The sequence below is a fragment of the Rattus rattus genome, chromosome 15 (genome assembly GCF_011064425.1).
Source record: "Rattus rattus isolate New Zealand chromosome 15, Rrattus_CSIRO_v1, whole genome shotgun sequence".
Lineage (NCBI taxonomy): Eukaryota > Metazoa > Chordata > Mammalia > Rodentia > Muridae > Rattus > Rattus rattus.
In genome coordinates this window covers 64,264,456-64,336,544 of record NC_046168.1, presented here as the reverse complement: position 1 = coordinate 64,336,544, position 72,089 = coordinate 64,264,456, and the positions used below count along the sequence as shown (strand labels likewise).

At 42.5% G+C, this 72,089-nt stretch overlaps 1 protein-coding gene and 1 non-coding gene across 2 annotated transcripts; both read left to right on the top strand.

Moving 5' to 3' along the window:
* Positions 1-51,820: 51,820 nt before the first annotated feature.
* Positions 51,821-52,065, top strand: Ndufb1 (NADH:ubiquinone oxidoreductase subunit B1). The gene has a single exon (XM_032885753.1). It carries the CDS (start codon positions 51,821-51,823, stop codon positions 51,965-51,967), a length of 147 nt encoding a protein of 48 aa, XP_032741644.1. The 3' UTR covers positions 51,968-52,065.
* A 1,964-nt stretch (positions 52,066-54,029) lies between these two features.
* Positions 54,030-54,161, top strand: LOC116885118. The gene has a single exon (XR_004385981.1). It is a non-coding gene; the product is annotated as a small nucleolar RNA SNORA42/SNORA80 family (small nucleolar RNA).
* Positions 54,162-72,089: the final 17,928 nt, after the last annotated feature.

The following is a 72,089-nucleotide window of genomic DNA, read 5'->3' as shown; positions in this document are numbered from 1 at the left end:
GCCCACTGCTTCTGCTCCCTTTGTCCTCTCAGGCTGGTGGCCAATGAGAGAAGGGGAAGGGAGAGCCACACAGCTCAAGAAAGAAAAAAAGATACCAACAACGGAAAAGAGTACGGTTGGAGCTGTTTTGTGGTAAGACAGGACGCGACTAATGAGCTGGAAAGGAGGAATGGTTTTGCCAACTGAAAGAGACACTAAGACTGAGGAGGTCTTGCTGCTGTTTAGAGAAAAATCTTCTGAACCTAGCAAAGTAAATAACAACCCACCCTAGTGAGTCTGACCCCACACTCAAAATGACAACCCTCGAGCTTCAGACAGCACCACACCGATCAGTCTAGAGAACTATCAGCCTGCCCTTCACAAGCACCGTGAGCCAGCCCTGCAGAAAGAGAAGAGCAATCAGGAGTTTCGTGTGGAAGGGCTCTTAAAATCAACAGTCTTTTGATGAGGCCTTGGATTCATTTCTGTGCACTTACGTTTCTACACTGCATATAAACAAATTCGCTAATTTACACTGTCGTGTTTTAAGATTGTTATTACACCCAAGTCAAAGACACTTGGATCAAATGTGCTACTTAACAATTTTTTTTTTCCAGTTTGTACCAGATGGCTCATCTAACCAACGAGCAACTTCAGGAGGGGTGTACTGAACCGCACAGAGATGAAGTGTCTGAGGGGAATCCCAAGGCAGGTTTTGGTAAGGGTATAAGATTTGTTCTTTACTGAGTTTCTAGCACGTGCTAAATAGTATGTTTAAATAGGAACAACATGTTCCAGACCACGGGTAAATATTATTCAGGAGTCCCATGCTTTCTAATTATTTACTTAGTACCTTACAAATAGGAGTGAGTTTTTCCCTGGACAAGTCTTAATTCGCTAAGTGAATTCTAAAAACATCAAATCTCCATTAGAAACTTAAGCAAGCATAAGCAAGCGGTATCTCATGCAGAAAAGGCAACCCTTATCTTTACAGTTCCTTCTATGTTATAAGTCCTGTTCTCAGCAAGTAAAATTTAATGAAAATCAGCAGAGCTAGTGGGGGAGAAGAGTTCTTGCTGCTCTTCCAGGGGGCCCTGGTTCAGTTACCAACACTCACACTGGTAGGCTCACAGCCACCTATAACTGTAGCTACAGAGGATCCCACACCTTCTTTGGAGTGCTCCCCAACCCTCCATGAGAGGTATAAATATCATCAAAGATATTTGAAAAGAATCTTATTTCTGGATATTAGATCTAAAGAGGTATTTTGGGAGATATATTTGTATAGATGTTGTCTTAGTTAGGTTCTCATTGCTGTGGAAAGGCACCATGACTAAGGCAGCTCTTATAAGGGACATTTAATTGGGGCTGGCTTGCAGGTTCAGAGGTTCAGTCCACCATCATCATGGCAGGAAGCATGGCAGCGTCCAGGCAAACATGGTGCTGGTGAAGGAGCTGAGAGCTCTACATCTTCATCTAAAGGCAGCCAGGATCAGATGGTCGCCCATGTGGCTAAGAGGAGGGTCTCAAAAGTCCACCCTGACAGGTGTGACAAGGCCACACCTCCTAATAGTGCCACCGATCCCTGGGTCACACATATTCAAACTGCCACAGGTGTCATTTGTTAGTTTGCTGTGGCCTCAGAGAAGGTTTGTTGTGCCTTAACCATCTTCCCATGATTCTCAGTAATTCTCAGTGAAAGATGAATAAAGGACTTTCCTTGTGAATGGGTATTGTTAAAATTCCTTCCCAGGGAAAGAAGTAAAAAGTATCTACCCCTTTTTTTAAGGTTTCAAGAGCAAACCTAAGCCTGATCCCACCAAAGCTCATTCCAGGAAACCCATGAATTTGTGAGGCTTCTTTACAGAGCTTTGGTGAATGGCTACTTTCAGGGATGTGGATGTTCCCCTCTCTAACAGGCCACGCCTGGAAAACCTTTGTCCAAGATGGGTAAGGGCTTCCCTGCAGCTATGTAGAAGAAACACACACACACACACACACACACACACACACACACACACACACACACACACCTGTCTATATACTCTAGCCCATCCCTCAGTCACGTGCAACTAAGGTAGTGTTGTTTACAACAGGAGGTACAGAGCATGTGGGTACTCAGATGAGGATCTCAGCGTGCTCCCCCTCCCTCCATGAGAGATATAAACATCATCAAGCCCTGTTGAGATAATTCTTTTGCAAGGAGGTGCACCTAACTTCCCCAAATGGCATTTTTGTGACTTAGAGGACAGTCACCCACAGCAGTGGGTATTGCTAACCTCTGGAAAAAGTTTTTAGGTTATCATGCAAAATCTATTCTAGAGACAAGTTGTAATGTGTCAGGGACACACAAAGACTGAACTATCTCTTGAAATATTTTAACTCAATCCTCAAGTTACTGAAGTAACACAAGAAGTCACTCTAAAAAGGTATATTATACAAATGTATCTGTTAACCCTAAACCTATCTTTTTCTTCCCTACCTGGTGATGTCTGCTGCCTCGTGTGTAAGGAGTCTCATTTCAGACCCTTCATAATCACATCTAAATTTTTAGCCAGAAATAATTGGTCTCGGGTGCTAGTGACAGAATTATTCTATATGCACAAGGCAAAATCAGCTCAGCAGTTAGGAGCACTTACTGCCCTTGCAGAGGACCGGAGTTAGGCTCCCAGCACCCAAGACATACAAACGACTTCTAGACGAAAACTGGCTCGCAACCATCTTAACTCCAGCTCCAGGGGATCCAAGAGCTTCTTCAAGCTTCTGCTGACGTGTACACTCAGTCATAGTCACATGTCTGACGTTCACATACAGAGACACCCACATGCAAACATAAAAACAATTGTACATCTATGTTGTATATTTTAAATAAATAGTATCACATTATAGGTGTTATTTGGTTTGTTTGCTCGAACTTTGGTTCTTCTCCAAAGCTGGATGGATGGAAAGATAGATAGATAGATGATAGATAGATAGATAGATAGATAGATAGATAGATAGATAGATAGATGATAGATAGATAGATAGATAGATACATGGATGATTGATAGATAGATACATAGATACATAGATGATAGATAGATAGATGATAGACAGTGATAGATAGATGATAGACAGTGATAGATAGATGATAGATACATAGATACATAGATGATTGATTGATAGATAGATACATAGATACATAGATGATAGATAGATAGATACATAGATAATAGATAGTGATAGATAGATAGATAGATAGATAGATAGATAGATAGATAGATAGATGATAGACACATAGATGATAGATAGATATATAGATGATAGATAGATACACAAATGATAGATGATAGATACATAGATGATTGATAGATACATAGATGATAGATAGATGATAGAAACATAGATGATAGATAGATACATAGATGATAGATAGATAGATAGATAGATAGATAGATAGATAGATAGATAGGCAGACATTACAATTATAAATATTGAAGTACAGGTCAGACATAGTGATAAAAGCCTCTGACCCCAGCACTCCAGAGGTAAATGCAGGGGGACTAGGAGTTTAAAATCATCAGATTCATGATAAGATCAAAAGATCAAGTTCAGCCAGCGTTACATGAGTCCCTGTCTCAAAAAGAAAGCAAGCTCCTAGCACAGTAGTCTTTGATGTGGGAGCCTCTCTGTTCTTTGGAGAGTAAAGCAATTGTAATTAGTGCTGGTGATTTAAGGGAGAAACAGCTTTCAAAAGGAAGTGAAGGTACTGTCTTATGACTGTGTGCTCGCTCTCTCTTCTTCAAAGTGTGCGTTTATTTGACAAGCCAATGATAAGCCATTCTTCACCTAGTTACCAGTATTATCTTACATGCAGCCAAACAAAATCCAGCTATTTCTAACAATTGGTGGCCAATGGCAGTAGGGGTCTGTCAGTGGACATAGCAGACCAAAAGAGTTTAAAATGGTGCTATTACCTCCTGGGAAAAAAGAAAAATCTTATAGGATCATGTCGCTTTTTATCTGCTTCTAAAAGTCTGATCTTTTTAAAAATGAAGTAGTTCTTTGTAAGGAGACCAAGTGGGAAGGCAAGGAAACCCAGAAAGTGATTGAATTTCCTGCTATTTTGTGTAATTTCCTCTGACAAGTGGTTCAGAGTGGCCCCAGGAGCTGTCCCAGGACTGGTCATCCATGAAAGGGAATGTCAGGAGTATATTTTTCTCATCTCTCTCTTGAGACTGCGCCTACCCTTACCCTCACTCTCTCCCTCCCTCTCCCTCTCAGATCATCGCTGAGTATGAGGAGTTCTTGTTGCTGTCAGAGGAGAATGGAAAGAAGAAAGACCAGGGTGCATTTCCATTCAGCCATTGCCTAGTTAAACTGTTGTCACAGGTGCTTCTCCAAAATCACGATGGATGGCTACACTTTTTGAAGTTTTGAAGTTATCAAAATAACTAACACTAATTTACTACCTCCTATGTGTCAGGCATTGCAACAGTAACCCTAACATGTGGGTCTTCATAGTCTCCAGAATTTTTAGAGATAAAATTAATAAAGGACAGATCGCCTAAGTAGTTTGTCTAATGATCACAACTAATGCACAACTAACCATCAGTAGAGCTAGTATTTAAAGTCATATTTTTCCCCCATAAATCACAAGCACGACCTTCACGTTTCTATTTCACACTAATAGATGGATTACAGGGCCACAGAAACATTCGCTGGGAACAACCATGTAAACCTGTGCATTTTTTTTTTCTACACAGAAAAATTAATTTTTGAGGTAGCCATCTTGCAGAGCCTGGGGACTAGATTGAACTCACTATGTTACAGAAGACAATTTTGAACTCCTAATCCTTCTGCCTCCACCTCTCGACGGTTGATTCTGTACATACACGGGCACACTCAGCTCTGTGAATGATCATGTTTTCTTAAACTAGGGGATCAAGATGGGGCGCCATGTTTTGCTAGGCAAACTCTCCATCGGTGCGCCTACCTCCAGGCCTTTTTTGAAGTTTTCCTTTGGTTTTGGTTTGGATTGGTGGTTGGGTGGGTCAAGGAAGAGGGTTGGCTTGGGTTTTTTAAGACAAAGGCTCTCACGTGGATGAGGCTGGCCTGGGACTCACTGTGTCGCCAAAGAGGACTCTGCACTTTGGTCCACCTGCCTCCGTGTCCTGGGTGCTGGGACTCAGGCATGTGCCGTGCTGCCCGATTTTATGTGATGCTAGAGGAGAGACCTAAGGCTTTGTTCATGCTAGGCAAACACTCTACCGAGTAAGCTATGCCCTAAGACCAGTGAAAGAAATTCTTAAAAAATAAAGAAATAAATAAAATCCTTAAAACAAAAACAAAACAGACTGTGGCCCCAGACGCACGTTCTGTTTCAATGAGTTCCCGGAGAGAACTGTGCCATGTTTAGTGTTCACGCATATTTCTGATATTTATGTAGAGTTGTGAAAATTGTAAATAAATAAGCAATTAGTAAAATGGAGCCGGGGCCATTTCCAAGACAATTCAGATTGATATGTCTGTGGTAGACTACTTTCCCTTTCAGAGATGAGTGAACTTTGAAAACTAAGAATGTACTCTTTGGACTTAAGAGTAAACTATGTTCCGTTTCCCTCCAATTTTATATCCCAAGAACCAAATTAAAATTAGCCATGTACAACCATTCTCCATAGCTTTTTGAATATCAATTTTATTTTTTAAAACTCTAATTATATTTCCCAGAATAACTTAATCATCTACTTCACAACTTTAGACTTATATCCTTTCTTTGGACCAAAATACAGTCTCTTTTGACAACACCAGGCCCCGGCTCTTAGGTGAAGGATTTCAATAACTGCTTTGTGAATACATTTCTAAGTCACTCTGTTACATTAAATCCATATTTTAAAGGAGAAAGAATGGTTTTCTCTTTAATTTATTAACTAATGAATTTACAATCCCTGAACCCACTCACGAAAATTGGTTTTCAATCCAAAAAATTTATCTGATTTTGTGTTAAGTAAATTCACTTCTGGGTTTTTTTTTTCTTTTGTTTTTTTTTTTTGTTTTTTTTTTTTTTTTTGTTTTTTTTGTTTTTTTTTTTTTTTTTTTTTTTTTTTTTTTTTTTTTTTTTTTTTTTTTTTGTCTCTTAATTATAACTGCCCAACACTGGTGAGACCCGGGTCCTGTGAAGGCGGAAAGTGAAGACCAGCTCGCTGTTTGCAGTCTGTGTTGCTCTGGATGTTTCTCCAGAAAAACGAGACAATTAACTCGTCTCCGATGACGCAATTCTGACTCAAATGCAGCATCAGTTCCTTGGTCTTCCTCTTGTCTCATCAAACTCAGATTTACCTTCCAGCTCTGGTCCTGGGTACCCTCTGACTTGTCTGCATATAGAGGCTCACACAGGTGGCAAAGATTCACATTAACACGTACAAAAGCATCCTTTTTATTTTTGTTTTCTAAGAGCTTTTTTATTACGTCAAAACCCAGAGCACGTTGACACAAACGCTTTTAACCGTGGAGGTGGGAGATCACACTGACTGCTCCCACGGGACAGCCTCTCCTGCTCAGAACGAGCTGACGAGTGCTTCTGCACACCGGAAGTCTCTTGCTTTCCACGCTATCGCTAATAAGTCCTCTGGTGCCATCATTACGTCATCCCCCTTTCATTAGCCATTTGCTGATTATCGGTTTCCTAGTCTACCTCTTGGCCTCTCACAAAATTATCCTCTGATATCTGGCAGAACTGAAGTTTTAACAGGCTTTTGCTCAGTTAAGTTTTGTTGTCTTCGTTTGGGTTTTTACTGCGGTAATGAAACACCATGATCAAAAAGCGACACGGGGAGGAAAGAGCTTTCCCTTACACTTCCGTATCACTGTTTATCGCTGAAGGAAGTCGGCGCAGGAAGTCAAACAGGACCTGGAAGAAGTCACTGATACAGAGGCCACGGAGGAGTGCTGCTAACTGGCTTGTCCAGCCTGTTTTCTTACAGCACCCAGGTACCCAGGATGTCATGACTCATAATGGGCTGGACCCTCCACATCAATCACTAATGAGTAGAATGCCCCACAGGCAACTACAGCCAAGTTTCATGGAGGTATTTTCTCAGCTGAGAGTCCCTCCACTTGGGTGTGTGACGATAAAAAGGAGCCAGGACAGCCATATTTAATTCTGACAAAGATGTCACCCTATCACCAATCCAATGAAAAGTGCCACCATACATTCTCTGTCATTATTGTTGAGCCCACTGGCTGGGGGACTTAGCCCACGTTTCAAACTCTTTGAGACGTGCTATTAAAAGTGACTTTCGGGAACCAACCAAGTGCTCCCTTGAGACTTCCACAGGCGTGGACGAAGAAAACCACACTAGATTGTTCATAGCAGCGTTGCTTCTAACCCTCACCCTAACCTGCAGCAACCAGCAGCAACGTGGATAGATAAATTAGGGCGTGGCAACAGAGAGGAGCCCCACATGCAATAAAAAGGAGTGAATGCACCAGAGAGACTGGAATTGCATAGCCACAAGGATAAGTAGGAGAGAAGCAAGTGTCAAAACATAGACCTGGTCAGATATTTTCAAACATTGTATATTGCTAACTGGCACGTTTATGTATTGTAAATATTAAAGTTGTGCTGTCAAGAGCAAAAGAATGTGAGGATTAATGCCACAGAAGATCTACAAGGCATTTGTGTGTACACAATGTTTCCTCTTTCAAGGTTTGCCAGAGGGATCTAATACTCCTTGGGCACTTGTGTGTCTGATATAATGCACATACTGTGTAGTTGCAATCTGATACAACTATTTGGAACAAAAACTAAGGCAAACACTTGTTCCCTAACACCTCAAACCAGGGATGTGGTGAGGGGAACACAGAGGAGATGAATGTGACCCAGGGACGCTCTAAAACCACAGGGGACCATCTGTGTAAATTAGGGAAGGAGGTCCTCACTCCCACTGCAAAAAGACTGGGCCTCAGAGACCAGCAAAGCCTCCTGATGTGTCCCGCTCATTAGCTGCCTGGGGGATAACTTACCTCTGGGACTACAAATCGCTGCATTTAGTTCAGAAATAACTATGAATAATTGTGTGCATAATGGTCCTACTTAGCCCAAATCTCTTGAGCTTTTATATCAATATCAAATTCCTGTCATATTTAGCAGGAAGCAACTTCCTTTTTATTGTCAGCTATCCTGGAGAAATAGGTGCTGTGGTTAACATATCTATGATCCTGTGGATCAGGGGGGGGGTGGGTATTTTATAATCAGACTCACTCAAGGCGTGAAAAGACAGTATTGTCTGTAGAAATGCTAGTGACAGTAAGAGATTTTGCTAAGTTACATTACTTTCAAGGTAATAGATAAAAGAATGCTATGTATTTTCTAGATGAATCTTCTACTGCATGTAGACATAAGTTAATATCTACAGAACCATGCATACAGTTCTAAGTAGTTTTTTTTTCCTCTTGGTAATGACTTACTCTTTTTCTATAACGACACATTTCCTTCTACCAAGCCAATAGTTAATTTCAAACACTAAAAATCATGGGTATTAATGGTATTCTCCGTTATGTCTATAAGATAAACATGTCAGGGATCCTTGCACACTTGTAGCATTTCTTGTCTTAAACGCACAGCGGTGGCATTTTACCCTTTTCTCACAAGAACACTTAGAAGGCAGTTCTTTCTTCTTTATTGATCTCTTTCTCTTTTTGAGCACCAAACCTTTCACTCATCCCTCCCCTATTCCTGGATAGCCACGAGCTTCCCCAAGGTCACTTTTATTCATAAAGAAGGCCAAAGGTTATAGAGCCAAAGAAACCTGGGTAAGACCTGACCCCTTTTTAATCACTAAAATGCGTTAAATATCAGAGGGCCCTGGTTTTCTCCATCAGTCAGAGACCACAACGGCTTATTTCTACAGAGTGGATCGACCTCTGACAAATTTTCCTTTTTACTATATTCCAACAATTCTTATGTTTGCCAAGTTAATCTCTAAATATCACTTCCATTATGCGTCCTCTCTGGTAAAATGCCGCCTGCATTTACCTATATTGACATTGTTTGTTTTTTCAACTAAACACAGCAACATTGAAACACTGTATCATAAGCACACAGTAGCATGCTGTGAGGCCCTGACACTACTTGACATCTAGGAACAGAGTTAAAGGCTTAGCCCTGGCCCTTGTGTTGAACAGAAAAGGGAGATGCTGTCTTTAAGGGCTAAACAAATATCAGGCAATAGCAGATGTCTCAAGAAGGAGATGGGGGTAAATGTGTTTGGAATTTAGGGTATGGAGAGGACCAGAAGAGCCAAGGGAGGAAGGGCTGGAAGACATCGTGGAAGCAAACCTCTTTCATCAACCCCAATTAATGCCAACCAACAGTTGGAAACAACCCAAGTGAAAGTGTCCTTTACTGGAAGGTTCCATACAGTAAAGGGGATTTAGATCCATAGGATTCTTGGGTTGGGTGCCTAGCAGAAGGTTGGGGCCACTGTGACTTTTCTCTGGTGGATCATTCTTTATGGACATTACACCAGTCCCTATTTCCCTGCCCCCACCTTGGTCCAGAGAAGGAAACCAATAGAAAGAGGAACAGAGGGGTTTGTTTCTCTCCAAGATGATGATAGTTTTGTTAATGGTAGCAATCCTAACAGCGACCGGTATTTATCAAATATATGTTAGAATGATTCTGACAATAATTCCAGGCCCACACTTCTGACCCCTGTCCATACATTGAAGCAATGTAGTAGTCTGCTGTGTTAATATTAAACAGAATCCATGGAATCAAACAAACTATATTACAGTGAATCGTACTCTCACACAATAACGAATAAACGGTTTGACCAGTGGCTAGTCTCTACTCAGCCCTTGCTAAGCTCTGAATGTGCCTGCCAAAAATCATGCCCTGGAGGCTTATTCCCCAATGTGATGGTGTTGGGAGGTGAAGCCAGATGAGAGGCTGCGGGCACTGTGTGTTGGCGCTGGGACTCCATCCTCATGGTAATTGATGCTAATTATGAAAGGGTTGGAGACCATGCTTGCTGTCTGTCATGCACACTATCCTGTGCCCTCTGCCCAGGAAGAAGCAGCAAGGATAGCCTCACCAGACGCATCCCTTCAATCTCGGATTTCCCACCCTTCAAGACCGTGAACCAAAATAATCCATTATTTATAAATCGCCCAATCTGCTGTATTTTGATATAGTACCACAAAATACGCTAAGATGCCCCCAAGTTCAGTTTAAAAAGACAAAAACCTGCTAGAGATTTTTTTTTTTTTTTTAAGAAAATCTCTGCCCTGATTATGTCCTGGAAACACCTTAAAATGACAGTGTGTTTCTCACAGCAGTGACGTGCTTTTGGAACAAAGTCCCTAACCTTAGTTTTTAAATTATTCACTTGGAAAGCTTTGCGACTTAGAACTAAGTCTTTACCTCATAGTCTTGGCGGTGCATTCACACAGTCTGAAACAGAACCGAGCACAGGGCTGGCTGTTTGGGGACACATGGTCTTTTGACAGTTCTGAAATAGCTCAGTAGAGAAAGGACAACACATTTCTCTTTTTTTTTTCATCTATTTATTTTTTTCATCTATTTATTTTTTTCATCTTTATTAACTTGAGTATTTCTTATTTACATTTCAATTGTTATTCCTCTTCCCGATTTCCAGGCCAACAGACCCCAACCCCTCCTCCTCTCCTTCTGTATCGCTGTTCCCCTCCCCATCCTCCCCCCATTACTGCCCTCTCCGCAACAATCACATTCACTAGGGATTCAGTCTTGGCAGGACCAAGGGCTTCCCCTTTCACTGGTGCTCTTACTAGGCTATTCATTGCTACGTATGCAGTTGGAGCCCAGGGTCAGTCTTTGGGTAGTGGCTTAGTCCCTGGAAGCTCTGGTTGGTTGGAATTGTTGTTCATATGGGGTCTCGAGCCCCTTCAAGCTCTTCCAGTCCTTTCTCTGATTCCTTCAACAGGGGTCCCGTTCTCAGTTCAGTGGTTTGCTGCTGGCATTTGCCTATGTATTGGCTGTATTCTGGCTGTGTCTTTCAAGAGAGATCTTGAAACTGACATTTCCCCCCTGGGCTTGGGGATTTTCTGTTCCCTGTTCAGGAAAGGTTAAGATTTCTGGTAGTGCACACAATCAATGAAGCACACAGATTTTGCTGCAAGAAAACTGACAGATAATGTGTCTCTCCTTAGAATTGCACAGGGTGCTAATAGCTGAACTATCTCCATAGATATCAGATATCCATCTGGACTACCAGGGAGCGCGTGGTAACTAACTGGCTTTTAAAATAAGCCAGAAAGTATGAGTTATGTACAAAAGAAAAAAAGAAAAAAAAAAAAAAAACTCAATTCTTTCTTGAGATGTCCCCACACTGCAGATTGGTTCTTTATTTGACCAGTACAAGCAAAAACAAACAAACAAAAAAAAAAAACCTGTCATATGTCATTCTTTCTCATTTCTGTATAAAAAGTGAACACACACACACACACACACACACACACACACACACACCTCCAGCAATGGGCAAAGAGACACCTTGTGGGTGGTGGTGTTCTTACGTCAGTCAGGGCAGAGCAGGTGGTCGTCCTTTGTTCATCCTGGCTTGGTAGGCACAGCCGTTTTGTACCTAGAACGCATAACAACCACATCAAATCCAGGCAGCGCAGTGCAGGGGGAGAAACGCAGACAAAGACCTGCAGACCATCACGCTTCCCACAGACCTGCCCTCCAGCGTGTCTGTGGCACAGGCAGGCCATACACACCTGCTTGCTACCACTCCGCACAGCCCGGATGGAGGGTGTTACCTCTGGGCGTGGCCAGTCTACAGCAGGAGCCACCATGATGGGCGAGTATGTGGTGATCAGATGGGAGAGAAAGAGAAGTGGAGCGGCTTGAGCGTTATGGAGAGAGGCAACTGTTGACTCGAGAATAGAGAGGCGTAGCCTGTTATGAGTTTCGAGCCCCACCACCTGGGGCCATGGTGAAGTCCCAGCCTACGCTACCACTGAGGGCCATGTCTGTGTCTCTGTGGCTAGTGGCAGTCTCCAAGTCCATGGCTTATATTACCACTATAGAACGTAGGGGGATGTCGCTGGCACAGCAGCGGCTGGAGACCACGTGAATGTCCAGGGGCTGTGTATAATTGGCCCTGACCCTTACTGGCTGTGGCAGTCTGAAGAGCTGGCCCCACCTCTTACCTCTTACGCTCAGGAGAGGCAGCACTTCTCTCGGGCCACACAGCAGTGGAGCTGGTCCTGATAGTGGAGGTGTGGAGCTGGAACTGATGGGGAGCAGTTGAGCCAGCCCCAACAGTGTGAGTATGGAAGCGCTGAACCCTCCACTCGTTCCCCCTGCGCCCATTCTGCCATCCCACCTCTGGCAGTCAAGAAAACTGCCTCGAGAACCCTAAGCTTAGGAGAACTAGCTCTGCCCCTTACCAGCTGATACACTCGGGAAAGGAGCCCTGTATCTTGCCTGGACAGTCAGCAGAGCTGTTCCTGGGGTGTGGGTGGCGGGGGTGGGGGTTGGGGGATGAGGGGTGGTCCAGACACTCCTCTGCCTTGAGGTGGCCTGAATGGAGGCACATAAAGCCCTCTGCCCCCTTGCTCCTCACCACCTGTGGCAGTGGAGAGAACTGGCCCTGAAGGCACGAGAACCAGTGAGCTGGCCTTATTCCTCACCCAATGCAGCACTTGGGAGTGTGGGGCCCTGCACCTTGTCTGAGCAACAGTAGAGTTGGCCCGTCTGGTGGGAGTTAGTGTGCGTGCTTGTCTTCCCTCTACCCACCTCACTGCCTACCCGGAGCATCTGGGAGATCTGAACCCTGGGTCATAGGAGCGGGAGAGCTATCCCTGCCCCTTCACTGGCATTAGCCCTGGAAAGCAGGCCCTGCATCTCACCTGGGCCACACAGTAGAGCTGACCCTGATGGGGAAGGTACAGGGGAGACAGCCCCCACTGTGTAGGCGGCTCAATCAGTGTGCTTTGGGGCAAGCGGGAGGAGCTGAGTTCGATCCCAGAACTTACGCAAGAAAGCCAAACACAGTGGAGCTCATTTTAATCCCAGATGCCAAGAAAGGTGAATTCTTGGGACTCCTTGAGTAGCCAGCACACCAATGTAACCTACTGGCAAGGTCAAGGCCAACTAAAAGATCTTACGTCAAAACGCAAGGTAGATTGCATCTGAGAAATGACACGGAGGTTGGCCTCTGACTTAAAAGGCGCATGGGCACACATTTGCACATACTGTACCCACAATTATGTGTGTACGCAGACATACAAGACAGTCTTGACTGTCTTAGCTTCCATAGAATCATCCAGATCTCATAAACGTCTGGCAAAGCAGAGGAAATATTAAAGTTCTTTGCTACATGTTTAATGAAAAAATAATAAAGGTCCTTTGTAAGTCCTTAAATAGTAAGAATAGTTAATTAATTATAGAAAAATCCATTCAAACGAAAAGTAAGGTGACATTTCCAAAGATGTGCTTCTCTATTTACTGGCAGGGAAAGTTCTCATTGATGCATTTTTATTAAAATAGTAAGACAAATGGTTTCTTTTTTAAAAAAATTATTATATATAAGTACACTGTAGCTGTCTTCAGACACACCAGAAGAGAGCATCAGATCCCATTACGGATGGTTGTGAGCCACCATGTGGTTGTTCAGATTCAAACTCAGGACCTTTGGAAGAGCAGTCAGTGCGCTTAACCACTGAGCCGTCTCTCCAGCCTGCAAATGGTTTCTTTAAAAGCGTATAAACTAAGGGATCACCTTCGTAAATGTCTGCATCACAAAAACATGCATGACAGATGTCATAGCTCAGCTTGGTTGTCAACTTGATACATGTGCAAAGAGGAAACCTCAATAAATGAATTGCCTTCATCGGATTGGCCCGTGGCCATGTCTGTGGGGCATTTTCTTAATTGTTAATTGAAGCAAAAGGGCCCGTGGCACTCTGGGCAGTGTCTGGAGGCCAGTGGCTCTGGCCAGTACAAGAAAGGCGGCTGAAGGCGAGCTAGGTATCAAGCCAGTGAGCAGCATTCCTCTGTGACCTGCGCTTCAGTTCCTGCCTTGAATTCTTGCCTTGCCTTCCCTCAGTGATAGGCTGGTGCGGCGACTTGTAAGCCAAATATACCCTTCCTTCCCAAGTTGTTTTTGGTGTGAATGCTTTCTCAAGAACAATGGTCAAAATGTTTGAATGAAGAAAGCGGTGAAAGGGGTCCGACCATGATTCAGAACAGGTGTGTTGGCTCGCTGTTTTTCATGGCTAAGACTTGGTCGATTATTTGTGAAACTTGCTCCATCTGAAGCCTTTGCTGTCTCCAAGCACCCTGCAGTCCTGGGAGAGGCAGCCTCTTCTGAAGCCACAAGTGGCAGAACCCTCAGGGCACAAAATGGCTCCGGGTGTGGTAGAGCATGTCTGTAATCCTGGGACTCAAGGCAGGAGGTTGAAGAGTTTGACAGGCTGGAGAGTATGAAAACAAATACCTAGAAACAAAAGTGGGTATTGGCTCTTAAATGGAAAGAAACGTTAATGCTTCCCTTTTTTATCAGGTTTGGCAACAAGTGCCTTTACCTACTGTTGCTGGCCATTGTTGTTCCTGTTGTTGTTGTTGTTGTTGTTGCTGCTGCTGCTGCTGGTCTTGTTGTTCCTGTTGTGTTGTTGTTGCTTTTGTTGTTGTTCTGAGGCAGGACTTTGCTAGGCAGCCCAGGCCGGCAATCCTCCTACCTCAGTTTCTTGAGTGGGCGAGATTAAGGGAACATATAATTACATATAGCTTTAAGAATAACTTTTACAGTAAATGTTGAATGTTGTCATTTTGTCTATTAATGTAATCAATACATCTCATATAATTGGCTGAACCACTGTGTTCATACTTCTACTACTCATACTCATACTACTCATATTTCAATGACAGACTGAGAGCTGTGATGTCTCCAAGTCAGGCCACTGCTTGCTTGCTCAAACCTCCTTGAAGCTGCCAAGAAATGGATGTGGTTAGGAGCTTAAAAAAATTCTCTGAACACTCAGGGCTACATTGGTCCTGAATACCTGACTGTAGCCTCAGTCAGCTAGAATAAAGATTTTCATTTGGCTATAAACTGTCTGAGTGGTCTTCTCTGGTGGGCTCCTCTAACAGCTGTACTATGACTATGTCACGGGAGCCTACAAAGTATTTACAAAGTTAGGAAATAGAACTCAATGATAAAGCACACACACACACACACACACACACACACACACACACACACACACAGCATCTGAGGCCTACACTAAAGCTTCCCCGTGTGAATAAAGTATGTTGATGCGATATCTACATACAGATATAGTTAGTCATTATCACTCAAAGCGGGTGAATACCTTTGAACCCAGAGCCATACCAGAGTTCTAACAATCTGGATGTAATGGGAAGAGAGAAAGAGAGAGAATGTGTGTGTGTGTGTGTGTGTGTGTGTGTGTGTGTGTGTGTGTGTGTGCGTGTGTGCGCACGCTTTGCCCCAGGGCCTGTGGCATGTTGGGCAACTGTTTTATTTCTCAGCCTCTAGACATATCTTTAGTGCATCTGCCGCCTTTAAATTTAGAACAGTGTGCGTAAATAAATGCTATCAGTGCCGTCAACATGGGGTAAATTACTTGATGCTGTTTTGTGGTTCTTAAATGAATGACAGAAATGAGGGAAAGATTTTAATTTCTATTTTATTCCATTTCATTTGTCAAGTTCCTTCAGGTGTCAAGAAATTTACCGAGGATGAAGTATAAAAGGCAAAGGAGATTCTATTCGAGGCTGCTGCAATGGAAGAAAGAAACTGAACTCAGCGTCGCTGAAACCAGGGATTAGAGAGCTTGTGTACAGTTTGGGCGAGCTAACGGAAAAGCCCTGGAGTGTATCGGTAAGCTGTGCAGTCAAGGCAGGGGCCTTCTGCACTCACTAATTGTGGCTTATTAACTTGAATCAGCACTTCTCACTGAGCCTGGGAAGCTGGCTCTGTCTTTCTTGACATTCAATTTGAAAGAGATGGCTTCCAGGTTTTGCTGAAAGACTGTCTGGTTTTAATAGGGTAAGAAACAACAACAGATTTATAGCTCAGGGAAGCAAAGAATGAAATTACCAGGGGAAGGTCCTGCTGCCTGATTCAGCCAAGAACTTCATAAAGTCGTCTTCTTGGTGGTGGGTCAAAAGGAAAGACAGTATGATACAGAAAAACTGGGGTTAGGGTAAAGAAAAGTTGTTAGATGGGGTACAATTACTTCGGGTTCATTTAAAAACCATGCTTTCTGGACTAAGGGTTCAGCTCGGTGGGAAAGCCTGTGCCTCGTGTAAGCACAGCCTTGAGTTTCATGTCCAGCACTAATTTTTTTAGTCAAAGAGAAAGTAAATTAATTCACAGCATCTCCTATATGAATTAATGAAATATTATTGGCATGAATATGAATTTTTTCCAGATGCTTTTTCAATGGTTTCTGGTGAGTAAACAAGAAAGACAGAGGAAATCCACACAAAGCAAATTTTAATATATGAATAATTAAGGCAGCAGTGTGTGAGATGAATAATAATCACATCACTCGCATTCAAAATTTCTGTATTTCCAAAGTCTCAAGATTAGCATGTTGATAATACAATTCGCATCTTCCCTTTTAAATTCTAAGGCAAGCACCAGGTCTGGGTTCAGCCATCTCACTGTTTAAACCCCTGGCAGGACGATAATTTTAAGGCTCTCTGTCACTTATCACATATCAAAACTGCTAAAACTTGGCTTTCATATTGTAACAACACCCCCCCCCATATAACTGTGAGCATAGCAGCAAAGTGTGGGGCAATTGCCCAATGTGGTGAGGCTGCATACCGGAGTAAGAAGGTTTATCTCATGGTAACCAGGCTGCTGCCCCAGGTGGTGGCAGTAAATGCAAGTTCCCTAGCATCCTAGCAGAACCAGAACGGCGAAAATGATTTCACCAGATCCTTGGTCTGATTCAGTTACCTGCTCTGTCAGACACGTTGGTCCCAATTCCCTCCTCTGTACTCTTTTCTATAAAAACGTCAAGTTCCCACTACTCTCTTGAGGACAGACCTGAGGTTACCAACCCCTTCCATCGTTTCCAGTGCGGCCATGTTGATTCCCAATGCGGCCATGTTGATTAGCCCTCTCCCTGTTCTTCGCTACTCACTCCTTCGTACAGCATGCTGCAGCGGGTGGCAGCAGCCTGACCCGCTGAGACGCACAGAGCTATGGGTTCTGTCCTAAAACCCATGGCGCGCATGAGTTGGCACTCAGTCCATCTTCGTGGACCTTCTACATCTTTCCCTGCCTCGTTCTCACACAGGAAACAGAAGCATCTCTTTAAGCTGCAAGTGAGCGGGCTCAGCAGGGCTTTACTAACTCCATCTTCCCCCAGGCTTTCTTAGTTCACTCTCTGGAAACCAGAGTCTGGCCAGGTTGGATCAGGACATTCGTGTACTACTGTTGCTGTTTCTGGTCTCCTCCTGTAAGTAATTTGTGTCTCCGATACTGATTTCCAGCAAGTGCCCATTCTGACATGACCAGCAGTCATTTCTTTTCAAGCGAGTCAGCTTCCATATTTTATTTATCTCCAATGACTATTATTGTTTGATATCTAATTCTCTATCCATCTATCTATTATCTGTCTATCCATCTATCCCTCTACCATTATCTGTCATCTATCTATCTATTTTCTATTTTTCTATTTATACAGACACAGTAAGATCCATTAAGGGAAAACTGTTCCCTTTTGATCCAGAGACTGTGATCTGGGTGGCCTGGGTGAAGACTCCAATTGTGCAGATCAATCACCAGCTAAGGGACCATCCTCAGGAAGGCATATGTACTGTAAACCAGGATAGGCAAACAAGAGGAATAATTATGACCTCGGTGATGTAATATACCCTTCCTTCCCATAATCCTGCCTCTCTCAGCAGTCACCTAAAGAGCCACAGACACGCAGCTTTGAAAGTCAGCCTGCTTTTCTCAACCACTCGGGAAATATGGCACTCCCTTATTGTTTCCGTCTCTTTTCTAAGTATTTTCCCTGATACTTTCCCTCACTCTCTAATTAAATGCTCCTCCCCGCCCTATGGCTGCTTGTCCACCATGCTGTCCGCTGTGTCAGCTTAATTAAATGGCTTTAGTTCTTTCTCTTTCCTATCTCTCTCCTCCAGGAAGATACCAAGATCTCTGGCTTACCTGCCATGGAGTTTTCTTTAGAATGATAGTAATATTCTCCCTGTTTCCTACTGTCTATTCTTAAATTATTTTATTCACAAGACTAACAACACCAAGAGGGGAGGCCAATTCCATGGATAATATGTGGGAATTCTACCAGAACCCCTCAATTCTCCACTAACACTGTCATCAACATATTATCTGTATTTATGTGTGGTATCTATCTATCATCCATCTATCAATCTAATCCATCTGTATACATATCCCTCTCTTCATCCTCCATCTGTCCATCTGTCCCTAGTGAAGGAGCAAGGAAAATGATGGTGGAAATATTTGCTTGTTCATTTGTATAACCCCATGCCAGCTAATAAATGGCGATTCAGTGTTCTTTTCCATTTTCACAGCAACCTCTGTACCTCTCTTCATGCAAGTTCATGCCTAATGTCTAGGAACAGCCTCAGGGGTTGAGCGTTAGGGAACGTTGTCCACCGAGCTTTGTGTATATGGACACCTCAGCTGCTTCAAGACTGTTTACCTCTGGATGCTTTGGGCGAGGTTGTGGAGGGTGGGTGACAAAGGGAGGTTGTGTGTATGGAATTTGATGGAAATAAACCTTAGGGCAATAAGCGTTCTACTCTGTTCTTGATCTTGATTTTGCAGAAGTATATCAAAAGAGCATGACTGTCCTAGAGAAGATCATCTGAAACACTTTGAGGACATGGGAGCCCCTTCCCTGTTCTTTCCCCCGACAAGGCAGCCACTGGAAGCCTATGAAGGAGGGAGTTCCCGAAGAGACCTAAATCATGTATCTCTTTTGCAGGTTTAGTTATTTGCAAAAGTCTCTCTGGGCAGCCAACAAATATCTGGAAGCAGTGAAGGGGAAATATCTACACAGTTTTTGTTTAGAGCTAGAATTTAGATATGCTACAGTATTCGTGTGAAGGGCAGTTGGGGGACAGGTTGTATCAGGACCTCACAGATGCTGGGCAAGGGACCTACCATTCATCTATCTGCCCCTTCCAGTTGCTATAGTGGTTTTCTTTTCATTATCTAAGTAATTATTCAAATCCTTCTCATTTTGAAATTCTCACAATGACTTCTCCATTGATCTGTGCTAACAGTGAATAACAGTCAACCTCACAATCAGAAAGTGACAGTGAATAACAGTCAGCCTCACAGTCAGAAAGTGACAGTGAATAACAGTCAGCCCCACAGTCAGAAAGTGACTTTGTGGCATTTGAAGGTTTGAAGCTGTGCTTTTCTCATTCCTTCCTGAACGCCTTGCTCTTCTCCAAGATTCCTAGAGCCATTGGCAAAACATCCAACAGAAGACAGGGAGATACGTAATTCAACACAGCCTATAGACACATTACCAGTCTCACTGCAAGAATGTTTAGAGTGCCTACATAGAGGCAAGAAAGGATATGTTGTTGGTGGTGGTTTTATTAATCATTATTAATTAATTAATTAATAATGTCTTTCTTCCACAAATTATCTAAGGCAGCACAGCAAGGGACACATGACTCTAAAGTGGTCACAGATCCAGGGTAGGTACAGAAAATGAAAATCTGGACGAGGGATACATAGACTACTAGCCATTAGTGTCATGTGACTATTATTGCCATGAAAACCAATTTATTTCATTCTATTGTTATTTTTTATGTTAGTGTTGAGGCTCTGCACATGCTGGCAACTGCACTATGTCTGACTGTAACTACAGCCCTCCTTTTATTTTCTATTTTGGATAGGGCCTTGCTACAGTGCCCAGGCTGACCTTGAACTCACTCCACTGAACAGTGAAGCCCTGGCTTCATGATCCTCTTCTCTCTGCCCCCAAATTGTTCAGATTGCTATCCTGTGCCAGGAGGCCTGGCTTTGACTTCATTTACAAAGAGGTGAACCCTGTGTTATTTAAACAATAGTTATTGTAGAGAAGCAATCTGCAGCTTATTGTTAAACGCTATAAATTATGTTACAAGTACTCTGAGTCACTAAAAAAAAAAAATGAAAGAAAGCAATCCTTTGGCTGAATGTTAGACACAACATTAGCATGTGCAACCCAGGGAAACTTTAGATGTTGCAGCTAGAAGGCTTTCTCATTCAGCAGCACATAAACCAGGGCAAGTTTCTAATGAATATTGCTGATATATTTTTTATGATTATTAATAGCTATCCTAACAACACCGCAGTACCAACAATGAAAACAGTAGCATTCACAGCACTAAGTCCCCGAATGCATCCCTTTAAGTGCTCCATGTTTAAAAAATACTACATTTCCTCAATGACTCTCATTACATTGCTTGTTTTGTAGCTAAGAAAACAGATACAGAGTTAAGTATCTTGCTGGAGAGCTCAGTCAGCAGCTAAGTGGCTGATCTAGGACCTCTGTCAGTGTTTATGATACAACCTCACAGAGCCACCTTCATGATGAATCTAACTGCAAGAGAATGGATCGTGAAAACTTCAGCTATAACCCAGTTGACAGAGTGTTTGGCTGGTACTCATGACACCCCGGGCTTAATCCCCAGGCTTCCACAGAATAAGGAGAGGCGGTATATGTCTGGAACCCCAACAGAAGGCAGGTTTATGCAGAAGTATGCAAGCATTAAAGACCAGGTATAGCTATATAGCAAATTCAAAACCAGCTTTAGAGCCACCTGAGAACTTTTAAAAGAGAAAAAGGAGACTCCTGAGATGATCTGAGAGTTTAAAGCTCTTGTCACCCAAGCCTGATGAACTGAGCCTGGTCCTCAGAAACCATGTAGAAAGCCGGATGTGGTGGCATGCACCTGTGACCTCATCGTTCCTGTGGTGGGATGGGAGCAGAGACAGGAGAATTGCCTGGAAGGTCTGGAGTTCAGCCAGCCAAGAGTTCACAGCATGGCTGAAACAACCAGAGAGAACCAGCTTCAATAATGTAGGAGAGAACCAACTCCTCATACTTTTCCTCTGACCTCCACACTCAACCCACACCCCTACCTCCTCACACAAATGATGAATAATACACGGACTACAAGAGAAAGAGAGAGGTTTTTGTTTATGTTACGAAATTTTATTTTATAAAATTCATTTTATGAAAAATAAGACAGAAGAAAAAGCTGTCATTCACGTGGTCATTCACTGCTTTGCAGAGTAAGAGGGAGAAAGGCAAAACTAAAGTCTGTTTATTGGGAAGAAAGCTGGTAAGATCACTCCCAAAAGAGAGACTCAGATTATAGGGTCCACATTTACTTGTGGAGGCCGGTTATATTTGTTCCAAGCACTCACGATGGGATCAAGAACGCATACCAGTATGAGCTGCCACACCGGTGAGAGGGTGCATAACCGTCAGTGCGCACCCTGTAAGGAAGCGTGGTACCTGCGTCTTCTATGAAGATTTGCCCATACTTTTTCCACGAGGGGAGCAGCAGACCGGTAGCGATGGTGCTAGGCGATTGTAGAAATTATAATGTGAACGAGCAAGGAATGTTTGTGTTGGAACCCTAAGGATCACACTGCTAAACAGCTTCCATGGGGCTCTTTAAAATTGGGCAGGACCCACAACGAAGAGTGCCTATGCCTTCTGCTCCATCACAGCAGCTGACTGGTGACGTTTAGGGAAACGAAGCTACGGGCCACATCACTCGTCACCCTCCCAATAAACGGGTTATACAAATCATACTTAGGGCCTCTCGTTTACTTCTCCACTTCCATTTTTCTATATCTAAATACTTTATTCGGAGCATCTGTGTATAGGATATGAAAATCACCACCAAACATTCATGATTTTTCCGTTTTACCCTGTAATTAAAAATAGTTTTTTTAAAAAGCAAGTGATATTTGGTATGAGATTTTATAAATTATACTTTTTTTTTTTTAGCATAATCCCTTAACCTCTGTTTTTCTTAACAGAAATGAAGTTTGTGGTGTATTCAGGCAAAAATGGGATTGGGAAGGAAAAAAAAAAAAAACAAATAAAGCTTTGGCAAATGCTGACACTGTTGCCTCCGTTGAGCATAGCATTTAGCCCTTATCTTCCAGTAACTATGGCAAAAATGGAAATGTAATTACTTATATAACTTATTTACTCGTCTCCATAGCAACCGAGCTTTCCATATCTCTAGCACTAAAGTTATTGCGCCATGTTGAAATTAAACTTTCTTAGAGTACGTCTCTCACTTAATTGGGTTATTGGAGGTTGGAGACTCAACACACAACATAATTTCATCAGCTGGTCTCCTCCACACCCCATCCCACACAATATTCATTGGCCAACAAGAGAGGAAAAGCCAAGTCTACACAAGGATGCATAATTTTTATTATTAAATCGAAAGGGAATTTTGTTCCCCCTCCCCCGGGTCCCATGGGTGATGCATGAGGCAGTGTCCTAAACGGCTTTATTGGAAGTGCATCAGTGAAACCCCAATGTCCGTTTCCATGGTGATGTCTAATATGATTTTGAGCTGTAACATTAGCGCCCCTGTAGGGAAGTAGTTGGATGTGGACTTCTGGCCCTGTCTGTTCATCTGTAGCTAGATCACTGATTAGAATTATGTGGCATGGATTTGCCATGGTGGTTCCTGGACCCCAAGGATCTTGGAGTGCCATGGAATTCACTAAGCAGCCAGAAAAAGGGAAGATAGGCTGATGAGATCACAAATCATTTTTGAACCAGAATAAGTGTTCTTGTACGCAACTCGTGTGTCATTTCTTTACAAGGTGATCGAGAAAGTAATCACATGGCTAAAGAGACTAACAAGAAAAACTGAAAATCATAGAATAGAGAAAGAGATGAATATTGTGTCACCTTGGATGTGAGGTATCAGAATCCGGCTGGTCCGCGGATTGACCTGGAGTTCTTACAGCGTAAATATGAAGATCATTCTTCGGAAATTCTGACTGTGTAAGGTGAAGCATGGGCAGCCACACTGAAGCCAGGAGTTCTTCAAGCTACATTGTTGCTCACACAGTGTCTGTCTCTAACCTACAGGGGCATGACCACCACAGTTCTGCTCATTGTTCTGTGGCAAGAGTGTGATTTTATTTAGTAATGTCTTCTTGATGTATCAAAAGTCGGATGCTAGGTGCTGCTTCTTTTTAATATTAAAGCGTTTTTAAATAATATTCATGGTCGGGTTTGTGGTTGGGGTAAATGCATTATGACTGCAAGTGAACACAGAGTCTAGAAGAGTTAGATTGTCTGGAGATGGAGTTATAGGTAGTTGCGAGTTACTAGACATGAGTGCTGGGATCAAACTCCAGTAACCTTTGAGAGCAGGATGTTCTCTAAACCTCCGCATCCTCTGTTTGACTCTAGGCTGCTCTTTCTTTTCTTTTCTTTTCTTTTCTTTTTAATTTAAAGAAAGAGTTTCCCTATGTAACCCAACTGTCCTGGAACTAGAACTTGCTCTGTAGACCAGGCTGCCCTCAATCTCAGAGATCTGCCTTGCCCCTGCCTCCTGAGTGCTGAGATTAAAGGTATATGCCACCATGCCCAGCAACCTGCATGTGACTCTTAAAATAACCAGGTTTTAATCAGATAGAGGTGATTTCTATAAGTCATATAACAGAGCTTCTTCTGGTGGTTTGAATGAGAATGCCCCCATAAGCTGTAGCATTTCAATGCTTGGTCCCCAGTTGGGGACATTGTGGGTGTGCCTTCTTGGAGAAAGTATGCCACAATGGATGCAGTTGGAGGTTCCAACAGTTATGCACCATTCCCTGTTTACTCTCTCTGCCTCCTGCTTGTCGTTTAAGGTGTGAGCTCTCGACTCGCTGCTCCAGTCACCATGCCCGCCTGCTGCCATGCTTCCCTGGTGTGATGATGATGAACTCTACCACAGCACTTCTCAACCTGTGGGTCGAGACCCCTTTGATAACAACTCTCTATCTCGAAAAATATTTATATTACAATTATAACATTAATCATAACAGTAGCAAGATTGCAGTTATAGAGTAGTGACGAAATAATTTTATGGTTGAGAGTGGGTCACCACAACAGGAGGAACTGTATGAAAAGGCCACAGTCTTAGGAAGGTTGTGAACAACTGCTCTAAAAACTTAAGCCCAAATAAACACGTCCTTCTGTAAGTTGCCTCTGCTATGTTTTTTTTAATTATTTATTCATTTCATGTATGTGGGTACACCATCACTGTCTTCAGACACACCAGAAGACATCGGTGTCCACATTACAGATGGTCATGAGCCACCATGTGGTTGCTGGGAATTGAACTCTTAACCACCGAGCCATCTCTCCAGCCCTGCTATGGTGTCTTATCACAGCAATAGACAAGGAACTATTATACTTATCATTTGGTTTTCAACTCTCCTTTGTTCCATCTTTTAATATTCTCCCCGTTAGAACCACACTTACAGGATATGATGATATCACAACTCATGATCTTGTCAACTGGTAAGTTGTGACCAGGAAAGTAAGTTCTGTTGGATCTCTGTGGTTGTTGGTACTTGTTTCCCCCTCTACATATTGGCAAAGTTGTTTGCTTGTGTCTTATAAAACTAAAACAGAATGCTAGTTAGTATTCATTCCGCCTGGCAATGAACTGTAAGGCACAAAACAAGAGATTAAAAAAATAGTGAAATTGAACTAAAAATAAACTTTTTACCTAGAATGTAAGTTATATCAGCCTGTGAGTATAGAGTGTGTCTTATACCTCTGAACAAATCAGAGACGTAGACAATAATTAGAACATTTTGGCATCATACTCTGTGTGGGATGTATGATGGATATTAATGTATCTATTAGTCTAACCCAGGGACTATTGGATACATTAATATTCCACATTCCATCGAGTTGACACTGCTGCAGCTGAGAGCCTCTGCTGTGAAACGTAAGAATACATGGAGCAAATAGTCATTGTTTCATGCAGAAAATTAGAAACTTAACAATGTGTCCCTCTGGCCCATAGGAGCCTACATGAGGGCATGTTTATGGCCTATAATGAACTACTAAAGAGATAAAAGAGATAGGGTCAATGGAATGGCACCATTTTATTATCAATGACGACGGCTTATATGTGTTGTTCTCTTAGCTGCAGTAGACAATGCTCTAAACTAAGCCTTACATACTCTCTATCCATAATTCCCAGTGTGACCTTCTCACACGGTTATACTGGTGTGTTCCCAACTTAAGAACAGGAAGATAGACCAGGTTTGGCTTCCAGCACCCACAAGAAGGTTCACAGATACCTGTAACTCCAGTTCCAGGGATCTAACTCCACAGGCTCCATCGCTCTCCCTTCCCCTCCCCCTCTCTCATCCTCCCTTCCTCTCTTTTTCTCTCTCTCAAATCCATTCATGTAACATAGTGGAGATGATAAAACCCTGAAATGGTTATTATAGAACAATCTGAAAAATAGAGCATATTGATTTAATATTAGAAATAAAAGATGCTAAACATTTGGTGAGTTTGAAGTCATTACATTTTATAAATGGAAAGAATTGTTACCAGTATAGTGTCATTCATTTATATATTACTGGAGTATCCTAAAGAGGGGTGTAGATCAGGGTAAAACAGTGGCAGCTGCTTCTTCATGACAACCCATGAGTATTCTGAAAATGATCACTATATCCTGAAGAGATAAGGAGTGAGAGTTACTGTCTATGTAGTTTTTTTTTATTATTCTTATTAACTTGAGTATTTCTTATTTACATTTTGAGTGTTATTCCCTTTCCCGGTTTCCGGGCAAACATCCCCCTAATCCCTCCCCCTCCCCTTCTATATGGGTGTTCCCCTCCCCATCCTCCCCCCATTGCCGCCCTCCCTGTAGTTTTTTTTTTTTTAACTGTTTTCTATATGTCTTATTGTTTGGAGGGGGATTCTACTACAAGATTCTGGAATCCTTGAACACATGCAATCCAGTGTGGAACAGACAAGGCTGACAGCATTTTGTGAGTCACATTTAGAGTGTGGGAGAAAAGGACACAGCCTGCCCTGAAGGCTTGCACCAGGAAATAGGGTGTAGAAGCCAGGTTCTAAAACATCAACAGTGGGGAAGACCCTCTGGGCTTCAGTGATGTGACTAGCTTGTGTGAATAATTTCACTCTGCCAGGGAACAGAAACCTACCTCTGCATGATGGGAGAGCATCTAGGGACCCTTGCTCCTGTGGACAGACTTGGGAGAGTAAACTTGTGTCTAGGCTATGTGAAGCCCTCTCAGTTTTAACAGAAACCAAGGAAGCACAAGGGATCAAGCCTTTGTTTTGGACCTGGTGTGATGGGAATGCTATGAAATATTGTCAAGAGCCAAATATCGTATTTCATATGAAGCCAGTGAAAGTCAATAATGGTGTGGCCCTCAGTTGGGCCAGGAGCACTTTTTCCTCAGATCAGTGATCTGATGTAAACTGATGGCCGATAAGGCAGCCCTCTGTGCTTTTCTCTTTCTGCACAGTTGGCAGTGTCTGGGTCATGCAGGACTCAGAGAAATATTTGCTCTTTGCTTCAATTGCTATGACATCCTTTTGTCCTCACAGAAAACCCAACTGGACAAGCAGCAGCAGGACTTCCGTATTCTGTGGTTGTGAAGTTCAGACAACAGATGTCAATCTTATCTCAGCAAGACAGACTGAATGGGGAACCATCCCCAGCGCTCTTCTGAGCCTCTTTCGGCGTTTCAGCCAGTTGCTTCAAATTTCCAGGCTGACTTGGCTTTAATCAGATAATTGTCCTTTTACCCAAACAGCAGGTCTATCCTTATGCTCAGCAAAATCCTCATTTCCTCAGAACAACCACATTCAAGTGCAATGGTGGACAGATGTTAGGCATTAAGGACACAGGTCTGGATTCTGATGTCGGAACGGCTGGTAGTGACAAGACGCAAGTTCCTTAATTTCTCTGGTGGGGAGAACCTCCATTTGCTAGAGTAATCAGATTCTGCCTCTGGCTGCTTAGAAGTCTGAATCTCAGGCAGGCTTAAAAACAGATAATCACACAAAGATGTCTCCTGTTCACAAGAATAAGTAGAAAAGGCTTCCTTCCTTCCAGGGATGGAGTGTGTAAGCCTGGGGCATTCCTTTGTCTGTTCTGGTGGTGATGTGGCCCTCGTCTTGGATTTCATTCTTGAGGTGCATGGACCTCAGTTTTCCTTCTATGATTATCTTCACCTTCTCTCTATTGAAAAGGAAGGAGGAGGGGTGGGGAATAAGAGAGGAGAGGGAAATGGAGGGAATGGGGAGGGTGGAAGGGAACGAAAAAGGGATTCGGGTGGGGAAGGAAGAGGAAGGAGGAAAACACATCCTCTCGTCTTCGCTCATGTTTCTAACGTTACTTTCACTGAATCCCACCAATGGTTATGGGGTCAGGGTGGGGTGGGCTGTAATAACACTGTATATAGGAGAGTCATAGATTATGAATTAGATAACCATTTAGACGAATGTCATAAGAGAGATTTCCAGTTTGCATAAATTCATTTGGCGCCGGCAGTCGTTGTGAGGAACCAATCGACTTTCTTTCCGCACAATTTTTGTTCCCGAACGATTCACTAAGTAGGTCTGCTGGTACCAACTCCATCAATTGTGTCTTTAGTCATTGGAGACCGAATTTTCCTGCTGCTGCTGTAGCTAGCGTAGGTGTGTCTCAAGGGCCTTGTGCTTTTAAGAGTAACCATGTTTTTGTTCTTGGGTTGGGGTCCAAGAATTGCTGAAGGAGGACCCCAGACTCAGATAGTATGGAAAAGCAAGGAGCATTGATTCAGCTGAATTTCCTGCCTGCCGGGGTCTCCACATTTGGGAATGGAGACCTCTGGTGGACTCATATGCCCAGCTTTTATTGTCAGTTGAGGGGATTCCAGGGAGGGCTGTGTGCTCTTTTACCTTGATTGGTCAGCTCTGTCTCTAGGCATCTGACTGATTCTACAATTGGTTGGGCTCTGGAGACTTCCCAGGGGGTTGCCTACTCATTCTAACTACCTATTCTTACCTCAGGCCATATGACCAGGCGTCCTCCAATTGGCTGCCCGCATCTGTGGTTGGCTGGCCGCAGGTTCCTGGATCTGGATCCTCATTTCTAGGAAATAGAAACTTAGGTCTCATCTCCCAAACTGCCATGTTTCAGCCTGTCATGGAGCCAGCCTGCTCTGACTAATCCAGTCCTCTCACTTGTTTTGTTTTGTTTGAAGACCAGGCCTTTCTGTGGTTTGCAGGTTGGCCTGGATGCTTGTGTCCAAAGCCTCTGGAGTGCTGGGATTACATGTGTGCCACATATCGTGCCTACCCTAAATGAGTCGATCTCAATTACTAATCTTTTTCTCCTTCGCTCTAAGAGCAAGCTCACAAACAGGATACTTTAGGCATAGTTACATGGGGAAGAAATTCCTCAAGGGACCATCCTGGATATGTTCTTGAGATTTAATTGTGTGCTGATTTAATACCAGCCTGTTGTAATCACAGTGAGATTATTAATCAGATGCCTTTCATTCGATAAGGCTTATTGAGGCTATTTTTTATCATTTTAAAACAATTTAACGATTTAAGAAAATGATTCGGTGAAATGATATAATCATTACCACCTTCAGTACCTCGGTCATCAATAGAAAAATTCATCCTCGGCCTCTAATTTATTAGGTGATCTTTCTTTAAAGTTTAAAACTAAGTAAAAAGAACTAAATATTAATGTTTAAGGACAGCCAAACGTTTAGAAATGTAGATCAGTATTCCAACAGTACAGCTCCTTGTGCCCGCCCAGACTTCAAAAGGGGATCACAGCCCGGTGGCACTGACAGTGTAAAACTCATTGATTCTATTTTTAAACATAAATTTTTATTGGTTTTTTTTTTGTGAATTGCACATCACGTACTCCAATACCACTCATTTCCCCAATCTTCCATAACTACCCTCCACCCTTCTCACCCCCCAAGAAAAAAACAAAATAAAATAAATAAAATTAAATAAATAAACCGTCTTGCCAACCCCTTCACAACGGCCTGCTCCCTCACAGCCTTCCCTCACACCTGTCACAGCGGTTGCATCCCCAGTTCCCCTGCGCTTGTACCGATTGGCTCCTCCGTCTTTCCTGTCTCTCCATCACCTGTTTGTTGTGACATTGGAAGTTGCCACGTGTCATGCAGGATACACTTTGACCCAAAGAGCTTTATTTGCAAAGGTTCATTGCAATGAGACATTGGTCTGGTTCAAAGCCTCTGACTTCTGCTGCGCCATTCATACTGGACCCTCACTGAGGGTCCAATATGCACTGTTGCCCTGAATCGTGCAGATGCTGAAGTTTTGGTTCTACAGGACTGGTCCCTTCACTCCCTCTGGCAGCTCATAGATAGGGTAGATATTGGGATGTATCAGCTCAAAGCCCTGGATCTGAGCCTGAACGGTAGCTGAGTTAGTCGGCTAGCCAGCTCTCCCTCACTCCTGCCAGCTGCTGTCAGGGCCAGCTTTCTCACACCGCCCAGGCAAGGAGGCGGGGCCAGCTCTCCCAGGCCCACAGCCAGCTCTCCCCAGCAACAGCAGGTGGTCAGCATACTCCTAGATATCGGCATGGCTTCAGGTAGCAGCCTAGTCCACGGACATCTGAATGGCCTTTTATAGAAACATGGCCCATGGACATCATACAGGCCCCAGCTGCAAGGCTTCCCGAGACTTCTCACTGCAAAACATAACACCACCATCACCAGGAGACACCAGCTCCGTGGTACCCAGTGGGAATCTGGCAACTGAACATAGGGCATGAATTCTGCCTTCTTGTACTGTTATATGCTTTGGAAAATGCTGTTTGACTTATCTGGAGTTCTAGATTTCTCTCAAGAAGTGAGAACAAAGACACACACACACATACACACACACACACACACACACACGATATATATATATACATATATATATACACCATATATATACACATATACGGTATATATATGGTGTATATATGGTATATGTATGGTAAATATATGTATATATGTGTGTGTGTGTATTGTATATAATAAATCAGCCAAAATAGAGTGCCCAGCATCTTTTCTGCACTCTACATGTGATAGTTAAGATGACTTTATCTTAGAAAATCTGACTGTAACACTCCTGTGCGTGGAAAACTGAACCTAATTATCTGCTATTATGAGCATGATCCTAACCTGCTGTGACACAATCACCAAGGCATGAGATCCAGCAGACTTCATCACATACTGTCTGATTTCCCCACTTATTACAAAGTCTCTAAGCACCTGGGAACCACAAAAAACAAAGACCAAGGCTAGGGATTCCTAAGTTAGCCTGGTTCTAATAAAAATACTTAAGCGGAAGTTGGAAGGATTAGAAAAATAAGCGCACACCGCTTGCTTCCCTGGTCTACAACTTTTTTTGTTACCATTGAGCCAATTATGTTGTTAATAATAAAGTAGGTTTTCTTACAGGCATGTTTAAGTTATTGTTTTTTCTAAACAGTACTGGGTTGATACAATATTGTGAGATGACTGAAGTCAGAGTAAAAACAAACAGCAAGTCAATTCAAGCACACCAATGACAAAAGGTGTTTCCTCGTAGACAATGGTTTGCAAAGACAGCTTTGCTTGAGGAAGTTGGCTGTTTTTCTCTTTATATTCAGTGTTAACACACAGAGAGAAGCATTGCAATAAATTTAAAAACGCTTTTCCATAGAACATGTTGAAGTGACGACACAGTAAAATAGAATGCGTTGACAGTTCTGATTTATTCTGATGGTTTTTCTCTTCTATATGACCCTTGGGACAGAGCACTAGAGTTCTAAACAAAAATCCAGAGCACACAAGAACCTAGAGAATATTCTATGGGGTGAGTGACGTGCCAAGAAACATGGCTGGTGCAGGTGTGGTATTCTAGCATATCTGTTATAAGATAAATGCCAGACACTTAACAAACATCTATTTTATATATGTGTGTGCATGGGTATGTGTGTATGTGTGTACTTGTCTACATGTATGCATATGTGTGTGCACACACCTATCATTGGTGCATGTGAAAACAGGCTCAAATGTACCACATGGCATGTGTGGGGGTCAGAGAACAGCATTGTTCTCTGCCTTCTCCCTGGTTTAAAGTAGTCTCTCTTACTCACACCTGTATACACCAGACACGCTGGCCTGTAAGTTTGCAGGTATTCCCCTGTGTCTGCCTTCTGTCTGACCTTTGGAGCCCTGGGATTACAGATGCACACGCTACGCACAGTGTTATGCAGGTCTAACGTTACATGTGTCCAGCGATCAGAACTCAGGCCCTCATATTTATGCAGTGAACACTTTACCCACTAAAGGGTCTCCCTGCCTCACTATAACCTTTTACTTAAACATTGTCCTAGAAAATCCAGCATGGAAGCATTGAGATCTTCGTTGAAAGTCACAGAAATTTTGTGCTCATGTAATTAACTTTCATACACATTCTTTGCCTCTTAAATTTTATTATTTAAAAAAATCAGTGTAATCAGTGTCTAAGATAGCTGTGCTAGAAATAGATTTTTCTGCATCAATTTTCACATATAATGCATTTCCAGTGGAACTTCTTGTTTAAAGATAACAAGTAAACCCTAACCGCAAAGATTTTCCTCTTTTACTATTGTATTTACCCCTCCATTTCTCATGGTTTATTCCCCTATTCATTTTCGACTTAGGTCTAATATCCTACCCCTCCTCCATTCCCGTCTTTCTTACCTCCCTACAACTTCATGGACTGCCACCAATGGACACAGTTTATGCAATTTGCTGATTTCCTCTCTTCAAGTACAGTGAATGCCGCATGCACTCCTTTGGATGCTCCTATCATTATCTTGTGCTCTATTTTGAAGTAACTCTCTACCAACCCCCTTGCCAGATCACGTGCATCTGGGGCCATGCCTCAAGCCAACCACTTATTGTTGGCTTTGCTAGAACCCTCTTCCCAGAACCATAAAGTAAATGTGGCCTAATCCCCAGGGCCTGAAGCCACTGTTTTCCCTCTCCTCTGTCTCAAGGATCCATATCTGCTCAGTGGTACACCATGGTCCTGTTCCCCATACACATACCTTGGGTATTAAAGTTTCTCGTTTAACTGTGTGCACTTACTTTTTTAAAGGAGTGGTTACGTCTACATGCATGATGTGTATGTGTGAGTATATGCTATGGGTGGGTGGATGACCACAGATACCAGAAGAGGGTATTGGATCTGCTAGAGCTGGTGTGACAGTCAGTTGTGAGCCACCCACTGTGGGTAGTAGGGGCTGACCTCAGGTCCTTCAGAAAAGTAGCAAGTGTTCTTAACAGCTTAGCCCCCGTGAGTATATACTTTTCATTAACTATTTCTTTAAATTGTGTGGAACATTTCTATAAATGAGGCAGTTGCTGCTTTCTTAAAGAAAACACTAACATTATGAGGTAAACATTTACCTGGTTTAGGTAAATCTAAATCGCATGAAGTGTCTGCAGATCTATGATGACCGGCTGAGGGGGACAACCTCGAGGATCACTGAGAACACACTGAAACACACAAATGTGGCTATAGATCTATAACACCATTGGAGGAGGCAATGCCTCCAAATTGAAACACACTGACTTGACAGTACATGTGATGACTAGCTGTGCTGGTAAAACCTCAAAACTGAGAAATAACTATAAAGGTTCAAAGTCTAATTTGAGTAGAGGTCATGTTTAGAAGATCTTCAATTTGCCATTCTAGAGCTTTACACACACACACACACACACACACACACACACACATACACACACACATAATTATTCAGGAAGAAACTAACTTTAGGACCAGCAAATGTTCAGTTATTATGGAAAAATAACAATTAGAAATTTTTGGTCATTTTTGATAACAGAATTGACCTCGTGAATGCATTAGGCCAGTGGAAAGGCTTTAAGTAAATGCATGCCGTTTCACAAAGCCATTCATTCAAGGATGAGGTCAGCTCTGAGTGATGACAGAGGTGAAGGGGTTATGACCCGAGTTGCATGCAGATGACCGATGCTTTTGTTTGCAAGAAATTGCAAACTTCTAAGAATTAAGTGTGAACCGAGGTTGTAGCAATGCACCACTTTGAGGTGCTAAAATCCCCGGGAGGAACGTGTTAGCAATGTCAACTTAAATACCAGAGAGAGCCGTGCAGGTGATCCGGTGAAGTGGAAATCTGTATTCCTCAGCACAGGCTAGAAGTTATGTGTGCTAATAAAGCAGAAGAAGCCTTTCAAGCTTCTCATGTGTCCTGAGTGTTAAGCCCATAAATCTAGCAGCTAAAAAAAAAAAATCTTTATTCTTACTCAAACATAAGAAAGTCTTTATTACTTTTATTAAGTATCTTCATCTCAGTGCTTCAAAAGAATCAAATCTCAAAAATAACTAGGTGACTTTTTTTCTCAATTATAATAGAGCATATTCGATTTTCTGAAAAGCCCACCTACTTTTTTTTTTCCTCTCTCAAGACTTATGCTGATACTGTCTAAATAAATCCAGGTGAAACAGCTACTCATTTTTGTGGGAAAGATATTTAGTTATGCTCTCCAAATCCAGTAGGTCTGCGGTCTTGAGCAATGTGTTTAATTCAAATAAAAATAAATGACTTTCTGTGCGATGTGCCTGTTTGCTTTCAGCGCCGAGATTCTTTTACTAAGTAAGTGAATTGTTTTTCATGAATTTACATTAATATAGCACATAAGTCCTAAGGAATTTTCAATGAAATGGCTCATTTCCCTCACAAAAGAGACTTGAGAATCTTTCTATTCCCAACTCCTTTGGTGGGTGTGAGTACGGACTGACCCTTACAGGCTCACGTGCTGTGGCTTCGTTAACAGCTGATGGGCTTTTGAAAAGTGATGGGTTCTGAGATTCTGATCTAATCTATGAGTTAATCTGAGGAGAATCATAATGCCATGGCACTGCAGGAACGAGGGTGTGAGCTTCATGGAACCCAGACTACAGGGTGGAAGAAGCAACAGGGACCTAGAGGAATCTGCACGGAGAAGGGAGTCCAGATGTGTGCATTAGTCAGAGTGAGCAGAGTCCTGTCTGAAAGCAGGGAAGCAAAGAGTGCGACGTACTACAAGTGGCTCGCCGCAGAGGGGCAGCGAAGGGTAAAAAGGAGAGACTAGAGTGCTCTCGGACTAGAGACATAGAGAAATGATGGAACTGGGAACCAGCTACCCAGGAACGACTGCACATACCCTGCACATTCAAGGGGAACAGCAAAACTCCTAAATCAAGTCAGGACAAAAGTCACAAGAATTTGGGAAGTGAATTCTGGCAGCTAAGGTAGCCTGGCACACAGATTAGCTTTTCATGAGGGTTCTTATCAAGGTAAGCAGATGTCTGATGCCAGCTCCCACAGAAAGAGGAGGAAACAGCACCCAATGCATCAGTACCATGTCCTCTATAATGCCCAGTGTGCAGTAAGTGGTGAAACACTGTCAAATAAACAGAAATGTTGGATCTGCTATGAAGGAGAAAAGTTATGTTTTTTAAGAAGCAGGGAAAACATCTACTTTACCCAACTCTGGAGTTTAAATACACGTTTTTAATTGTATAGGCATGTGTCTTAGTCAGGGTCTCTATTTCTGCACAAAACATCATGACCAAGAAGCAAGTTGGGGAGGAAAGGGTTCATTCAGCTTACACTTCCATGTTGCTGTTCATCACCAAAAAGACTGGGACTCAAGCAGGTCAGGAAACAGGAGCTATGCAGAGGCCATGGAGGGATGTTACTTACTGGATTGCTTCCCCTGGCTTGCTCAGCTTGCTCTCTTATAGAACCCAAGACCACCAGCCCAGGAATAGCACCACCCACAATGGGCTGGATCCTCCCACCTTGATCACTAATTGAGAAAATGCCTTACAGCTGGATCTCATGGAGGCATTTCCTCAACTGAGACTCCTTTCTCTGTGATAACTTCAGCTTGTGTCAAGTTGACACACAAACCCAGCCAGTACAGTACGGAATGGGCATCCCATGCAAAGGTCTTCTGCAAGGTATTCAAGTGAAGCTCTTGTTTGTAGTGTGAGCAGAACCATCTACCCTATTCATGAAACTAGCTTTACTTGAAAGACTGATTGGTAGAATATTGTAGTCTAGCCTTCCACGATTGGTAGACATTTTATTATAAATAAATAGAGTATCAGTCATTTGAAAGGCAGCATCAACGGCAGGATTCCAGTTTTGAGGGGAAACTGAAATATCGGAAAGTCTGCCGACATAGCTATCAGCTTGTGTATTTAGCTTGGAAAATGTCTCAATGATCTCAGTGGTAGCGTACTCAAAAGTGATCTTTTGGTGCTACACAGGGAACCACACCAATATCGGAAGACAAGAATAGCTCAGTGGTCCAGTATCCCGAGTGACTAGTTAATATATATGCTATGAACAAATGTGGGCAGAGGAGTCACTCAAACCAGATCAGAGGGCTTTCAAGTAACAGCACAGAAATTCTTTATTATGCTTCCAGATTAATGATGATGAACAACATCTGTGTTAACCACCATTCTTTTCGAGTTCCACGTTATAACAAAGAAAACAAGCAATGGTTTCTAAAAGGGCTAAGTGCTCTGATATCTTGCTTGAATAAATAAATAGATTTCCAAGCCTTACTAAGGGGTTAGGTCAGAAGCAGGTATTAAGCCCAGACGGGCAGTTCAGCACTCACAGGAGTGCTGTGATTGGTCAGGAGCGTCACTTCTGTCTTCCTGGCCATTGAAAGCTGCTCCACAGTCAGCGTGGACCCTGGGAGGTTTTCTCTCTGCCTGGGCACATGCATCTATCCACACACATCCATCTCACCCTTGCAGCTAACTGTTCCTTCCAGATCCCAGCCCTGCAACGCCTTCCTTCACAGTCTGCCCTACACTATTACAGAACAAAATCGTGACAAAGTAAGAGGTCTCAGCGGGTGTTAGAAGTTAAACAGATCTGGTGCCACAACTCACCCCAGCCCAGCCTCCAGAAGACAGGCTGCTGGAGGGTTCTTCTCATTTCTCACTGGGAAGCAAATACAGATGCTGAGGGAGGAGACTCGCAACTTCAGCTCTCTGATCTCTCTGCAGCTCCGGAGAAATGGCTCTCCCTAATAGCCTCCGCCTCCTCTTGGCTGGGAAATGTGTTGTCTCCTCTCTGACCTTCACTTCTGTATTTAACACTTCATTCCTCTTCTCTACTTCCCTTGGGAGGAAGTCAGCCAAATCATAGCCCTTTGGAGATCTTGATCATGAGTGGGCCGCTGTCTTTCCAGCTGCTAGCCCAAAGTTGGGCCCCATCTGAAGCAGCCAGAGAGTTCAGCTGCTGTAGTGATTATCTGTGAAGTATAACAGTCTGATAACAAAACTAGCTAATGAAGCAATTAAGAATATATATACTTATAAATTTATTATTTTCATCATATATATATATAAAATCTCCTGCATGGAAAATTTATATCTTGTGTAATCTAGGAGAAATGTTTAATGTTGACACTTAATATTATATTAAATATTAATATTTAATGTAATATATTTTATCTACATGGAAAATGTAGAGACTTACTCTTGAACATGTCTAGGAGAAATGTTATAATATTGAGGGTATAAAAATTGCCAGAAAAAGAAAAGCACAGGTATGCATGCACACACAGACTGGCCTCTAAGCAAGGAAGAGGCATCAGACTTTCCCACGCTGGCAGATCACAAGACTAATATCCTACTATTCAGACACGAATATGCAAGTTCCGCGGAACATGCTATGAATCAAGCCATCTACAGTTCTTCAAGTTAGCATTGCTGTGCGACACAACGGAAAGATATTCCGACTGATGCCAAAACCTAAGCGCCTACCACCGATTGGAAGAGAAAAGCCTGTGCCGCAGCAGTGAACACAGCGCTGGTGGATCTCAGGTAAAGGTGAAGAGACGGAAATCCGCATACGGACATGATGTAGACATGGCTATGGTTAGAAAGATAACGTGGGACATCTACTTAGGAGGTAAAGATGTTGCCGTTAGCTGGTAGGGTTTCTAAAACTGACATAATAACAGATAGAAGGACGGACGACGAGGATGGCTTACCAAAGCAGCTTTATAAAGCCACAAAATCAATGCAGTGTGTGGCTATCTGCTATAGTCACCATACCGTACAACAGGACTCTTCAAATGACTCCTGTGACCAAAAAACGTTACCTCGCTACGTCATGTCCTGCGACAACCCCAACGTCTAGACATTTGGCTATTCGCCAAGAGACAGTTCTCGAATTCAATGCTGCAGCAGGCGATCAACACAAGCTCTCTTCGGAATACAAAAGGCTGTGAATAGGAGAATTTGGGTTTGGACCATCTGAAATCCTCTGCCTCTGCCTAAAACCTTTTCTCGAGTTCAAAGTGTATTAAGAGAACAGTACTATGCTGCCTTAAGTACTGCTTGGCACCTTGCTGTGTTCCGTGGAATAGACTTTGCGACAGTTGCCGGTCTTAACATACGGGTTTTCGCTACGGTCTGTGCACACTCTAGAGCCGCTCGCTCTGCAACAGAGTAACATTCATCAAAGAAGTTCTGGATTTCACAGCGTCCGAGCAACGCCGCGAGGCAGCATCTGGCCTCAGCGCCTTCTGGCAGCGGCGGTTTGAAGAGTATTCGTTACGATGCCAACGTCAGTGAGTGGCAGCAAAAATGGAAGCAAGATTATTTTTGTATTTACGATCTATGCAGTTTCTCTCTAGTATTCCTGACGGTTATTCATGGCTACAATCAGAAAGCCTACGATAAGTGTCTTCCTTACTCACACAGAAGTAACTTATTTCACGAAATGATAGACATTTTAGCAAAAAGGGGTGGGGAGAGTTGTATCAAAAGAGAGAGCAGCATTGCATCAAATGTGCTAGAAAAGAAAAGAAAAAAAAGGAAAGGAAGAAATAGGAAATATTGCAAGAGGGTATTAACTCTGTTTTGGGTTTCTGGTTTAACTCTCCCTGATTTCACTTGGTACAAGCAAGTATTAAACAGCCACCCGAAGGAGAAAATTGCTTAATAAATATCATTTTGATGGGTGCAAGCAGTTTTGATTTTTTGCATTCGGTTCATCTCTTTTGGCTGCTCTTTTCAAAGAGGAAATGGAGGGGGTGGGTCTGGGGAGAGGGGAGAGGAGAGCTAGAAAGAGCAGAGGGAGGGAACCTGGTTGAGACACATTGCTTGAGAAGTGAAGGGACTTGCATACTGCGGGGTGCTCCCCTCTGGACCCCCGGTTAGGCACAGACCACACCCAACCAATTTCCAAGCTCGAACTAAACACAAAGAGATCTTTTATTAAGCAAGGTAAAGAGACAAGGCGGCTTCTAAAGTAGATGTTGCCTCATTTTTTTTTCTTTTTACCATTGAACCATAACACTGATTTCCAAACTGAATGACACATCCATCCTGCCTGCACTGTGTCCTCTACCCCAACATGCTCCCTTATGTAACAATTGGATCTTCCAAGAACTTCAATGACTGCAGTTAAATTCAGATAAAGCTACCAGACATAGTGGTTGGTATAGGCCTTAATCCCAGCACTTGGGAGGCAAAGGCAGGCAGATCTCTGTGAGTTCAAGGTCACCCTGGTCTACATAGTGAGTTCCAGGACAGTCAGTCACATAGTGAGACCCTGCTTCAAACACGCACGCACACACATTCATAAGCAATTGACAGGCGCCCTTACCAAAAAAAAAAAAAAAAAAAAAAAAAAAAAAATGTTCTTACAAAGATGGACACGTGGAGAATTTCATCTGAAGAAGGCAGCGTGGAGTACGTAGTGACAACCAAGGAGTGCTAAGGACATCAAAGGACTCTTACAAGTAAGTGCCCTACAGCCGAGAGAGTACAGCCTACCCACAGCCAAGACTCCAGCCTCCAGACCACGGAGAAGACAATTCTGTTTGAAGCCACCTTACCGGCAGCTGTGTGTTCGTGTCCGTGGAAAATTACTGTTGGATCATTGGTGTGGGAGTACAGGGGACAGGGAGTTTTGGAGTCAGTTGTCAGGGGAAAACTGGTTTAGTTAACAAAAGTCAAAGCCAAAATGAACGGTGGAGCCTCCCTGCTGCCATCTGGTGGTCGATAGATGGAAAGAAAGGTAAGCCAACTTGTCTTCAGGGATTCTGCGCAGAAATCCAGCTTCAAGACTTGGAATAGTGATTTAAAAAAAAAAAACCTAAATGTTCAGGAAAACTGAAAGGAAAAGGCTACCCAAATCTCTCAGTTAGCCCAGTGCACGGATGGCCAGTACGGCTACACATGCAACTCCTTTTATCAGCTGAAGTGTAAGACTCAGGAAACTCCATGGAAAAGCTGGCCAGCCTATGCCTCACCCCCACACCGCTCACTCCTCTCAGAACATAGTGAAACAATAGTCTTCACTAGCATTCACACAAACACACAAAACAAAAGATAGCAACAGCAAAAATAGCACACACACACACACACACACACACACACACACACGTGCACACACACAGAGGCATGCAGGGAAGGTTGCGGGGAGGGGACAAACAATAATCCCTAGAAGCTAAGTGTTGCTAAGAAAGGAGATTATTTTTTTATAAAAGAAAGAGAACCTCAGATTACAATAAAAACAAAAAAGAAGAAAATGTTTTTGAAAACAAGCAAACAAGCTGGAGAAAGGGAGAAGAGAGAGAGAGAGAGAGAGAGAGAGAGAGAGGAGGAAGAGGAGGAGGAGGAGGAGAGGAGAGATTTGGGATCTTCTCATCAATACTCTGACCATCTGCTGTCTAAGTGGCTCCTCCTTGAGTGATGTCATCAGGTGACACTTTTTCCCAGTGACCCCTGAAGGTGCTGACGTGAGGTAAGGCGGGAAGTTATTTAGGGGAACAAATGTTCTCCATACATACTCTGTCTTATTACAATTTGGTCTTACTCATTTGCCTCTGAAGGAAGATTGCCCTGCTGAACTGAATGAACTTCTTTATGAGGAACACTTGAGGCCCTAAGACTTCTGTACCATATAAAGTTGAGATGAAACAAAACCTTTAGAAAATCAGAGAGCAGAGGTTGGGGATTTAGCTCAGTGGTAGAGCACTTGCCTAGCAAGTGCAAGGCCCTGGGTTCGGTCCCCAGCTCTGAAAAAAAGAAAAAATCAGAGAGCAAGGCTTGCAGTGAAGCAGTCTGGGGAGGCAAAGACTTGCCTGCACTTCAGATTATCTAAGTTAAGTGCATGTCGCAGGGGGATGGACTTTTTAGAATCCAGAGTAGGAGACATAGGTGCTGAAATGCCTCCTGGGCCATCTTACGATGATGTAAGGCGCAGATCTCAGAAAGTTGGATGCCTATATCTACACTGTTATGCTGCACTACACAGTCTGCGTTAAAAAAAAATAGTGTGCTACTATTAAAATATATAGCTTCAAAAATTACCAACAAGGAATGAAATACATATCCTGAAGAAATTGTCTAATTGTATCCAGACATGCCTTGTAAGTTTATGTACTAGGCAAACAATAATGAGAAAAGTAAACCCACAATCAAATATGATACGTGACTGGTTACAATTTTGTGTGTGAATGTGAACTTTCGGTTAAGCGCACATGTGTGTATGGGTCTGCATGTACATGAATGCATACATACGGAAGCCAGATGTAACCTCAGGTGTTATTCATTGGGTGCCATCCACCTGTCACTGGCCTGAGGCTTACTTATTTAGTTAAGCTGGCCGCCCAGTGAGAACCAGAGGTTTGCCTGGCTCTGCCTCCCCAGTACTGGGATCACAAGGGCATCATGCCTAGCTTTGTAACTATAATTTTTAAACACTTTTTAGTTAGAAGTTATAATCCAGTTGTATATTGGGCAAGACCGAGGAGGGGCCATATTCAGGGGTGAAAAAGGGTTGAAAGGACCGTTTCCAGCTCATGTTCTCTGGGCACTGATAGGCAGATGACTGTGAGTTCAAGACCAGCATTGTCTACATAGCAAGTCCGAGGCCATCCTGGGCTGTAGAGTGAGACCACACTTTTAAAACCGTGAAGCTACATGGGCTGGTTCAACAGCTAACACCGGAGGCTTGCTATCCAGCATGCAGTTACCTGTATGATCTTCATGAGAACCCATTTTACAGATAAGCAGGCAGAAAACATTGCATGTCTATATCTAAATTTTCTCGGACTGTTTCTGGTCCCTTTGAAAGTCACCCCTGTTGTCTGGTCCCTGTGTTTTTCACAACCGTTAAAATAGATTCTTGTCAGACCACCAGTTTTCACCAAGCCAAAAGCTTGGTGTCCTTGTATAGTCTACGAATCCTTTGCCTGAACCTTCCCCATCTTGCTGTAGCCCACACCTCTGCAACCACCACCAGTGTATTTGGTCAGTGCCCTGGTTCGTGACTTCCTTTGCTCTGGGATAATGTGGCCTTACATAACCACTCCCACAGGGGAATGTCGCCTTGGAGACAACCTAAATCCATGCTTCCCAGCCATGGTTAGTTCCTCTCACTTATCTTAAGAACAAAGTCTCCCTTATCCCCGTAGAGGTGAGAGCCGGGTTTATGCTATTAGCCACAGACTTCTAAAGTTATACACAAAATGACGAGAGGGAAAGACTGGTCATTACAAGATGGGTAACTCTTAACATCCAGTCTTTTCAGTCGGCAAGAATCTCAGTTTTCAACTCTCAATATTCTCAACTCCAAATTCAAAGTGTTCAGGTCTCTAGCAGAAGTCGAATCCTAGGCAATGAAGGACTTACCATCCCTTCCCTATAGTATTTTAGATTAATAGTCAATGTGATTTCCTAGCAGGGTGGTATTGCTGTATTTTCACAACTTGTATAACAGGTCAGGATTACCTAAGAGTGAGCCCTGAGCGTTGGTAACACTCCAATTTGGAACAAGCAGCTGGAGAGAAACAGAGGTTTGGTTTTAGTTAAATAATTAATTAATTTTAATTAATTCATTAATAAAACCCTCAGCCATGTTGAGATCAAAGGCATGTAACAACCAACTTGGCAGTAAAGAACAGTAAACCATCTGTCCGTATACACAGTCTCCTCCTACCGACAGATTGAATTATAAAACATTAATATTCCCTAAAATATGTATTTTATATATTTTCTATAACTCCAAGATTTTCCAGAATATAATTATAATTTCCTGAGGACATAGCAAATCTTAACTTACATAATGGGATACTCTGCTTCTCAGACTGGAATCTACAGATTGAGCATCCTGACCCAGCAAACAGAACTTTGACATGTATGAGAAGGAAAAGCTATTCTCCTGTGTACCCAATAGGCACACTGACATTACCCATTAGAGAAAGGTGGTTCTTAGAAATGTGACTGATTCCTCGCCACTGATTCACATTTAAGTAAAGTAGCGGTAGAAAATGACCGTATTATCGGGACTTGCACTCATCCGTTGTTACATGAGATCAGATTATTGAAAGTCAGAAACAGGTCTCACAGGAACCACCTTATCAAAGGGTGCAAACCTCCCTAAAGAGGGGAGTATTCATGTCGCTTCTTCCAATATTCTGATGTCATCTATTGATGGGACTGAACATTCTTGTAATTAAAAAAAACAAAAAAAAAACAACAACAACAACAACAAAAAAAAAACGGCATTTTGTATTCCAGAAGCCTCTTTGGTTGAGGTGAAATAAAGACCACTTTCCTACAAATAGGCACCAACCAACCATGACTGACAAATAAAGTGTGCGTCAGACATGATGTTTTCTTCCCTGCGTAATTCAGACATCAAGGCTCTAAGCCCCAGATTAAAATGTCAGTCTGCAGTCAGCCTTGGATGGGTTTTCCTCACGGAGTATCGTCCTAACGTTATGGGCTATTAACGCATGCGTGCTATTTCCGGGAATGTGTGGCTATCACGGATCTGTCATGTAGATGCTGTTTGGCAGTTGCTATCACACGATGTCACTGCAACTGAACCTTGTATTTTTCTGTCTCACCACGGACCAGGGAAGCAGGAAGCCCAACTGCAGGTCTTTGCCTCTCTCTCCTTTCCCCAAAGCCATTCATCCAGTCTCAGCCCCAGCTCCGTAGTGCCACCCATTGTGGCCTCCCCTCACCCTTTGCCCCCATTCCCAGAAGAATAAGAAGATCCTGCCTGAACACCGTTTTCCTCTTTTTTGTGGACCCCCCCCAGCTCCCTCCCTTACATCTCATCCCCATCTTCACACGTCAGCTCCCGTTACTTAGAAACACATTCTACCCAGAAGACTCAGCGGCTGCATCGAGCAGGATCCAAAAAGAATTCCCTACCAAACCCACCGCACCCTCCTAAGAACCAGAGACCAGAACAGAAACCAAAGAACAAATCGCCCAGCCAACAAAGACAAGACCAGATACCAGCACCTAGAATTACCATCAGCCCAAAGCCAGATGCCTAGATGCCAGCATATAAAAAAGGAAAAAAATACAGGGCTGGAGAGATGGCTCAGTGGTTAAGAGCACTGACTGCTCTTCCAGAGGTCCTGAGTTCAAATATCAGCAACCACATGGTGGTTCACAACCATCTGTAATGGGATCTGATGCCCTCTTCTGGTGTGTCTGAAGACAGCGACAGTGTACTTGTATACATAAAATAAATAATAATTTTTAAAAAGCAATCAACAGCAGTCAGGAAAATATGTCTCCATTAGAATCCATTAGACCACAGTAGGTCTGAGGGACAGCACAGAAGAAACACAAGACATGGATGTTAAAATAACCTTTATGAATATTATAGAATTCCTTAAAGAGAAAATCTGGGACTGGATGAAAAGACCAAACCTATGAATAATAGAAATAAAGAAGAAGAAACAACCCAGGTCAAGGACATAGAAAATATTTTCAAAACAGTTCCTGTGTCTTCCAGCATCTGATCCTCCTTCCCTGTTCCCCTCTGCCTCCCCTCTCCCATGAAAGTCCCTCCCTCCGCCTGCCTTCTATGAATGTTTTGTTTCCCCTTCTAAGTGTGACTCAAGCATCCTTGCTTGGGCCTTTCTTGTTTAACTTCTCTGGGTCTGTGTGGGGTGTATCGTGGGTATTCTGTGCTTTATGGCTAATATCCACTCATTGGTGAGTACATACCACGCCTTTCCTTTTGTGACTGGGTTACTTCACTCAGGATGATATTTTCTAGTTCCGTCCATTTGCCTGGAAAATTCACGATGTCCTTGTTTTTAACAGCTGAGTAGTATTCCACTGTGTAAATGAACCACATTTTCTGCATCCATTCTTCAGGTGAGGGACAACTGGATTGTTTCCAGGTTTCAACTATTACAAATAAACCTGCTGTGAACATAATGGAGCACGTGTCCTTGAGCTATGGTGGAGCATCTTTTGGGTATAGGCCCAGGAGTGGTATAGCTGGGTCTTTGAGTACAACTATTTCCAGTTTTCTGTACCCAGCCAGATTGACTCCCAGAGTGACTGTACAAGTTTCCAGTCCCACCAGCAATGGAAGAGAGACTCCCATAGTTGGTAAACACTTTCAGCAAAGTAGCAAGATATAATGTTCACACACACACACACACACACAGGCACACGCACACACAATGGTAGCCTGTCTATATATAAATGGCAAAAGAACTGAGAAATAAATCAGAGAAACAAATCAGAATCACAATAGCCTCAAAAAAATATATTGGGGTAACTCTAACCAAGCAAGTGAAAACCTTATTTATTTATTTAATGTGAGTGACTGCACTGTCGCTGTCTTCAGACACACCAGAAGAGGGGAACCAGATCTCATTACAGATGGTTGTGAGCCACCATGTGGTCGCTGGGAATTGAACTCAGGACCTCTGGAAGAGCAGTCAGTGCTCTTAACCACTGAGCCATCTCTCCAGCCCGTGAAAAGCTTTTGTAATAGAGACTTTTTAGAAGTATTTGACACACTCAGTATAATGCCTGAGACACTGCAGGAGGTTGGGAATTGTTAGTCCTTGTTATTGGTAGACAAAAGTGAGCAAGAGAAATCTACCATGGGGGAGGAGCCTGACAGCAGCACTTACAGATAAAGCTGCTGTGAACATAATGGAGCACATGTCCTTGAGCTGTGTAGAGCATCTTTTCGGTATATGCCCAGAAGTGGTATAGCTGGCACATGATAGATGATAATTTTCACTTGCAATTCAAATGTGCTTTATAGAGAACAAATGACTCTAAACAAGAAGAGTGTACTGCATGCTTCCTACAGCAGGAAGAAAGGGTTTCCAATGGCTTCAGTACAAAGAAATGCTAAATGTTAGGGGGTTACATTAATTAGAAATTATGCCATATATATATATATATATATATATATATATATATATATATGCTGAACCACCCCATAGCATCCACAGATTGGAACCTGATTTTATTTTTTTATGTCTTTATGTGTGTATTTAAAATTTTGGTTTAAAAGACAAAACCTAAGAACTAACATAGACATAGCATAGACAGCCTTCACTTTGGGACTCTAAACAGAAACTGACCGGTAGAATACCAGTTCTCATTAATTTTGTATGATTTGAGGACCTAGATCCAAGCACTCTGTTCTCTGAAAACTGTGCAGATGGACAATAATTTTTGGGAGGAAAATCTGTCTGACTAGGTGCTATAGTTTGAATATGAAGTCTCCTTTGTACTGGCTGGTTTTGTGTGTCAACCTGACACAAGCTGGAGTTATCACAGAGAGAGAAGCTTCCCTTGAGGAAATGCCTCCATGAGACCAAGCTGAAAGGCATTTTCTCAATTAGTGATGGGAGCAGCCCATGGTGGGTGGTGCCGTCCCTAGGCTGGTGGCCCTGGGTTCTATAAGAAAGCAAACTGAGCAAGCCAGGGGAAGCAAGCCAGTAAGCAACATCCCTCCATGGCCTCTGCATCAGCTCCTGCTTCCTGCCCTGTGTGAGTTCCAGTCCTGACTTCCTTTGGTGATGAACAGCAGTGTGGAAGTGTAAGCTGAATGAACCCTTTCTCCCCAACTTGCTTCTTGGTCATGATGTTTTGTGCAGGAATAGAAACCCTGACTAAGACATCCCTAAAACTCATGCGTGGAGAGCATGGTCCCCAGAGTAGAGGTAATGGATCACAAGGGCTCTGAATCTGTGGATGGGTTAATACGTTGATGGATTCATAGGTCAATAGGCGAGTGGTAGGTGGTGGGAACTTCAGTAGTCAGGGCCTAGTAGGAGGGTGCAAGTGACATTTCAGATTATAGTTAATCTATAACACCCTTTTGTCTCCCTGATTGCACTTCCAGGCCATCAAAAGGTGAGGTGCTTTGTTTTAAACGCACACACACACACAATGCTCTGCCTCTTTGCTGACCCAGAAGCAAGAGAGCCAAGCTGAAACCTGAGGAACCATGATTCAAAACTGATTCTTCCTCCTGTAAGATGATCCTCTCGGTTATTTTGTCACGCAATGTAAGGCCGACGGACACACTACAGAAACAAATTGTGGCGTTTGAGGAAGGAACAAGAGAGGGTGCCAGATGATATCATGGAGGCGAGTAAATTTAGACTCCATAATGACCTTCAGAAGACAGTGTGGCCCACATTTTAGTGGTAGAAAATATGTTCATGGAAAGGTTTTAAACATCACATGATCCTGAGCCCTACGTCGGGAGCAATGTTAGAACTATTTCTGATTCCTTAAGCCTTCCTCTTCCACACATTCTGAGACCATTCATACACTTTAATAAGGCTATATTTAATATTTATTATTTTACAACAGGAAGAGGAGTCTTGGACTAGGGGAATGGCTCAGTGGATAAAGTGCTTTCTCTGCAAGCATGAGGAACTGAGTTCAAATCCCAGAACCTACATGAAGTCAGGATACAGTAGTAACACATTGTTTCGGTAATCTCAGTGTTTCTCTACCAAGAAGAGAGACAGAAGGCAGGGGTATCTCTGGGACCTAGCAGGCCAGCTAGTACAGTATATACAACAGTAAACAACAAAGAAACTCTGCCTCGAGCTTGACGGAAAGTGACAGTGGCCTCTTTACACATGATGTCACAAAGGATATAGCCAATTAAAAGTTAAAAAAAAAACAACTGGGCGTGGTTGCACACGCCTTTAATTCCAGCACTTGGGAAGCAGAAGCAGGTAGGTGGACCTCTGTGAGTTGGAGGACAGTCCAGTCTAGAGAGTTAAGTTCCAGGACCCACAGGGCTGTTACACCGAGAAACCCTGTCTCGGAACCAAAACAACCAAAACAGAACAAAAGTTAAAAAAGAGAATTAAATATTTGAGATGAAAAATCAACAGGATTAAATTTTCATTATTAAATAAATTTTTATTTATCTAAATTATTTCAGAATGAAATAATTTTTATTTAATTAAAACTGTCATTCGTGTATTGAAAAATAGTTTGCTTTCTTTCGAAACACAGCTTCTCCATGCAGAACGAGGACTAGAGGGCACTGTGTCTCATGTGTGAGCAGGTACACACCATATGCACAAGAAGAAGAGGATGAGGAGGAGGAGGAAGAGGAGGAGAAAAAGCAATAGAAGAAGGATGAAGAGGAGAAGGAAGAGGAAGGACAAGGAAGAGGAGGAGGAAGAGGAAGGAAAATGGAGGGAAGGAAGAGAAGGAGGAGGAAGGATAAAGAAGAGGAGGAAGAAGAAGGAAAAAGGAAGGAAGGAGGAGGAGAAGGAGGAGGAGAACAACAACAAGAACAAGAAGAAGAAGCAAAGTGTAAGAGAGTGGGAAGAAGGGCCATACCTCCCAGTCCAGAACTGCTCTGGTTAAGCCTTATCATTTTTAGTTGTGTAGAACTTTATAGTCTCCCCTGGGGGAAATCATCCAGGTCAAATACCAAAGCGAGCAGTTACTCACTTTGTAAGCAGGTGGGGCAGCAAGTGACCAAATTTGAACACAGGAAAAGGAGGTACTGTAACAGACAATGCACAGACTGTGCCAAGCTCAGCAGTGCGCTTCACCAGGGCTTTCACCAGGGGCATCTTTAATCAAACCAGAAGTGACATTTCTGCTTTTGGTCTTGGGGCTTTTAGACTGTGACCCTGCATGAGCTTGGGGTTTAACAGGGGTACAGCAAAAGGGTCCCAGGCTGACAGACCACTCTAGGAGTCCACAGACCATGCCTAGGGAGAGAATAAAGAGAGGACTAGTCAATTTTGTTGAAAAAGGTCATGAGTTATGCGTCTAAGAGACTTGGAAACTAACAAGAATTCATGTCAAATATACATTTGATGAAATTCTGTGGTGAAGAGAAGAGATCAGATTAACAGCAGGCATTTCATTCAACAGGAACAGTTTAAAATGCCTGCACCAAAAAAAAAGTCAGTATTAGGGAAAAACTGAGTCTGTGTTGACTAAAGAGATTTACTGTGACAAGTGGATATTTGGATTTTATCACCTACAAATTCTCCCTGCCTCGTATTGTAAATACAACAGTGCCCTCTAGTTCTCGTTCTGCATGGAGAAGCTGTGTTTCGAAAGAAAGCAAACTATTCTTCAATACATGAATGACGGTTTTAATTAAATAAAAATTATTTCATTCTGAAATAATTTAGATAAGTAAAAATTTTATTTAATAATGAAAATTTAATCCTGTCGATTTTTCATCTCAAATATTTAATTCTATTTTTAGAAAATAGAAAACCACGCCCAGTCGTTTTTTTACTTTTAATTGGCCATATCCTTTGATATTCCAAGTTGATATTAAGAACAGGTTCTTAGGGAAAGCTTTAAGTCTGGTGCAATGTACTAACATGTAATTATGACATACCCAACATTTGCCTTGGAGAAATTGTGGAATTCACTCACTCACTGATTACACGTGGAAGGGGTCTTCTAGAAACACCTTAGGGAAGCTTCCCACACGAGCCTCCAGGGTTCCAAGCAGCACTTGGGTACAGTTACTATCTGAAAACACCAAGCCCCGCCCTCTGCAAAGAGGACCAAAGTGGAACACTCGTGATGTCTTGGATCCTTTTAATCCTACACACTCCAGGAAGCAGGGAAGCCTGGCCTGAAGCCAGAACCAAAGTTCAACCTCAGGAAGCACAGTGACCTGGTTATGGACAGAACCTGAGTCCTAAAATACGCTTTGAACAAGCTGGGCTCAGCCACCTGTCTCCAATACGGCACTTAAAGAGTCAGGTAAGAGTGGAAATCAGGAAACGCGATTTATTCAGTGGGGTCACATGGAGAAGAAGCAAGCTCCATTCCACTCCCTCAAGTCCATCTTTGAAGTTCAAACATGAGGATTATGTTTAATGCAGGGAAAGATGTATGCAGGAACTCAGAGCCGGGGCTGGGGGCAGAGTGTTCGATAGGCTGAAGACAGGCCGAGTGGTGCTAGGGGAGACCAATCGATCTCATGCTAAGCCAAGCATCACCCAGTGGTTTCTCTACGTTCAAGCTGACTGGAACATCCTTCATGGCAGTACTTTACTGCAAAGAGATCAGCCTGTTTTAAGCCTGACGTTCTGATTACAAGTCTGGTGCGCCTAACTGGGTCTATTAATAACGGCAGAGAAAACCGGGTCCCCTTTCAGCCTTACCTGGTGAACCTGGACACAGCTGTCTCCTCCATTTTTTTCTCACGCATATTTGTCAATAAAGCTTTTAGGACTGAGAAATGTGATACAGTAAGCACAATCTTTATTGAGCAGAACAGCGGAAAGCAGAAGCTGGGGAAAGATCAGTGTCAATAAAACACAAATGAACACGGGGGGGACGGGACCATTTTAAATACTCTGACAAAATGTGATCTGGAATGAGAAAAGATGGCAAGGCAGAGAATGGATTTGAAGAAATAGTGACTGGAAGGCTCTCAATTGGGTTAAAATAAGAAATGCCCACTAGGAGCTCACCAAACCCCCTGGAGGAAAAAAAAAAAAACCAAAGATATGTTTCCGGCGGAACACAGAAAAGAACGGCAACGTCGTCATCGCAGAAGATAGGATGCCCAAGAATGCTATCTTTAGAAGCTCCCGATTTTTATTTTTAAAGCTATAATTCGGGGTTGGGGATTTAGCTCAGTGGTAGAGCGCTTGCCTAGCAAGCACAAGGCCCTGGGTTCGGTCCCCAGCTCTGAAAAAAAGAAAAGAAAAAGAAAAAAAGCTATAATTCACCATCTCATCGGATAAACACAGAAGTCCATGCGGACGTTTCAATACGGGTTTGATTCAAAGTTTAAAATTATTTGAAAGTAAAAATGATTTGACAAAATCCAATGCACATAACGAGGCTCTGTTCCCACCCCCACTCCCCCTCAGCAAACAAAAGCCCTCAAAATTTCAATGGACATTAATGTTAATAATTATAAGCAAGCTGGGGGCGGGGGAGCAGGGGAGAGAGGATCGATTCTTTCCCCATAAGAAGCGAAGCAAAGTTACGGCTAGCATTGTTACCACGGCTATAACTTCCCACGAGATTATCCCACCGCCAGGAAATCAGACGCGTGCAGGTTCAGGATGGCCCTGGCGGTGTGTGCACCAAAGTGTGCCTGAACTGACAGCTGTCTCCTCCCTCCAGCAAAAAACAGTGCAGTGTCTCCTCTTTCCTCTGACGCCCTGACCCTATTTTAAGAAGTGTAATACTAAATGGGGTTCACCTGGGCGATCCAGCTCACCTTCCCCGCTGTAGGGTCCTTAATGCATCACACCTGCCGTCCAGATTACACTTAACCTCAACTTGATTGAACTGGGGGGGACTCAGACTTGGATGAGTCACTGAGGACTGCCCCGGAGAGGATTAACCAAGTGGGAAAATGCAGACTGAATGTGGACCACATCATCCCTTGGCCTGGGGTCCCATACAGAATAAAATGGGGGGGGGGGAGACAGCTAGCTGTCTTAGCACCTACCTTTCTCTGCCTCATGTTCTGCCCAGATGGCCTTCATGTCCAGCCTGTGATGGTGGATTGCATCCCCTTTGACCCTGAACCTGAGCCAAGACCTTCTTACCTCCTTTATGTTGCCAAAGCCAGACATTTTTATTCCAACTAGAAAAGTACCTGGAAGTCACACATCTGTGTAACGGTTGCTGTTGGCTTGATTGCAGTGAGAATCAGTAGCTTAGAGCACAATTGCCTTTTAATTTAAGGTAGCATTGCCAACCACGTTGGGCGTTCGCCTGAATGTGGCTTGGGGTAGAGGGCAGTAATTCGGTCTACCAGAGCAAGGCTGGCTTGGGCTTACTGTTACCATTCAACACTGCTCTAGAATTCCTAGTCTTGACAGAAGAGAGATAAAGAGGCACGAAACGCCTAAATGTCTATATCTATTCTGCATGTTGTGGTCACAGAACACCATGAAAAGTGCACGAAAAAGAGTCTCCTGGCCAAGCGGAGGGATGCAGTGTTTCTCCAATAAATAAGTGATATTTTTGTATGCTACTGTGGTTAATCTTGTCCTCTTGATTGGTCTGAGGAGTCTGTAGGAGATCACTAAGGATAAAGTGGCGTTGGCTATTCATTTGTTTAATAAATTGGCATTTGCGCTTAGCTTCCAACCAGCCTTCGTTTGAAAGTTAATCGTTAGAAACCAGTTGAAACTGCTTGATTGTAAGCACCCAGGGCAAGGCTGTAATGAAGACTTAATCGCTTTTACACAATTACATTTGACGGTAACGAGGCTTTTCAGTAAAGGGAAACAGCTATCTACATGCACAAGCCTACAATGGCAATGAAAATACGCTGGCTTACTTCTAACTCGAGTGGTGTTTTTAATATGGATAGAAAATAAAGGGCTTTAAAACTCAAATTACAATCTTTGGTTTAAAAAAAAAATAATGTAGGGCTGTCCTTGGTCGCACTTGACACGGGGCTTAAGTCAAAATGACCGTACTTCAGCTTGTGCGTGAGCACTGGGTTCATATACTTGTCCCTATCAGATTTATCTTTGGATCTTATCTAGACAGGAAGGATGATGAAAAGCTCACTGCGTTCCGGAATAAGAGTATGCTATTTCAAAGGGAACTCTGAGGCCCAATGAAGAAGTTACTTGGAAGTAAAAATGGATTAAATCACAGAATGTTCACATTTTAAAAGTTATTGGAGAAATAAAAAAGTTTATTATTTAATTAGAAAGAAAAATAATGTATTCTGTCTTTTGACGCTGACAGGAAAATTGTAACTGTAAACTGTCACAGAGATTGAAAGTTCCGAAGCTAAGCTTGATCGGCATTTTCATCTGTACAGGGACGAGGCAGTTATTCAGACATGAAAGCAGAGAGAAAGCAGACTCTGCACCGTCTGTGGTTGCTATAGTTGATGATGCTGATGTTGATGATGTTGATGATGATGATGTTGATGATGGTGATGTTGATGATGCTGTTGTTGTTATTGTTGTTGATGACGATGATGATGATGACGACGATGATGATGCGCCTGGGCTGGGGAAAGGGCTCAGCTGGTAAACCTCTTGCACACAACCCTGGCACATGAGACCCTTCTTTTGAACCCACATAAAGATGGAAAAAGAGAGTCAAAATTGTCCTCTGAACCTTCTCAGCTCCTAAATGGTAGGCATGCTCCTCACCACATCATGCGGGCATACACACACACACACACACACACACACACACACACACACATGCATATACACATACACACATATACACGCACATACACGTACACACACGCACACATACACACACATGCCAGGCACACACACAAATAATAACAATGATGATGCTAATGCCAGTCTTTCATTCTAGCACTCACTAAGCAGAGGCAGATGGGTCTCTGTGAGGTTGAAGCCAGCCTGGGCTACCTAGTGAGTTCTAGGTGAGCCGGGACAACATAGACCCTGTTCCACATAAACCCACAAAAAGTAATGATTTTGCATCAATTGACACCAACACTTTATAAAGATGCCACGTCTTTGGTGGTACAATCGAATGGAATTTGATTTCTATTTTCTGGATTTATTTTCATTTATGTGTATGTGTGTACATCTGTATGAATAGATGTCCCGCCTGTGCCAGAAGAAGGCATTGGTTTCCATGGAGGAATAGGCAGTTGTGAGTCCCCAGTGTGGATGCTGGGAACCAAATTCAGGTCCCGGAAGAGCAACAAGCACTTCTAACTGCCGAGCTACCTCTCTAGACTCAAAATTTGACTTCTTAGCTAGAAATGTGTTCTTAACATATTTACATTAAAAATGACTTGCCACAAAAATTATGTTGAAAAACTGCTGACTTCACACAAGTAATCTCGGTTATTTTAAAATTTATTCAGTTTTATTCTTCATTTTTTAAAAACTGGTTTCCTTTTCTGAAGACCAAATTCCAAAGGTTATGAGGACAATTATAATTAGAGAGAGTAATTAATGCTAATCGTGCATCCAATTAGATGGCACCTACTACCCCTCTCATCTGCTAAATTTTTTACCATAAAAGAAATGTGTGCAGCTCAAGTAACACTTGAGCGAACAGTAATTGATTTCGTGCGCCATCAGCCAGTCAAATTGAAGTCTATTCTCAATTACTGTCACAGAGCACAAGGCATGGGTTTTCACTGTGTTTGAGACAGAGCAACGTTCTTCGAAGTAGCTGGTCTTCTGGACCTAAAGATGTCCTCCTGATGCTGCAAGGAAAGCTCCAGGGGGAATAACGTAGCACTCAAGCATTCACCCTCCACACATGTGACGCTCGAGGTAAGCACATGCCTACTTCCAGCATTATCAGTGACATGGCGGTAAAATAGTTCCCTAAGACCGTCACCAACGCCAGTTCACTCCGGTGGCTTCTGGGCTTTGTGTGTGTGAGTTCCCTTCAGCCTGGTAAATCATTGGTCAGGTTTCTTCATAAACAGAGGTCTGAACTTCCCTCTCAGGTTCCATCTTCCTTTCTCTGTTCTTGAGACATCAGTCCTTTTGTAGAATGCTAACTGTCAGTGCCAAGGCCCAAGAAGCTGTCTTATAAGGACAAGGAAATTTGGAGTACGCTGTAGGACGACAGAGCCTCTGGGTCCCAGCCTCTGTGGGAAACCAAGAGGTTAACTTTAGTGGGCTCCTTTCTCCAAGTTATAAAGAAAATCTCATGCATGGATTTGGATTTATGACAGGCTTATCCCCATGGGCCTCTCATAGTGTCCCAGGCTAGAGCAAACTGTGGCTCCTAACCATTGCCCGGCCTCCGTGCATGTAGGCTGCTGGCACTGAAGTCACACAGTGGGGAAAAAAAGAAAGAAAGAGAGAGGGGCTGGGGAAGGAAAGGAAAGAAAAGGAAAAGAAAAGAAAAGAAAAGAAAAGAAAAGAAAAGAAAAGAAAAGAAAAGAAAAGAAAAGGAAGAGAAAATCTTACCCTAAGGAAATGAGAACACCTTTGCTCTGGATCAAGCCAGTTATCATACACAGAGGCCTGTAATCTGCCTCTCCATCCCTGTCAGCAGCTCTTAAACCCTCTGAGCTTAGAGCCAAGCTCTAGCCTTATCACACTCACTTTCCGAATTAACAGCCACATAAAGTGTTCACTCCAGTTGGATTTTCCCACTCCTGTGTTTTGCGTTGACAGTGTGTAACCGTGCACTGAAATAAAAGGTGACAAGGGCCACATTTATGTCAAAGACCCTACACTGCTACTTGTTAGAACCTCCTGATCGTGGAGGCCTGGGATGATGCAGATCCATGGCTAGATTATCTGGGGCTCTCCTTAGTCTTCTTCATAGATGTTTATTGCACTTCTCTGTCTTGGCTTAGCATCCTGGTAACTATCAGTTAGATCCCTTTGGAATGCATAAACTAAACAGACCACCAGTTTATACCAATCCAAAGGCTAAGAATGTCATCAGACAACATCCGAAACCTAGAGCAGAGACTTCCCCGCTTTGTTCTAATCTCCTACCTAATCGATGTTCTTGAAATTTTCTGTAAGGTATGCCTTTGTTGTGTTCTGAAACTGTAAAATCTCATGATGCCATTTCCAGATCTGAAGATGTTATTGGGTCTGCCCAGAACGGTGTTCCTGGCCACAGTTGCTCACATGTACTGAAAGAGTAATCTTGTTTCGTACACTCTTTGAGATGAGAGCCGTGGGTAGTGTGGGTACAACTCGCAACTGTTTGAAGGGGAACGGACTTGTCGTTCTCGTAGCCCCAGCTTAAGTCCTAACGAAGAGAAAATCAGATTGAAAGTTACACTGAACGGTCGAAGATCCTATGAAGCATGAGTAGAACTATTGGTGGAGGGGGCACGGGGTGTCTTGAACATAAAATAATTTAAAAACAGATACCGGGAAACTGAAGGCCAGTTTGCTGGATTCAGAGGAAGAAAAAGGATGTGTCCAGACGCAGTCTTGTGTCTTAGATTCCATTTCTATTGCTGTGAGAAAACACCCTGACAAAAGCAGCAGAGGGAAAGAAGTCTTCATTTTGTCTCACAGGCAAGAGCCCAGTCCACCGAGGTTGGGTGTTCAAGGCAGCAGGAGTTTGAGGCAGCCAGGCCTGTTTTCTGAGGTCAGGGAGTGGGGGTGGACAGTGCTGTGAGCAGTATCCTTCCTTCCTGTTTACAGTGTCCAGGACAAAACACAGGGAGTGGCCCAGCCCACACTTACAGTGACCTTCCCATCTCGAGCTTCACCCCCACACCCCTATGGCATTTGGGCCATTTTTTCATTTTTTAACCCCTTTGTGTGCCAAAGTGATAATAAGTTTCTTGAGTAACCTTTCAATTTGCTGCAAGATTTTCAAAGCTCTTACTCTTAAGAAAGAATTTTTCCGACAGTATTTATAATTAAATATATTTTAGTCAGAGAACAGCAAAGGACTAATTTCTAATTCAAATCTTCAAACACGGGTTTTATACAGTTGTTTTTTAAAAAGTAAAATGTTGGGGGTTGGGGATTTAGCTCAGTGGTAGAGCACTTGCCTAGGAAGCGCAAGGCCCTGGGTTCGGTCCCCAGCTCCGGAAAAAAAAAAAAAAATTTAAAAAATAAAATGTTGGATAGATTGAGTTCTATATTGTTTTTATAAATATTCAACGCATACACACTGGGGCTCACACATGTACATGCATGTACACGCTCATGCACTCAGACACACCATGCATGCACACACCCCAAAATCAAGATTTCACATATAAGAGAAGATATGTTTATCTTTCAAAATCTGGAATGTGTCACTGATCATCATGATCTCCAGTTGCAGCCATTTTTTCCCCTGCAAATGAGAATGTCATGATTTCATTTCCTGCAAGGCTAAATAAGATGCCATTGTGTGTATAGACCACATTCTCTTTGTCCATTTACTTTTGACGGACTTCTAGGTTGAGTCCATTGCATAGCCGTCTTAGGGTTTCACTGCTGTGAACAGACACCATGACCAAGGCAAGTCTCATAAGGGCAGCATTTAATTGGGGCTGGCTTACAGACACAGAGGCTCGGTCCATTATTATCAAGGTGCGAGCATGGCAGTGTCCAGCACAATTGAAGGTCCTGGGCTGTAAGAAGAAAGCTAGCTTACAAGACAGCAAGCATGGTTTCTGCTTCAAGTCCCCACTTAAGTCCCTTTTGTGACTTCCTTCACTAACAGACGACAACCTGTAAGCTGAAATAAACTCCTTCCTCTAAATTGCTTCTGGTTGTGGCATTTATCATAACGACAGAATGAAACTCTTGTATGTATGCATCACATAGGAATCTAACTGAATGAATGTAAGGGACTAGAACTCCAACCTCCAAGAAGCAAGAAAGACAAGAGATAAATAAGTTACCTTCTGCTCTTACCTGAGTAATCAGCATCTCTGACAGTTTTAAAGTTTCCCACTGTGTAAACAAGACCCAAGCTAATATCTCATCTCAAAGAGAGTCCAGCTATGTAATCCTTATTTCATATCCTCACTTTTATTAGCATTGCAGTGGCCAGTGGTTATAATGAGAAGCACTTTAAAAGCTATCCAAATGTCGTTTACTTATACAACACTTTCTGCATGAAAGATCTAGCAGATAGCTAAGCCAGGGAATATTTACCGATGCACTCCTTTGTTTTGCAAGCCTTGCTTAGCTGCAGGTAAATTAATGTGCAAATTAAATATTCATGAGCCAATTTATGTTATTTGTTTATGTTACAACATCTAGGCGTCATTTTTCTCTTCTTTGATATACACCTGAAATCCAACTGCAAACACCAAGCATATTTGTTATGTGTGTGTATCATTAAAAATGGAACCATGAGGCTGCCTAGAAGGAAGCATTTAATCTTTAAAACAAGACATGTCTCCTGGGAATCTCATTTTCTACCTTAGAATAATGTTATATCTATAACACCAGTTATATGGAGGTAGCAATTTTTAATGCAATTGTCTTTTAAAATTGTGGTCTTAGGGTCCATTCACATTATTAAAACTTATTAAAGATATAATTTTTCTTGATGTGGATTAAGAAATACTTTTCCTTTTTGTGGACTCTATGTAATAATTTGTGCTGTACAAATCAAAACTGCTAAAGCATTAAAAATTTCTGTTTAATAAAACTTATATTCATAAGCATGTTATAGTACAATTATAAGTACTATCATAGTATGTCATGGTTTTATTAAAAATTCTATTTTCTAAAGTCAAAACAAAATTAGGATAACTATATTTCATATTTTGGTAATTATTGCTTGGTGGTGGGTTTTGTTTTGTTTTCTTTTGTTTTGATTTTAGTAGACTAGGCTCGATAGAACTTATATGGATTCTCCTGTCTTCTTCCATTGTTAGTGTGTTTCAAAAGCATTGGTTAAAGTACTTACCTGAAGAAAATTTGGGTCAGAACACATCATTGGAGAGGGCAGACATTTTTTTAGCAGGTTTTTTTTTCTTTGATACATAGAAAAATGAAAGTGTCATTTTTCAATATGAAATTTGAAATTATGTCAATGAACATTTTGCTCTCTTGATTTTATCAATGCAGAAGCTGTAATATGCATACGCCAGTTGGGTGCAAAACAAGTGGTATATTATATGCCAGTTACACCAGGATTGATTGTTTTTTCTCTTCATCATATAACCAAGTCAATCTGTGACTAATTATTCAATGCCACTAAAGTTTTATATGATTTCTTATGAATGTGTATGTGTATGTAGATGATGTGTGTGCCTGGGTGCTTGTAGCATGGTTTATGTGTGGAGGTCTGTCTTAGTTAGGGTCTTATTGCTGTGAACAGACACCATGATCAATGCAAGTTTTATAAAGGACAACATTTAATTGGGGCTGGCTTACAGGTTCAGAGGTTCAGTCCATTATCATCAAGGTGGGAGCATGGCAGCATCCAGGTGGGCATGGTGCAGGAGGAACTGGGTTCTACATCTTCATCCGAAGGAAGCCAGGAACAGACTGAGCATCCTCAGGCAGTTAGGAGGAGGGTCTCCAAGACCACGCCCACAGTGACACACTTCCTCCAACAGGGCCACACCTTCTAATAGTGCCACTCCCTGGGCCAAGCATATACAAACCATAACAAGGTCAGATGAAAATTTGTGGTTTGGTTCTCTCCTTCTACTTAGTCAACCCTGGCCATATATCTCTGCGGTTTAGAATCTCTCTCTAGATGGCCATTCTTCTTGTGCCAGTGTACCAGAAGTGGGAGCACCCCTAGATTCTCACAAACAGCAGGGCATGCCTGAATTGGCTGCTTCTTTCAAAAGAAACTCTTGCCTAGCTTAATCTCTTTCATCTTTTTTTGTCTGAAGCTCCTTCTGTAATAGGAATAGAATCTATTGTTCTCCGTCATAACTCTTGACTTTCACATGACAGCATTGCAGACTGATCTTGATTTCCTAGACTGCTGTCAGTCCACACATGTGCTCTATAGTTTGCCCATGGAAGGTTCCATTAAAACTATGAAACGCAACTGAGAATGATCAGTTCCTGCTAGTTCGTGTTTTTTTAAATAATTATTTACAATGCAGGCTTGAAGGGAAAATGGAGATATTTGAAAAAAATAAGAATTAAAGCCAGGAGTAGTGGTGCACGCCTTTAATTCCAGCACTTGGGAGGCAGAGGCAGGCAGATCTCTGAGTTGGAGGCCAGTCTGGTCTACAGAACAAGTTCTGGGACAGTCAGAACTACACAGAGAAACCTGTCTCAAAAACAAAACCAAAAAAAGAAAATCATATACATCAGCACACAAATATAGATATGGATTAAAGCCTAGTACCTGTGGTGTAAGAGCTGTTTAGAAACTGCTAATTTAACCCAGTTATTTGGAAACCACTAATGGTGAAAGTAAATAGCATTGCTTTGCTAGTATTTTTTAAAGAATTATTTATTTATTATATGAGTAAACTGTAATTATCTTCAACACACCAGAAGAGGGCATCAAATCCTATTACAGATGGTTGTGAGCCACTACGTAGTTGCTGGGATTTGAACTTAGGACCTCTGAAAGAGCAGTCAGTGTTCTTAACCTCTTAGCCATCTCTCCAGCTTTGTTAGTATTCTATGTGTTAAAAGCATGTATGCCGAGCAGCTCTCTGCTCCCAGAACCCGTGGGAGAGATACCTTACCGCCTGGTCAGGCGGGCACTCCTGAGGCTGCAGAGTGGAAGAGACCACCAACACTGCCCACCCCTGCCCACATCCCTGACCCAAGAGGAAACTGTACAAGGCCTCTGGGTTCCTGTGGGGGAGGGCCCAGGAGCAGCAGGAGCCCTGCCTGAGACACCACCGGATCCTGAAGGAAACAGACCGGGTAAACAGTTCTCTGCACCCAAATCCCGTGGGAGGGAGAGCTAAACCTTCAGAGAGGCAGACACGCCTGCGAAACCAGAAGAGACTGCTCTCTACACACATTGCTGATTCCAGAGGAAAACACGAGGCCATCTGGAACCCTGGTGCACGGAGGCTCCCGAAGAGGCGGCACAGATCTTCCCGGTCGCTGCCACACTGGAGAGCCCGTGGGCAGAACCCAGCCAACTGGAGCCTCGGGGCCACAGGTAAGACTAACTTATCTGCTGCAAGTGACTTGCCTGGTGAACTCAAGGCACAGGTCCACAGGAACAGCTGAAGACCTGTAGAAAGGAAAAACTACATCACCAAAGCAGAACACTCTGTCCCCATAACTGACTGAAAGAGAGGAAAACAGGTCTACAGCACTCCTGACACAGGGCCTATAGGACAGTTTAGCCACTGTCAGAAATAGCAGAACAAAGTAACACTAGAGATAATTTGATGGCAGAGGCAACTGCAGAGGAACCCAAGCAACAGAAACCAAGACTACATGGCACCATCGAGCCCAATTCTCCCATCAAAACAAACATGGAATATCCAAACACACCAGAAAAGCAAGATCTAGATTCAAAATCATATTTGATCATGATGCTGAGAACTTCAAGAAAGACATGATGAACTCCCCTTAGAGAACAAGTAGAAGCCTACAGAGAGGAATCGCAAAAATGCATGAAAGAATTCCAGGAAAACATAAATAAACAAGTAGAAGCCCATACAGAGGAGACACAAAAATCCCTGAAAGAATTAAAGGAAAACACAATCAAACAGTGGAAGGAATTAAAAATGGAAATAGAAGCAATCAAGAAAGAACACATGGAAACAACCCTGGATATAGAAAACCAAAAGAAGAGACAAGGAGCTGTAGATACAAGCTTACCAACAGAATACAAGAGATAGAAGAGAGAATCTCAGGAGCAGAAGATTCCATAGAAATCATTGACTCAACTGTCAAAGATAATGTAAAACGGAAAAAGCTACTGGTCCAAAACATACAGGAAATCCAGGACTCAATGAGAAGAAGATCAAACCTAAGGATAATAGGTATAGAAGAGAGTGAAGACTCCCAACTCAAAGGACCAGTACATATCTTCAACAAAATCATAGAAGAAAACTTCCCTAACCTAAAAAAAGAGATACCCATAGGCATACAAGAAGCCTACAGAACCCCAAATAGATTCGACCAGAAAAGAAACACCTCCCGTCACATAATAGTCAAAACACCAAACGCACAAAATAAGGAAAGAATATTAAAAGCAGTAAGGGAAAAAGGTCAAGTAACATATAAAGGCAGACCTATCAGAATCACACCAGACTTTTTCGGCCAGAAACTATGAAGGCCAGAAGATCCTGGACTGATGTCATACAGACCCTAAGAGAACACAAATGCCAGCCCAGGCTACTGTATCCTGCAAAACTCTCAATTAACATAGATGGAGAAACCAAGATATTCCATGACAAAACCAAATTTACACAATATCTTTCTACAAATCCAGCACTACAAAGGATAATAAATGGTAAAGCCCAACATAAGGAGGCAAGCTATACCCAAGAAGAGGCAAGAAACTAATCGTTTTGGCAACAAAACAAAGAGAAGAAAAGCACACAAACATAACACATCCACGTTATGAATATAACAGGAAGCAATAATCACTATTCCTTAATATCTCTCAACATCAATGGCCTCAACTCCCCAATAAAAAGACATAGATTAACAAACTGATACATGAACGAGGACCCTGCATTCTGCTGCCTACAGGAAACACACCTCAGAGACAAAGACAGACACTACCTCAGAGTGAAAGGCTGGAAAACAACTTTCCAGGCAAATGGTCGGAAGAAGCAAGCTGGAGTAGCCATTCTAATATCAAATAAAGTCAATTTTCAACTAAAAGTCATCAAAAAAGATAAGGAAGGACACTTTATATTTATCAAAGGAAAAATCCACCAAGATGAACTCTCAATCCTAAATATCTATGCCCCAAATACAAGGGCACCTACATACGTAAAAGAAACCTTACTAAAGCTCAAAACACACATTGCACCTCACACAATAATAGTAGGAGACTTCAACACCCCACTCTCATCAATGGACAGATCATGGAAACAGAAATTAAACAGAGACGTAGACAGACTAAGAGAAGTCATGAGCCAAATGGACTTAACGGATATTTATAGAACGTTCTACCCTAATGCAAAAGGATATACCTTCTTCTCAGCTCCTCATGGTACTTTCTCCAAAATTGACCATATAATTGGTCAAAAAACGGGCCTCAACAGGTACAGAAAGATAGAAATAATCCCATCGTGCTATCGGACCACCACGCCTAAAGCTGGTCTTCAATAACAATAAGGGAAGAATGCCCACATATACGTGGGAAATTGAACAATGCTCTACTCAATGATAACCTGGTCAAGGAAGAAATAAAGAAAAAAGAAATTAAAAACTTTTAGAATTTAATGAAAATGAAGGTACAACATACCCAAACTTATGGGACACGATGAAAGCTGTGCTAAGAGGAAAACTCATAGCGCTGAGTGCCTGCAGAAAGAAACAGGAAAGAGCATATGTCAGCAGCTTGACAGCACACCTAAAAGCTCTAGAACAAAAAGAAGCAAATACACCCAGGAGGAGTAGAAGGCAGGAAATAATCAAACTCAGAGCCGAAATCAACCAAGTAGAAACAAAAAGGACCATAGAAAGAATCAACAGAACCAAAAGTTGGTTCTTTGAGAAAATCAACAAGATAGATAAACCCTTAGCCAGATTAATCTAGAGGACACAGAGAGAGTGTGTCCAAATTAACAAAATCAGAAATGAAAAGGAGACATAACTACAGATTCAGAGGAAATTCAAAAATATCATCAGATCTTACTATAAAAAGCCTATACTCAACAAAACTTGAAAATCTGCAGAAATGGACAATTTCTAGACAGATACCAGGTACCGAAGTTAAATCAGGAACAGATAAACCAGTTAAACAACCCCATAACTCCCAAGGAAATAGAAGCAGTCATTAAAGGTCTCCCAACCAAAAAGAGCCCAGGTCCAGACGGGTTTAGTGCAGAATTCTATCAGACCTTCATAGAAGACCTCATACCAATATTATCCAAACTATTCCACAAAATTGAAACAGATGGAGCACTACCGAACTACTTCTATGAAGCCACAATTACTCTTATACCTAAACCACACAAAGACCCAACAAAGAAAGAGAACTTCAGACCAATTTCCCTTATGAACATCGACGAAAAATACTCAACAAAATTCTGGCAAACCGAATCCAAGAGCACATCAAAACAATCATCCACCATGATCAAGTAGGCTTCATCCCAGGCATGCAGGGATGGTTTAATATACTGGAAAACCATCAACGTGATCCATTATATAAACAAACTGAAAGAACAAAACCACATGATCATTTCATTAGATGCTGAGAAAGCATTTGACAAAATTCAACACCCCTTCATGATAAAAAGTCCTGGAAAGAATAGGGAATCCAAGGCCCATACCTAAACATAGTAAAAGCCATATACAGCAAACCAGTGGCTAACATTAAACTAAATGGAGAGAAACTTGAAGCAATCCCACTAAAATCAGGGACTAGACAAGGCTGCCCACTCTCTCCCTACTTATTCAATATAGTTCTTGAAGTTCTAGCCAGAGCAATCAGACAACAAAAGGAGGTCAAGGGGATACAGATCGAAAAGAAGAAGTCAAAATATCACTATTTGCAGATGATATGATAGTATATTTTAAGTGATCCCAAAAGTTCCACTAGAGAACTACTAAAGCTGATAAACAACTTCAGCAAAGTGGCTGGGTATAAAATTAACTCAAATAAATCAGTAGCCTTCCTCTACACAAAAGAGAAACAAGCGAGAAAGAAATTAGGGAACGACACCCTTCATAATAGACCCAAATAATATAAAAGTACCTCGGTGTGACTTTAACCAAGCAAGTAAAAGATTTGTACAACAAGAACTTCAAGACTCTGAAGAAAGAAATTGAAGAAGACCTCAGAAGATGGAAAGATCTCCCATGCTCATGGATTGGCAGGATTAATATAGTAAAAATGGCCATTCTGCCAAAAGCCATCTACAGATTCAATGCAATCCCCATCAAAATACCAATCCAATTCTTCAAAGAGTTAGACAGAACAATTTGCAAATTCATCTGGAATAACAAAAAACCCAGGATAGCTAAAACTATGCTCAACAATAAAAGGACTTCGGGGGGAATCGCTATCCCTGAACTCAAGCAGTATTACAGAGCAATTGTGATAAAAACTGCATGGTATTGGTACAGAGACAGACAGATAGACCAATGGAATAGAATTGAAGACCCAGAAATGAACCCACACACCTATGGTCACTTGATTTTTGACAAAGGAGCCAAATCCATCCAATGGAAAAAGATAGCATTTTCAGCAAATGGTGCTGGTTCAACTGGAGGTCAACATGTGAAGAATGCAGATCGATCCATGCTTATCACCCTGTACAAAGCTTAAGTCCAAGTGGATCAAGGACCTCCACATCAAACCAGACACACTCAAACTAATAGAAGAAAAAACTAGGGAAGCATCTGAACACATGGGCACTGGAAAAAATTTCCTGAACAAAACACCAATGGCTTATGCTCTAAGATCAAGAATCGACAAATGGGATCTCATAAAACTACAAAGCTTCTGTAAGGCAAAGGACACTGTGGTCAGGACAAACGGCAACCAACAGACTGGGAAAAGATCTTTACCAATCCTACAACAGATAGAGGCCTTATATCCAAAATATACAAAGAACTCAAAAGTTAGACCAAGAGGGAGACAAATAACCCTATTAAAAAATGGGGTTCAGAGCTAAACAAAGAATTCACAGCTGAGGAATGCCGAATGGCTGAGAAACACCTAAAGAAATGTTCAACATCTTTTAGTCATCAGGGAAATGCAAATCAAAACAACCCTGAGATTTCACCTCACACCAGTGAGAATGGCTAAGATCAAAAACTCAGGTGACAGCAAATGCTGGCGAGGATGCGGAGAAAGAGGAACACTCCTCCATTGTTGGTGGGGTTGCAGACTGGTACAACCATTCTGGAAATCAGTCTGAGGTTTCTCAGAAAATTGGACATTGAACTGCCTGAGGATCCAGCTATACCTCTCTTGGGCATATACCCAAAAGATGCCCCAACATATAAAAAAGACACGTGCTCCACTATGTTCATCGCAGCCTTATTTATAATAGCCAGAAGCTGGAAAGAACCCAGATGCCCTTCAACAGAGGAATGGATACAGAAAATGTGGTACATCTACACAATGGAATATTACTCAGCTATCAAAAACAACGACTTTATGAAATTCGTAGGCAAATGGTTGGAACTGGAAAATATCATTCTGAGTGAGCTAACCCAATCACAGAAAGACATACATGGTATGCACTCACTGATAAGTGGCTATTAGCCCAAATGCTTGAATTACCCTAGTGGCCTAGAACAAATGAAACTCAAGACGGATGATCAAAATGTGAAGGCTTCACTCCTTCTTTAAAAGGGGAACAAGAATACCCTTGGCAGGGAAGAGAGAGGCAAAGATTAAAACAGAGACTGAAGGAACACCCATTCAGAGCCTGCCCCACATGTGGCCCATACATATAGAGCCACCCAATTAGACAAGATGGATGAAGCAAAGAAGTTTAGACCGACAGGAGCCGGATGTAGATCGAACCTGAGAGACACAGCCAGAATACAGCAAATACAGAGGCGAATGCCAGCAGGAAACCACTGAACTGAGAACGGGACCCCCGTTGAAGGAATCAGAGAATGAACTGGAAGAGCTTGAAGGGGCTTGAGACTCCATATGTACAACAATGCCAAGCAACCAGAGCTTCCAGGGACTAAGCCACTACCTAAAGACTATACATGGACTGACCCTGGACTCTGACCTCATAGGTAGCAATGAATATCCTAGTAAGAGCACCAGTGGAAGGAGAAGCCCTGGGTCCTGCTAAGACTGAACCCCAGTGAACTAGACTGTCGGGGAGGGCGGCAATGGGGGAGGGTGGGAGGAACACCCATAAGGAAGGGGGGAGGAAGGGATGTTTGCCAAATGTACATAAGAAATACTAAAGTTAATAAAAAAAAAAAAAAAAAAAAAAAGAATATGATGTACAAATATATAGTTCAAAAAATATCTCCAGAGCTCTCTTAAATGCTAGCAGTGGACATGGAAGTCCACTAGTCATTCCGATGTTTAGGAAGTAAATTTTGTATGCCCACACATGCAAGCCCACAAACCCATATGCATATGAAGAAAAATAAAAAATAATATTGAATTCTGAAAACATTGAAGACAACCTATAACCTGCAGTATCAAATATTCAGCCAAGGTTTAAAATATTTAAAAAAAAAAAAAAAAAAAAAAGCATGTATGCCTAAGAACAACTTACAGCATAGACTTGACTAGTTATATTATATTATATTATATTATATCATATCATATCATATTATATTATATTATCTTTGTTGGAAAGCAATAGATCTCACATCAGGTTGTCTTGGGACATTAAAGACATTAAAGTCAGAGATCTAGTTTCTGGACTGGAGTCAAATCTTTGTCCTGTTAGTTATACTTTTTAGAGAAATTTTCCTAAGTTCTTTGCAAAACAGACTCTCCTCTGGAGAGGTTTGGTCTGAATTGTGTATGTGAAAAATCTGGACAGTGGATTCTAAAATAAAACCATTATGATCTTTAAAGAGCAAGCAATTGTAAGAAAAATATTCTATACACCAGGCAGAAAACCCAGGAGTGATACAGTTCTGATCTGGTGAAGATTGTGATCTTTTTCTCAAAGCTTTAAAGTGAATGAGGAGAAATAAAACAAAAGATGAAGGAACCACAGATTGTAAACACCAGATCGCCCAAGGCAAGAGCTATTGTCTCTCTCTCTCTCTTTGCTGTGTGTATTCAGAGCCAGTGTCTCTCTGCTGTGTGTACTCAGATTGTTCACCCTCAGGGTATTGTTAAAAACAACTTCTCAAAGATGAAAAGACATTCCACCAGAACAGACCAGCGACTTGTGGGAACAGACGAAGGAAACGCCCTTGAAGTAGCCATGTCAATGGGTCTTCTGAGAGCTACTGAGCCACTCCATCCTCGTGCTTCCTAGCCTTAGCTATTCACTCTGACTTCACATCCATCTTTTATTTGAACCCAGATATTCTTAAATCGTATGGTAAAATATCTAAGTCTGGCCCAGCTTAAAGGGATAGCAGAAGTCTTACGATTTTATCCTATAACTAAGCACCGCATTGATGTGTAAAGAACTAAACTTTGAGCACCATGAAAATGTATGCAGGACTGAACATATTTTCACTTCTAAGTTCATTGACAGTAAACACTGGAGTGTCAAAACAGATAAAAAGAAAACATTATATGGCAACTGTCGCATTCTTGAATATCAAATAACACATTGAAATTCAAGACTTTTTATTATATTCTAAATATTACATTACCAACTCTTTGGATGAATGAATGGCTGGATGTGAATAAGGCACACAATCTTTTTGTGGTCCCCTGTTTGGAAAATGATTCTACAATAAGAGTGTCCACATATGGTATAGATTGTAAGCCCTCCCTTATATGCATCTTCTCACTGGTTTATCAATAATATTGTGCATTTCTTCTTTTTCTCTTTCTGTGCATCTGTATAAAGTGATAAACGGAAGGTGTCTGTATATCTAAGGGTTATCTCACACAATTCTATTGCACGAAGTCATTCTAATACTGGTTCCTTCTACATTATAGCCCTGACATTCTCCATGTAAGTACATTCTACTAGACTATAATTCCTATCCCAGAGTGGTGAGTTAAATACACTTGGCCCAATACAATGGGAGTGGCACTATTAGGAGGTGTGGCCTTACTGGAGGAAGTGTTTCACTGTGGGAACAGGCTTTGAGGTCTCCTCCTATGCTTAGGCTCCGCCAAGTGCAGAAGAGAGCTTCCTCCTAGCCGCCTGTAGATGAAAGTCTCCTTCTGAAGGATCAAAATGTACAACTCTCAGCTCCTCCAGCACCATGTTTGCCTGGAGGCTGCAATGTTTTCTGCCATGATGATAATGGACTGAGCCTCTGAAACTGTAACCCAGCCCCAATTAAGAGTTTGCCTTTATAAGCGTTGCCTTGGTCATAATGATGCTTCACAGCAATAGAAACCCTAAGACACCCAGGATTCTACGTTTAGTAGCAGACTAGCTTACCTCTTCCTTCGTTACCTTTATTCGCAGATCCAGAATATCTATTAATGCTAGACCTAACTCCGTGGGTCTGCATTATAGAATGACGCTGCAATTTGGTTCTGTGCACTTGAAATTGAACTCACTTTGAAGAGCTCTGCAGTGAAATCACAGCAGTGTCACAATACAGGTCCAGGGTGGTTTGGCTGTCTCTTGCTATAAGGGGAAACGCCAAGCACTCAGGTGTCCCTTCCCTCTTCCGGACAATTTCTCCCTGGGAGTCTTCTGGCCTTTGCTCTGGTCTGGTCTTCTCCTATTTTCTCAACGGGCATCTCAAGGTCTCCTGCACTGTGTATTCTTCCTTACATGTGCTTCTGCTTCCCTGTCCTCTGATTACGTGCTACTTACTGTTAACAGTCTAGCTCACAATCCAGACAAGAGAGAACAGCAGCTCTTGGTGGAAAGAACTTAATGACATTTCCCTCGTGATCCTGTCCCATAAATCTATGAAGATCTGACTATAGCCTCATTAGAAATGCAATTTTCTCTTTATTAAATATGATTTTCATCAATTACTCCCTTATTCTCTAGGATGCACTTCCTCCATGGAGGTGTTCACTGTGAGCGGACACCTCTGCTTTGGAATCCAGGCAGAATTCCTAAGAAATGCAGTAGACTGTCAGGCAAAGGGGGCAAAATTGATGGTTTTATATATAAGAAAATATAGAATACTTCAGAACAGGGTCATGACTGGGAAGGCAGTAATTATTGTGTGGTTGATGTAACTAAGATAGGTGTTACTGCAGTGCTGAAGAAAAAGGACTCTGACCTATCCACTGGGATGTAATCTTTGATCTGTTATACGATCTCTGGCATGGGCTAAGACCTCCCTGCAAGTCCAGTGCTGCATCTGTGGAGAAAGAAACTGAAATGGTTGGTGCTTGTGCAAAGGCTGTGAGTGTAGCTCAGGGCAGAGTGATTATGATACACAGCTCCCTGCGTAAGGACACTCAGACCCCATGTGACACTTTTGCAGGTCAAATATCACATCAAATCACATAACCGAATTTTTTAATTCCTTCTGATGTAACAGCTCATGGGAGAAGTTCATACCTTCCCTTTTTGGCCTAACTTTTATGGCCAAACTTTCACGCAAATAGAAGTAAGAAATTAAGGGACTGATATAGAAACAGAAACAGCCTCATTTTTCTAAACCTACCGAGGCAGATAGATAACTAAAGCGTAAGTTTGTTCTCTCCCGCCATATTGAGTCATCTTTGTTAATTATCTGGTACCACATCTGTCTTACTTAGGGTTTCTATCACTGTGATAAAACACCATAGCAAAAAACAAACTGGGGCAGAAAGGGTTTATTTAATCGTATGTCTTGTAGTCAATCATCCAGAGAAATCAGGCCAGGAACTGAAGTTAGAGATCTAGAGGCAGAAACTGAAGCAGAAGCCATGGAGAAATGCTGCTTGCCGGCTCGTTCTTCAAGCCTTGCTCTGCCTGCCCCTTCTGATACCCTCCAGGCCTATCTTCCTAGGAGTAGCACCTCCCACAATGGGATGGGTCCTCCCACATCAATCATCGGTCAAGAAAATCCACCTCAGGCTTGCCCACCAGTCAATTTGGTGTAGACATTTTCTCAGTTGAGTTTTTGTTTTGTTTTGTTTTGTTTTGTTTTGTTTTGTTTTGTTTGTCTTCCCATACGATTCTGGCTTGTGTCAAATTTATATAAAACTAGCCAGCCTGCACCATAATCAAATCCAGATACTGCAGCACACCAGACAACTCTGTAGGGCTATTCAAGTAATCCCATTTCTGATCCCAGGTTTTCAGTACAAAGGCCTTGTAGTTGCTGCATGAAATGGAACAAGACGATGCCTTCTGGGTAAGTGGATACCTACACACTCAAGATAGCACCTAGAATCACTCAACTTCCTTTTTTTTTTTTTTTTTTTTTTTTTTTGGCCTTAATTTATTGGACTGTATTCGTTGTGCAGAGTGAGTTTCATGAAGACATTTACATACTGGTTTACCACGTTCCTTGAGCACACCCTCCCATACCCATCTTTCATTGTCAGATGTCCCACTCCGTTTAGTCCCCTTTGCTCCCCAGTCAGTTTTGCTTCCACTTTCCTGTCATATGTGCACATGCATGACTTTGCACACCATTACAGTATAGGACCCAAGATGAAACAATGTGTGTCTTTCTGGACGCAGAGTAGTAATTCACTTAAGATGATGATCTACAGTTGCTTCTGCTTCCCTGAGAACTACACAAATTTGTTCTTTATGACTGAGAAACATTTCACGGCGCATGTGCACCACAATTCCTTTATCCATTCTTCTGTTGGGCACACGGGATACGAGGAAGACAGGGCTTTGATAGCTCAGGGGTAGGCGGTACCCAAATGGGGGATTTGGTGGGCAAAATGGGCAGCGTAACACATTAGTCCCTCCTGAAGCAAAGGCGTTGTTGCAAGTTGGACAAAACTGGCTAGTCACGAAAGGTAGTTATAACAGCATGTCATAACAGAGAGATCAGGTAGTCACGGGTGATCAAAGCAGAACTCATTATATTCATCAGAAGTATCTGGTTTGCCAACCCAGCTGAAGAGAAAGGAAGCAGGCACATGGACTGGACTGGTTTGCACCAGGTTCCAGCAAGTCCAGGGTTTTCCACTCTCATAGGACAACCTAGGGCTGGTGTGGTGTAGATCACCTTCAGAGCAGTTCGCGGTCCACAGCTGATTTCTGGATGATGTCTGCCAGTTGAGTAGAACTCTGCCAAGACAGATACAGACTAGAGACAGGAGTTAAAAGAACTTTTAAAAAAATATTTCTATTTGGAGCTGCCCTCTCAGGAATAGGCAGCAGGCAGGGAAGGTTAGGCTGTTCATTGACAGAAGCTCTTATCTGGAGACCATTTGACCCTATGGTGGGTCTAAGTCTTGTGATTGTTTTTTTCAATGCCCTGAAGCTTACCTTAAAATCTTGAGCTTGTGACTGATAATTGTAGTCAATGCTTTACTGGTTCATCAGAACCCCATTAATGTTAAAACTAAATTTTTGAAATCTTAGTGAGAAAATAGCTTAGGGTAATTCGTATTTATATACCTTAACTCCTTCTTTAGGTCCTCATAATTTATTTAGACTTTTTGTGTCCTCAAATGTTTATAATTTAGGTTTGTTTGTTTGTTTGTTTGTTTGTTTTTCTTTTCTCTTTTTCGGAGCTGGGGACCGAACCCAGGGCCTAGCAAGCGCTCTACCACTGAGCTAAATCCCCAACCCCACAATTTAGGTATTTTAAGCCTTTGTAATTTATATACACTTTTGATTCAATTTTTTTACCATTGGAGATACCTAAGTGGTTGGCGATCCGAAGCCATGGATTTGGGCCTGGGACAGGTGAATACACAGAAGGTGCAGACAGGGTGGCACGCTGGGGATAGGGCCCACATAGCCGCAGTTTGGCTTGGCACTGTGGGAGTAGCAGGGGTCAGAGCCTGATCTGGCTCCCAAGTCCGCTTGTAACTGGCACAGGAGCGTGCACACCTAGAGACAAGAGTGAAAACGAAACCGAGACATGGAACTCACGCAGGCGAAAACCACAAGCAAAACACAATACACAGAGCTAAATAACAGAGACACGGACAACAGGGGTCACTCAGAGGCTCACCAGTTTGATCAAAACATTTTCTTACGGCTTTTTTTTTTTTTTCAGTTGTCTCCCCACACAAACCAGGCGCTCGGAACACACCAGAGGCTTCCCAAGTGTCATCTTTTACCCAATTGACTTATGCCGGGGCCTTTCTGAGATCTCCTTGGCTCCCGGTATGCCTGCCATCTTCTGCTGGGCCTCTCCAAACCCTCAGCTTGGTCCCCAGTGTAGTGAGACATCGTTTCCTCTGCGCAGGCCAGGTCTGCTTCTGCTCTAGGGGTATTCAGGCATCATGGTGTAGGGGTGGGGGGTGGAGGAGTGGGGGAGGGGGGCTGAAATGAAGCTTAGTCAGCTGGGTGGATCAGGCAGGAACTCAGGAACTCATCCCGCGTGAGTACGGGAGTCTCACTTCTCCGGAGTCGGTTTTAGTGGAAACTGCTCTCCTTTATTGGGGGTAAAAGGGGAGTGGATAGGGATTTTCAGGATGAGCGTACATCATTGTCT

Coding starts and splice junctions, on each gene's coding strand:
- Ndufb1 (XM_032885753.1), top strand. CDS start 51,821: ATGACCGTACTTCAGCTTGTGCGTGAGCACTGGGTTCATATACTTGTC.